Below are 72,089 nucleotides of genomic sequence, written 5' to 3'. Positions count from 1 at the left end.
AAGATTCAGCGACGAAGTTCTGCCCCTGCAGAGCCCGACTCCTAGCTAAAACCCCCTTGTAAGTAAGTTATGCTTACCTTATTTTAATATAGCTTATATCTAAAATTAGTATTGTTATTATGAACTTATAATAAATATTTGAGCTATTATTATAACTTATATAAGTGTCGTTATAATATTTTTTTTTGAACTACTCGCGGTACGGGGAATCTGGTTTAAAGGGCCGCATAGGGTTGTTGGATTTCAGAAGTGCTATATGCCAAAATGGTCCTGCCCTCCGGTGTTTTATGTCTGGCCCTGTCTGTACATAGTGGTTGGAAAATATTGTTTAACGCTTATATAATAATAATAATACTAAGACTAATAGTTGGTCACGGTAAATATTAGACTAAAATTTAGCGATAATAATGCTAGGTTTCGTCGAAGGAAAATAGAATCGTTAGAAGCAAGCGCTGCCCGATTTTGGAATCATCACCTTAACAAGTGAGTGCATAGTTACTTTCAACTTACACATAGATATGAAGTATTTTATATAAATTACGTGCTATGTGTGCATATTATCTGAATACTTGCTATCTATGCTAGATGAACGTTGTTATACATGTTTTCAATGATTTAAACTGTATATGTATTTTATATCTACGAAAATGTTGGGGTAAAACATGGGTAGATGCAATAGGTGATGTGTGATAAAATGATGAGAGGCCTCGATGTTGATGTTGTTGATTCTGTCATCTAGCGGAGTATGGATGACGACCACGGACTCTTCTAGACAGTCCAGTGGAACACTAGCAGGCTCGCAACCTGTAGGTGTTTGTGAACGATATGTTCACCGGTGTACTCCATCCCCCACATGGTTGCCTTTAGGACATTTATTGCTGAGGAATCCCCTTAGCAGTAGTGTCCGTCCCGATGATGATCCTTAGGCTAGGTCCCTTATGATAGGTGTTTAGGGACGTAAAGTGAGGATAACGGGAACGGGTAATCGGGTTATTGTTGATCGATGAAATTAATAAACTTATTTATTGTGGGTTGAAAACCCTATGTGCTCACCAGGCTCCCAAGCCTGACCCACTCAGTTTTATGTATTACAGGTAGTGGCGCATGAGCATAGGTGTGATGTTTTGGACGAGGGATTACGGATATAGGCGTGTAGATATGAAATAATGTAGTAAGGCTTATATTGTACTGTTTATGCTTTTGATCTGTACGAACATGACATCCCGAGTCTTTTAATAAAATACATTTCTATGGAAATGCTTTTGATAAATCTTTATCATATTTTTGTTTTGGGACAAATTCCGCAATACTTTCATTTAAAATGTAACTCTGATTTTTAAACAAAGCATAAACAAACCGGTCTTTTCTGGCCGTGATTTTGGGGATGTCACAGTTGGTATCAGAGCATTAGTTTAAGCGAACTAGGAATTTGTAGGATTTCTAGACTTAAACTTAGAATGCTAAGCGATGATTGTGAGGTGTGAGCACTAGCCTATTTTAGGAATTGTGCCTAAAATGCTTTTATGTGCTAAATGCTTTGTGCATAATATGCTGTTAATTGTTCGGATCTATGGTCTGTTGCCGACCGGATCTGGAAACTTTATGTGTTTAGGATTCTAAACGTACGACTACGATATTAGAACTAACATGTAAACGTTTCGGAGTGATAAGGACGATTTAAACGTCTATCCTAAATAAAGATCTAAATTCACCTTATTCGGTGTATAGATCAAGATGGCAAGGACTCGTAGCAGAAACGTGAACGCGAATGGAGATAGGAACCAACCCCCAGTGGTTCAACAAATACCTATTGTAGAAGAAGTTGCACCTGAGCCAGTCACGATGGCCAGAGTGCAAGCGATGATCCAGGCTATGTTGGATCGTCAAATGGAGGAAACTAGACGTTTGCTCCAGCAAAATCGAGAGGAAGGCACTATTCAAATCGAACAGCCCAAGTTGAACGAAGGGCAGACTGAGGAAGGAGACTACAGTGGAACTGTTGGTCAAGTCAACCAACCAATAGTTCAAGAAAATAACCAAGATGACGGATTCGAGAGAAATGGATGCAAGTACAAGGATTTTCAGACTTGCAAGCCATCGACTTTCACGGGAAAGGAAGATCCAATCGGAGTCATGGATTGGATCTCGGAGATGGAGTTAGCTTTCATGACATGCGGTTGCAGAGGGAAACTACAGACCACGTTTGCAGTGCGTCAGTTTCGAGGAGGCGCTGTACGTTGGTGGAATACTTTGGGGAAGACTTTAAGCCCCAACAAACCCCTGGAACTGACATGGGCAGAATTTCTGGTACAATTCAAACGAAAGTACTGCTCAGCTCAAAACCTGCTCGAGCTAGAGAACCAGTTTCTAACCCTAAAGAAGGGGAGCATGTCAATCGATGAATACACGAACAACTTCACAGAAAAGATGGAATTTGCCTTGCGTCTTGTTCCGGATGAGCTGACGAAAATTGATAAGTACGCAAAGGGATTACCATGGGAGTACGCGGTGCCAGTGCGTCAGGCACCTACTTTGGAGGCAGCTATCTGGGCTGCCAAGTCTGTGGAGGATATGATTAAGGGAAGAGCTGCCAGCAAAGTCGAGGTTGGCGAGAAAAGGAAATTTGACGGATCCTCAAGGTCCGGTAAGAAGGGTAGATTCTCGAAGTTTGGTTCGAGAGGAGGAGGATCAGAAGCAAAGTGGTGTGACAAGTGCAAGAAAAAGCACTCTGGGAAGTGTGATGGAGGGGTCACTTGTTACAAATGCGGAAAGCCTGGGCACTATGCCAATGAATGCACGTTCACTAAGAAGGTCTGTTATGGGTGCAATGAAGAAGGGCACATTTTGAAGGACTGCCCGAAGAAGAAGGAGACAGGAAGACCCAACATACCACCGAAGCCGAAGGCGAGAGCCTTCCAGATGATGCTCGAGGCTGCAAAGGAGGCAGCAAATGTCGCTTCAGGTACCTTTCTTGTAAATGGTTTTCCTACAAATATACTATTTGATTCCGGAGCCAACTACTCCTTTGTGTCGCATAAATTTGGTGGGAAATTAGCATTGCCTGTAGAAAAACTAGATAATGCCCTGATTGTAGAAGTTGCCAGTGGCAAATTCGTACCTGTTAGTAATCGTATTAGGAACATCGTCATTGACCTAAACGGAAACGAATTCCACGAAGAGCTATTACCCATAGAGTTAAACGGTTTCGACATCGTTTTGGGTATGGATTGGCTTAGCGCCAACGATGCTGAGATTCAATGCCGAAAGAAGATAGTAAAGGTAAACCCACCCGGAAAAGAATCATTTATGGTGTATGGGGACAAACGCAGAGTGAATTCTGGAATCATCTCCCTGATGAAAGCCAGGAAATGTTTGTCCAAAGGATGTGCATCATACTTGGCATTCGTAATCGATGCCAAGAAGGAGAAGAAAGAGGTGCAGAATATACCGGTTGTGTGTGATTATCCAGAAGTCTTTCCTGAAGATCTTCACGGATTACCACCTGATAGGCAAGTGGAGTTTCGTATAGACTTGTTACCAGGAACAACACCGATAGCAAAGGCACCTTACTGATTAGCACCGACGGAGATGAAGGAGCTCATGACGCAACTTCAGGAGCTGTTGGACAACGGTTTTATTCGACCTAGTTCATCACCCTGGGGAGCTCCGGTGTTATTCGTGAAGAAGAAAGACGGAAGTATGAGAATGTGTATAGACTACCGAGAGCTGAATAAGGCAACGGTGAAGAACAAGTATCCATTGCCGAGGATTGATGACCTATTCGATCAGCTGCAAGGTTCGAGCTACTTCTCAAAGATCGATCTTAGGTCAGGATATCATCAGCTAAAGGTGAGAAAGCAGGATATTGAGAAGACTGCATTCAGAACGAGATATGGACACTACGAGTTCTTGGTTATGTCATTCGGGCTAACCAATGCTCCCGCAGCATTCATGGATTTGATGAATAGGGTTTGTAAACCATTCCTCGATAAATCCGTGATAGTGTTCATCGACGACATTCTCATCTACTCAAAAAGCCAAGAGGAGCATGGAAAGCATCTACGGGAAGTATTAGAAGTGTTGAAGAAGGAGAAGCTTTTTGCAAAGTTCTCCAAATGCGACTTTTGGATACGGGAAGTCCAATTCTTGGGTCATGTTGTTAACCAGGAGGGAATAATGGTTGACCCCGCAAAGATCGAGGCTGTGATGAAGTGGGAACGTCCGAAAAGTCCCACGGAAATTCGAAGCTTTCTAGGATTAGCTGGATATTATCGACGATTTATCCAAGGCTTTTCTTCGATAGCTGCTCCATTAACAGCTTTGACTCATAAAGGAGCTACGTATACGTGGAGTGAGAAACACGATGAGGCATTCGAGAAGATAAAGAAGAAGTTATGTGAAGCACCGATACTTTCTCTACCTGATGGAGTCGAAGATTTCTCGGTTTATAGTGACGCTTTTGGAGTCGGGTTGGGTTGTGTTTTGACCCAAAGAGAAAAGGTGATAGCATACGCATCTCGACAATTGAAAGAACACGAAAAGAACTACCCCACTCATGATCTGGAGTTGGCAGCGGTAGTTTTTGCCTTAAAGATATGGAGGCATTACCTCTACGGCACGAAGTGCAAGCTCTTCACTGATCATAAGAGTCTCCAGTATCTCTTTAATCAGAAGGAGTTGAACATGAGGCAACGACGCTGGCTAGAACTTCTCAAGGACTACGACTGTGAGATACTTTACCACCCAGGTAAAGCAAATATTGTTGCTGATGCTCTCAGTCGGAAAGTCAATCTGGAAAGGAAAAGGCCAAGAGCGTTAAGAATTGAAGTCATTTCGACGATTGTTGAAAGTATCAGGAAAGCTCAAGAAGAAGCTTTAGAGAAAAATGACCGAAAGGAAGAACGTTTGGGAAGAACGTTAGTGTTCGGTACAAACAGTCGAGGACTGAAGGTATTCCAAGATCGAATTTGGGTACCTAAGACGGGAGGAATAAGAGATCTTCTAATGGAAGAAGCACACAAGACCATGTACTCGATTCATCCCGGTAGCACTAAAATGTATAGGGACCTAAAACCCTACTACTGGTGGCCGACGATGAAGCTCGATGTTGCGAAGTATGTGGCCGAGTGCGTAACATGTGCGAGGGTTAAGGCACAACATCAGAAACCATATGGGAGTTTAGAACCTTTACCTGTACCCATGGGTAAATGGGAAGACATCACCATGGATTTTGTGACTAAACTGCCCAGGACGAAGAACGGTCACGACATGATTTGGGTAGTCGTGGATCGTTTCACCAAGAGTGCACACTTCATAGCAGCCAACGAGAAGTGGTCTATGGATAAGCTCGCAAATGCTTACGTGAAGGAAATTGTAAGACTTCACGGTGTCCCTCTTACGATTGTATCAGATCGTGATAGTCGTTTCACGTCAAGGTTTTGGAGGAGTCTACAAGAGGAGTTAGGTACAAAGTTGTGTTTGAGTACTGCTTATCATCCGCAAACTGATGGTCAGAGCGAAAGAACGATTCAGACGCTGGAAGATATGCTGAGAGCATGTACCCTCGAATTCCAAGGGAATTGGGACGAGCACTTACCTCTGGTAGAATTTTCCTACAACAATAGTTTTCACTCGAGCATCAAGATGGCTCCTTATCAAGCCTTGTATGGGCAGAAGTGTCGTACGCCGTCTTGTTGGCTTGAAGCCGGAGAGAAGCAGTTTATGGGCCCCGAGATAGTCCATAAGACTGCTGAGAAGTTGAAGGTGATTAGGGAAAGGATGTTAGCAGCCCAGGATCGTCAGAAAAGCTATGCTGACAAGAAAAGACGACCGATAACTTTCGAAGTTGGGGATTCCGTTTTGCTTAAAGTCTCACCGTGGAAGGGTCTTATACGATTTGGGAAACGAGGAAAGTTGAGTCCAAAGTTTATTGGACCGTTCAAAGTTCTTCAGAAGATAGGGAACCAAGCTTACAAGATGGAATTGCCCGAAGAACTCAATGGTATTCATAACACCTTCCATGTTTGTTATTTGAGGAAATTCACGGGAGATGTTCCCGACATAATTCCAATCTCAGAGTTAAGGATGGATGAAAATAAAAGGTTGATCGAAGAGCCTGAGGCAATTATTGACCGTAAGATTAAGAAGTTACGACGCAAGATGGTCGACTTGGTGCTAGTCCGATGGAAACATTTGAATGGGCCTAATCTCACTTGGGAAACAGAGGATGACATGATGAGTCGCTATCCACATCTGTTTGATGATGCATGATTCTGGGACGGAATCATCCTAAGGGGGAGAGAATTGTAACGCCCGGGTTTCAGGGCTAAGCATTTTTGTCAATGTAATAGTCTAGGTCAACTCTTGTAACTCTTTTTGAAGTAATAAAGATGAAATATTTGAGTATTATGTGAATTATATGTGTTTATTATTTAATTATAAATGTATAATTAATAAAGAATAAAAATGAGGGTCAAAATTAAAGTGTGAGATAATCCCGATATCTCTACATAAAGTTGTAGAATATGTCTCAAGGTTTCCGTACATATAAAGAACGCCGAAATCCGAGTTATAACGAAGAAGTTATGACCCGTCGAAGTTTTACGGCAAAACCGGCACGACACCGGGAAGCGTGAATAGTGAATTTACGATAGAGCGAGATTTAGCCTTAATGATCTAAACGAAAGTCGTAGAATATGTTAAACTAAGAACATCGATAAAAAGAACGCCCAAATCTGACTTCGTATGAAGAAGTTATGAGATTTTAAACAGACCAATCCTGTCCCGGCTTGTTAAAAATATAACTTTAAAAATAAAGTCAAAATTAGCCGACGGAGTCTAAACGAAAGTTGTAGAGTACGTCTTCACCTACGCGTGGATATAAAGAACGTCAAAAACGGAGTTTGTATGAACGAGTCACAAATTATAATAGCATATTTACGTATTAAAATAAAGTATAAATCATGTATACGTATACATATATATACATATGTATATATCATTAGAAAGGTATCGACGATGCGGTCATTATAAGACTAATGTTGAGTTCTTTCGACATTAGCTTAGTACAAATATCATTAAATCCATTTATAATAGTATTATAGAGGGGTGTTTAGTTGTTTATATAACTAAAAGGTCATTAAGTAATTATGGAGGGTAGTTTTTGAAAATTCAATTAGTATAAATAAGAGCCTTGGGCTCTCATATTTCTTGCACCATTCTCTTGATTCAAGAGTCTTTCTCTCCTTATCCCCCGAGCATTTCGGTCCCTCGTGATTCGACTTCTCTTTCTGTAGCTTAGTATAGTAAGGTGAGCGCTGAAGCGCTGCACGAATCTTTCTTAGAAAGATTCAGCGACGAAGTTCTGCCCCTGCAGAGCCCGACTCCTAGCTAAAACCCCCTTGTAAGTAAGTTATGCTTACCTTATTTTAATATAGCTTATATCTAAAATTAGTATTGTTATTATGAACTTATAATAAATATTTGAGCTATTATTATAACTTATATAAGTGTCGTTATAATATTTTTTTTGAACTACTCGCGGTACAGGGAATCTGGTTTAAAGGGCCGCATAGGGTTGTTGGATTTCAGAAGTGCTATATGCCAAAATGGTCCTGCCCTCCGGTGTTTTATGTCTGGCCCCTGTCTGTACATAGTGGTTGGAAAATATTGTTTAACGCTTATATAATAATAATAATACTAAGACTAATAGTTGGTCACGGTAAATATTAGACTAAAATTTAGCGATAATAATGCTAGGTTTCGTCGAAGGAAAATAGAATCGTTAGAAGCAAGCGCTGCCCGATTTTGGAATCATCACCTTAACAAGTGAGTGCATAGTTACTTTCAACTTACACATAGATATGAAGTATTTTATATAAATTACATGCTATGTGTGCATATTATCTGAATACTTGCTATCTATGCTAGATGAACGTTGTTATACATGTTTTCAATGATTTAAACTGTATATGTATTTTATATCTACGAAAATGTTGGGGTAAAACATGGGTAGATGCAATAGGTGATGTGTGATAAAATGATGAGAGGCCTCGATGTTGATGTTGTTGATTCTGTCATCTAGCGGAGTATGGATGACGACCACGGACTCTTCTAGACAGTCCAGTGGAACACTAGCAGGCTCGCAACCTGTAGGTGTTTGTGAACGATATGTTCACCGGTGTACTCCATCCCCCACATGGTTGCCTTTAGGACATTTATTGCTGAGGAATCCCCTTAGCAGTAGTGTCCGTCCCGATGATGATCCTTAGGCTAGGTCCCTTATGATAGGTGTTTAGGGACGTAAAGTGAGGATAACGGGAACGGGTAATCGGGTTATTGTTGATCGATGAAATTAATAAACTTATTTATTGTGGGTTGAAAACCCTATGTGCTCACCAGGCTCCCAAGCCTGACCCACTCAGTTTTATGTATTACAGGTAGTGGCGCATGAGCATAGGTGTGATGTTTTGGACGAGGGATTACGGATATAGGCGTGTAGATATGAAATAATGTAGTAAGGCTTATATTGTACTGTTTATGCTTTTGATCTGTACGAACATGACATCCCGAGTCTTTTAATAAAATACATTTCTATGGAAATGCTTTTGATAAATCTTTATCATATTTTTGTTTTGGGACAAATTCCGCAATACTTTCATTTAAAATGTAACTCTGATTTTTAAACAAAGCATAAACAAACCGGTCTTTTCTGGCCGTGATTTTGGGGATGTCACAGTTGGTATCAGAGCATTAGTTTAAGCGAACTAGGAATTTGTAGGATTTCTAGACTTAAACTTAGAATGCTAAGCGATGATTGTGAGGTGTGAGCACTAGCCTATTTTAGGAATTGTGCCTAAAATGCTTTTATGTGCTAAATGCTTTGTGCATAATATGCTGTTAATTGTTCGGATCTATGGTCTGTTGCCGACCGGATCTGGAAACTTTATGTGTTTAGGATTCTAAACGTACGACTACGATATTAGAACTAACATGTAAACGTTTCGGAGTGATAAGGACGATTTAAACGTCTATCCTAAATAAAGATCTAAATTCACCTTATTCGGTGTATAGATCAAGATGGCAAGGACTCGTAGCGGAAACGTGAACGCGAATGGAGATAGGAACCAACCCCCAGTGGTTCAACAAATACCTATTGTAGAAGAAGTTGCACCTGAGCCAGTCACGATGGCCAGAGTGCAAGCGATGATCCAGGCTATGTTGGATCGTCAAATGGAGGAAACTAGACGTTTGCTCCAGCAAAATCGAGAGGAAGGCACTATTCAAATCGAACAGCCCAAGTTGAACGAAGGGCAGACTGAGGAAGGAGACTACAGTGGAACTGTTGGTCAAGTCAACCAACCAATAGTTCAAGAAAATAACCAAGATGACGGATTCGAGAGAAATGGATGCAAGTACAAGGATTTTCAGACTTGCAAGCCATCGACTTTCACGGGAAAGGAAGATCCAATCGGAGTCATGGATTGGATCTCGGAGATGGAGTTAGCTTTCATGACATGCGGTTGCAGAGGGAAACTACAGACCACGTTTGCAGTGCGTCAGTTTCGAGGAGGCGCTGTACATTGGTGGAATACTTTGGGGAAGACTTTAAGCCCCAACAAACCCCTGGAACTGACATGGGCAGAATTTCTGGTACAATTCAAACGAAAGTACTGCTCAGCTCAAAACCTGCTCGAGCTAGAGAACCAGTTTCTAACCCTAAAGAAGGGGAGCATGTCAATCGATGAATACACGAACAACTTCACAGAAAAGATGGAATTTGCCTTGCGTCTTGTTCCGGATGAGCTGACGAAAATTGATAAGTACGCAAAGGGATTACCATGGGAGTACGCGGTGCCAGTGCGTCAGGCACCTACTTTGGAGGCAGTTATCTGGGCTGCCAAGTCTGTGGAGGATATGATTAAGGGAAGAGCTGCCAGCAAAGTCGAGGTTGGCGAGAAAAGGAAATTTGACGGATCCTCAAGGTCCGGTAAGAAGGGTAGATTCTCGAAGTTTGGTTCGAGAGGAGGAGGATCAGAAGCAAAGTGGTGTGACAAGTGCAAGAAAAAGCACTCTGGGAAGTGTGATGGAGGGGTCACTTGTTACAAATGCGGAAAGCCTGGGCACTATGCCAATGAATGCACGTTCACTAAGAAGGTCTGTTATGGGTGCAATGAAGAAGGGCACATTTTGAAGGACTGCCCGAAGAAGAAGGAGACAGGAAGACCCAGCATACCACCGAAGCCGAAGGCGAGAGCCTTCCAGATGACGCTCGAGGCTGCAAAGGAGGCAGCAAATGTCGCTTCAGGTACCTTTCTTGTAAATGGTTTTCCTACAAATATACTATTTGATTCCGGAGCCAACTACTCCTTTGTGTCGCATAAATTTGGTGGGAAATTAGCATTGCCTGTAGAAAAACTAGATAATGCCCTGATTGTAGAAGTTGCCAGTGGCAAATTCGTACCTGTTAGTAATCGTATTAGGAACATCGTCATTGACCTAAACGGAAACGAATTCCACGAAGAGCTATTACCCATAGAGTTAAACGGTTTCGACATCGTTTTGGGTATGGATTGGCTTAGCGCCAACGATGCTGAGATTCAATGCCAAAAGAAGATAGTAAAGGTAAACCCACCCGGAAAAGAATCATTTATGGTGTATGGGGACAAACGCAGAGTGAATTCTGGAATCATCTCCCTGATGAAAGCCAGGAAATGTTTGTCCAAAGGATGTGCATCATACTTGGCATTCGTAATCGATGCCAAGAAGGAGAAGAAAGAGGTGCAGAATATACCGGTTGTGTGTGATTATCCGGAAGTCTTTCCCGAAGATCTTCCCGGATTACCACCTGATAGGCAAGTGGAGTTTCGTATAGACTTGTTACCAGGAACAACACCGATAGCAAAGGCACCTTACCGATTAGCACCGACGGAGATGAAGGAGCTCATGACGCAACTTCAGGAGCTGTTGGACAACGGTTTTATTCGACCTAGTTCATCACCCTGGGGAGCTCCGGTGTTATTCGTGAAGAAGAAAGACGGAAGTATGAGAATGTGTATAGACTACCGAGAGCTGAATAAGGCAACGGTGAAGAACAAGTATCCATTGCCGAGGATTGATGACCTATTCGATCAGCTGCAAGGTTCGAGCTACTTCTCAAAGATCGATCTTAGGTCAGGATATCATCAGCTAAAGGTGAGAAAGCAGGATATTGAGAAGACTGCATTCAGAACGAGATATGGACACTACGAGTTCTTGGTTATGTCATTCGGGCTAACCAATGCTCCCGCAGCATTCATGGATTTGATGAATAGGGTTTGTAAACCATTCCTCGATAAATCCGTGATAGTGTTCATCGACGACATTCTCATCTACTCAAAAAGCCAAGAGGAGCATGGAAAGCATCTACGGGAAGTATTAGAAGTGTTGAAGAAGGAGAAGCTTTTTGCAAAGTTCTCCAAATGCGACTTTTGGATACGGGAAGTCCAATTCTTGGGTCATGTTGTTAACCAGGAGGGAATAATGGTTGACCCCGCAAAGATCGAGGCTGTGATGAAGTGGGAACATCCGAAAAGTCCCACGGAAATTCGAAGCTTTCTAGGATTAGCTGGATATTATCGACGATTTATCCAAGGCTTTTCTTCGATAGCTGCTCCATTAACAGCTTTGACTCATAAAGGAGCTACGTATACGTGGAGTGAGAAACACGATGAGGCATTCGAGAAGATAAAGAAGAAGTTATGTGAAGCACCGATACTTTCTCTACCTGATGGAGTCGAAGATTTCTCGGTTTATAGTGACGCTTTTGGAGTCGGGTTGGGTTGTGTTTTGACCCAAAGAGAAAAGGTGATAGCATACGCATCTCGACAATTGAAAGAACACGAAAAGAACTACCCCACTCATGATCTGGAGTTGGCAGCGGTAGTTTTTGCCTTAAAGATATGGAGGCATTACCTCTACGGCACGAAGTGCAAGCTCTTCACTGATCATAAGAGTCTCCAGTATCTCTTTAATCAGAAGGAGTTGAACATGAGGCAACGACGCTGGCTAGAACTTCTCAAGGACTACGACTGTGAGATACTTTACCACCCAGGTAAAGCAAATATTGTTGCTGATGCTCTCAGTCGGAAAGTCAATCTGGAAAGGAAAAGGCCAAGAGCGTTAAGAATTGAAGTCATTTCGACGATTGTTGAAAGTATCAGGAAAGCTCAAGAAGAAGCTTTAGAGAAAAATGACCGAAAGGAAGAACGTTTGGGAAGAACGTTAGTGTTCGGTACAAACAGTCGAGGACTGAAGGTATTCCAAATAGGAAGTACCGTCATACCTCTACTCGATCATTCATACCTACTTCCTTGCCTAAACCTGAATTTCGGGACGAAATTCCCTCTAACGGGGGGATGATGTGACAACCCAAAAATTTCCGTTAGTTTTAACGTCGAAATTAAAAACGTCAAAAATTAGCCAAATTTATCCCGAAAATATTTTTTACCGGAATTAAACGCGTTGGAATATTTTAAATAATATTCCACAAGCGAAACAAAATTAAGGCGGTATAATTTTAAATTTTAGTGTGATTAATAATAGTTGTGAAAAACCCCGTTCGCGGTTGGTGTCACGTGAACCCCAACCAGGCCATAAGCTCCACCCTATATAAGGGTTGAGAGGGTTTCACTCCCACCTTTTTACCACCTTAGGCTCTCTCTCTCGCTACTTTCTCTCTCTACAAATGGGTTTTGGTCAAAAATTGCCCCTCCGAGCCTCAAATCGGTCACTAAGTGTGTTCAAGTCTTTACTTGACACCGAGCACCCAACCGGCACCTTCGTTGGATCCACTTACAACAGGTGAGTTCATACCCCTGAATTAACCTTTTAAATGTTTTTACATGCTTTTATGGGGGGGAATACAAGTTAAAACATGCCAGTTATCATATCAATCACATGTGATTGATAACCCGCATGCACAAGGTTTTATTACACTGTCAACTGTTTTACCAAGTATGATACTGTAAATGTTTTTCCAAAACGTCTTTACTTGTTCAAAGCTTTTCTCAAATTGTCTCTCGCGCTGTATCTTTTACTTCAGATTCAGTTACAACAGTATTTTAAACAAAGGATTTATTTACTTATAATGTTTTATCAAAGTTCATTTAAAACTTCTTTCTAAATGGTTTTCAAAAGATTTCTAAAGGTCTTCAAACTTATTTTATAAAAGAATACCAAGTCATGATTTTCTTAAGTATAAAGGTTTTCCAAAGTCTTCATCAATGTTTTCTTCCATGTTTTTATACACCTACTTTGTTAGCTAATACTGCTTCATTATACTTCTAATTAGTTAATGCTCCTACTTAGTTAAATGCTACTACTTTATTAACGCTTCTACTCGCTTCCACTTCATGATATGCTTGTACTTATTAATGCTTCCACTACATGATACGCTTCTACTTATTAACGCTTCTACTTCGTGATACGCTTCTACTTGTTAACGCTTCTACTTCGTGAAACACTTCTACTTTGATAAACACTTCAACTTCGTTAAATGCTTCTACTTAGTTAAATGTATGTCTGTACTTGTATAGTTATATAAATAATGTTTAAAGAACTTAGGAAGGCTAGTTCGCCCTATTTCCTTTTCCTCGTTGGGATGTGGTCTGGTGGGATCGGATATCCGTCCGAAGGTCGTTTGATCATTAATTATATATTATGTATACACGTATAGACATATAGGTTTACGTCGGTAAGTTTATTTGTGAGTCTTTATCATTAGCCCAGTATTTACATCAGAACTCACTATACGAGATGCATCTTCAGGACACGGCCTTCTCTGTTGTCAAGTTGGTAACCAGAGTCTCTTGTAGGGAGAGCGGGCATTGTGTGTATAGATCTATACGAGATTGACACCCCCACACCCTGACTACTAGCTACAGTCCATAGCCTACCAAGCCAAGGGGTGACAAATGTCACATTCTTTCCGACGCTTGCAGGGCGTCAAGTTTTCTAGTGTGTATCAGTATGGTTACGAGTATCTCGGGGTTACCTTATAATTCATGGCCTTAAGTTAACGGGAATTAACACTATATTCACTGTTTTTAGACCTTGCTAGACGTATCATTCATTTGATACTGTCTGGGGTCTGTATTTACTTTTTTTAGACCTTGCTAGACGTATCATTCATTTGATACTGTATGGGGTCTGTATTCACTGTTTTTAGACCTTGCTAGACGTATCATTCATTTGATTATGTCTGGGTTCTGTGTCTCCTTTCGTTAGATTGATCCAGACGTGTTGTTCATTCGATACTATCCTGGATTTTATGATTTCTTTTGCCTTAGTCAGCAGTATTTCCTACTGAGACCCATGTTATTTTCCCTAATGCTTTTACTTGTGATATCCTTCTACTTTCTTTAAAGTCAAATACCGTATTTTGGTAAGGATAATATTTTAGGAAAATTCTCTTTAAGACATAACATTGTCGGGTCTTGGTAGAAGACTACTTTTATTTAGAAAATATAGGATTTTCTGGAAAGGACGCTAATACACTGTAAACTCTAAACTACTACTTATCATAAAGTTATTTTGAATAAAATGCTTACTTACACAAATGACACTAAATACTTATGAACTCACCAGCATTTATAAAAATGATGATACTCGCTTTCAAAATAACATGTATTCTCAGGTTAGCTATAGACAGGTACATCCCAGGAGCTTTTGGTGAAGACAGTTTAGTACCAAGTTGCACCTATATTATTACTTGTATTACTTTGATGTTTCTATGTAATGTAAACCATGTAAAACTATTAATGTAATGATTGTTGTACTTTTATTACTATAATGCATATGTTGTGATACTTGACATGACGTCATCCACCCCAGAACATTTTCGCCGTTCCGGTTTTGGGGTGTGACAACTTAGATGTTGTATAGAAGCTAAAGAAGCAAAGCAAAATCAGGTAGAGGTTCAGTTTGAGAAAGTAATAGTGGATACTGATAAAGATAGATATGGGTCAGACACTCAAATTATGGATTCATTTTGAGTATCACCTAGAGAGGATAAGCCTGTCAAATCGATTTTTGAGGAGGCACAAATTCCTGATGTCAATGCAAACATATCTAATACGGATGTAAACATCAATTATGGTGTACAACAGGTCATCACCATCCCTGAGAAGGCGAAAGGCATTGTAACAACCCCAAAATAAAAAAAATTAAAACTTTTCAAAAACAACTATTAAGAATCATTGTTTACAAAAGACCATTGTTTCAAATGCAAAAGTCATGTCAAAATGTCCCAAAAGTTAATATCATAAAAGTAGGAGGATATGCACGGTCAGGCCTTCGCTTTCCCACGATCCTCTAAAGTACCTGAAACAATAAATTAAAATTGTAAGCCAAAGCATAGTGAGTTCCCCCAAAGTACCAACACACTACATAATAAAGAAGGCATGCAAATATGAGCCATCAACATGACTGGACCGCCTCGCACTTCCCACAGCCTATCTGGATCGCTCTATGAGGCTTTAGAATGACTAGACCGTATTGCAGGGCTTACAGCCTATCCAGACGATTCTGTAGGACTTCAACATGACTGGACCACCTCGTTGGGCCTACAGCCCATCCGAACCGCACTTGGTGTCTTGGCCTTCAACACAAAGCAGTACCCCCTCAACCCAACCACAATATGTCAACATATATAACAAATAAACATGAACACAAAACCAAAAAATATATTGTTGAGTCTTTTTATGTTGCGTCATGGGCTAGTGTTTTGTATCCGGATTGGGCCTGTCCATCCGTGATTATCTAGTAGGGTTTTACTATAAATAATGCATGCATGTATGTATTAGACACATTGGTGATTATCACTAATTATTTTTTTGTAACCCTAAGCACCTCTACAGTCGAAGTTCTTATTCGAGCTCTTCTGAGGTGTTGATGTTTTAATCATACGACATATTTAAAGCCATTCTTGTGTTCATAGTTACGTTCTTAATTGTTTACCTGCATAGAATCTATCGATCCTAACAGAACTTTGTTCTAACAATTGGTATCAGAGCGGGAGACTGTGTGATCAATATACATTCCTTTTGTGTTAAGAATTCTTTAGGGTTTCCGCTTTCATCGAATATAAAAGAAGTCGTCTTCTTCCTGTCGATGGTAACTCTATTTTTGATAAAACCCTAATCTCAAGTTTACAGGTCTGATTCTAGCAGCTCACCATGTCTATCGAAGATTCTTAAACAAATCCCATCAACATCTCTAACAGCATTGCATCCACTACCAGGATTCCTATTCTTTACACTCAAGACTATGAAGTGTGGGCACACCATTTTGAAGATTATGTGGTCAGATCTGAAGATAATGGTTATCTCATCTGGGAAGCCATCACGCTAAGGCCGTTCGTTCATTCTGAAATGAACACAACTGTTAAGACCCAAAAAGAATATAACAAGCTGGTGGCAGAAGAAGACAAGATGCCACAGGATGAGAAGGACAAGTTGCTAAGTAATGTGAAGGCCATGAGAATGATCAGATTTGCCTTGCAATCTGATACATTTTCGTTAGTTGGTTCATGCACGACGGCCAAAGAAATCTAAGATAGGTTGAAAGAAATTTACTCACCCGATGAAGATCTAGAACACTCCATTCAAACCTTGCTGGTCTCTGAATTTGGAGTTTTCGAATAGAAACCAGAAGAAAAACTAATACAAACTTTCGATCAATTCAATCATCTCCTAAGTAAGATGATCAAAAATGGAATAGAAAGAAAGTTGATTGAGCAGAAGGTAACCTTCATGAACGGTATGAGACCAGAATGGATGGCTGTGGTTTCAACAGAGAAAGCTCATGAACAGTTTAAATCTTACTCACTAGCGAAACTTGTGGGAATACTTAAGTCCCATGAAAGTGTGGTAACCACGGAGGCGAAAGTTGTTTCGGTTGTGGGATCATTGGCCCTTGTCTCAAAAGGAAAGAATATTACAGAAGAAGGAGAGGAGTCGGATATATCTGTGTGTGACGTTACAAGTGAAGAATATACTATGATGGTCACTAATCCAAAGAAGTTTGCACGAAGAAAATTTCCTGTCAATAAGAACCGAAACTGGAAGGGAAGTTAGAGTTCTGAGTAGGTGAAAGATGAACCGAAAATTACTTCTCAAAAGGATGATGACAAGATGGAGAGAAAGCTTACAGGAGACTCTGGGTTCGACTGCAATTACTGTCACGACAAGAACCACTTTGCCAAAGATTGCATGCTGAGGAAAATGTCTAAGAAAAGACATGGTGAAGACGATGAGGCATACTACATGAGAAAGTTGGAAGAGATCAAGAAAAAGAAGGCTTCTAACAGTTCTATGAATGCCTTAATTGTGCAGGAAAATGCAGAAGAAGATGATTTCGGTGGTGTTGATGTTTGGTCAACTGATTCTGAAGATGAAGAGGTGAGAAAGCCCACTCATGGAAAAGCTTATGTGGCAAAGGTGCAGGTTTGGCAGGAAGATGTTTGATTGTCACAGCTGGCGGATCAACCGAAAGTCCAAATAAGGAGCCGAACCTAACTGAGGACAAATGCTTTGCAGCCAAGCTCGTGAGCGAGAAGAGCAACGACTGTGATCGGATGATCAAAAAGGTACACTCCATCCTTGAATCACTTAAAGTTCCAATAACAAATTATGAAGAAGAATTAAATGAATCAAAATTTAAATTTTCTAACCTAAGTGGTAGTCTCATGCGAACTCGCTTAGCGAATTCTAACCGAACTGACCAACTCAGCAGGGTGTCTTCAAAAAGTGAGGAGAGAAGGATGTGGATTGAGCTGAAGGAGGCGGAGTTAACTAGGGCTAGGGATAAAAGTATTTATTTGCAACGAGACAATTTAAATTTTTTTAAACAAATGAATGTTTTTTGTTTAATTGCTAAGCGCTTATATACTAATATTGCTCAATTGAATTTAAGTTGTGAAATATGGAAAAAGATTCATAAGATGATCTTACCCTTCCTTGAATTTAAGGAGGATGAGGTCATTGTTGAGTGTGAGTCAATAGTGTCCTCAGAAGAGACATCCAACGCTTACAAAATTGGACTGGATAAAATAGAGACCTTCATTGACTCTAAGGAACATAAATGTATGCTCAAAAATCTTTTAGATGAAAATGATAGGTTAAAAATTAAGTCTGAAACCATTCAATCATTTCACTCGTCCAACGCTAAATTAATTTCAGAAAATAAAATGAACATAGAAAATACTTCTGAATTTGATGAGGAAAGTGAGATGAGCGAAATCTCAGTTGAAGATGTGGTTGATTGCTCTGAGTTCATGAAGAGCGAAACAGAAAATGAGAAACCCCTCATTTCAAAAAATTCAGTGGAATACGCTCGCCTGTCAAAGGACAAGCCACAGAAACTCAAGGAGAAAGAAATGGTTTATAATAAGGTTCAAACTGTGCCGAATCAAGTCTATGCTCTTACAGAAGTCTTCTGCAGCTCAACCAAAGTGAGCTTTCGGCTCCATTGACGCAAAGGGGGAGATTGTTGAGTCTTGTTATGTTGCATCATGGGCTTGTGTTTTGTATCCGGATTGTGCCTGCCCATTCGTGATTATCTAATAGGGTTTTACTATAAATAATGCATGCATGTATGTATTAGACACGTTGGTGATTATCATTAATTATTGTTTTGTAACCCTAAGCACCTCTACCATCGAAGTTCTTAATCGAGCTCTTCTGAGGTGTTGATGTTTTAATCATACGACATATTTAAAGCCATTCTTGTGTTCATAATTACGTTCTTAATTGTTTGTCTGCATAGAATCTATCGATCCTAATAGAACTTTGTTCTAACATATAGATAATTATACAGATCTATGAATCAGTCATATACTAGCATGGTACTATCCTATAACCAAGATACATAGTCTAGTGGGTTGGCATTGGTGCCTTCGACCGATGGGTACAGTGAGGAAAACTCACCTCTCATCCTTAAAAGATATATGGTAGAGCACAGCTCCAAATGACAGCTCAACTGGTCACCTAAACACAAAATAATGACCAATCTCAAATACCACTGAAATTACCTAAAATACCCTAAGTTTAAACTTGGTCAAAGGTCAAAGTTAACAAACCAGTCGAAACAACCTAGTCGAGTATGCTAGGCGTACTCATCTGTACGTGGGGCATACTCCTCTTGAAACAAAAGTTTGGGCTATGATTGCATACACGCAGCGTACCATTTGGTACCCCCAGTGTACGCACCTGGTCAACCCCATCTCTCATTAAGAGCTTAATACATCAATTCCTTGCGTCCAAAACCAAATCTAAGTCAAAAATAACATTAAAAGTGATAAACTTTCAAACGTTTTGACTTTGCATGGATAAAAGTGCTTAATACCAACAAACCTTAACTCCTTAATCCATTATGAAAGCCTATCACATGCATGGGGAGGTACTAAGATCCAAGATCACATTTTTATGCTTCTAGACATCCCAAAATGTCTGAAAAGACAACTTATATGGGCTAGAGCATACCATACTCACAAAGTTCATGACTTGGGACCAAAATGCTTCATGAATCAAAACTAACAAGAAATAAGGAAATACAATCCTAGTTTAGAACTTTATAACTCTTGGAGGTTACTAGATAGATGAAGATTCCAGATCTAAAGATTCTTAAAGATTCCAAGGTGGTTTCACTTCCTTCCTTCTTCTTCAAAGCCAATAAAATACACACCAAAGGTCAAGAATGCCCAAACAAGGAACTAAGGTTAGCTAAGGTTGAATGGGGGTAATGGAGGTTGATAAGAGGAGAGGTTTGGAGGCAATAAAGATGATTACATAGGGTCCAAACACTAAAATTTAGATTTTGGGCTTAACCATGTAGGCCTAGCGTACGTGCTCACGCCCCAAAAATTACAAAAATCACACTGTAAGCCATTTTGAAAAATTTCCCATACATAAGGGCTAAAATGCAATTAACCTTCACACTTATGGTTAAGATTTAATTACCACATCATCGAAATGTTACAATTCTCCACCACTTGAACTATACTTTGTACTCGAATTCTCCACCACTGGAACCCTTCCGATGTCGCCACTAAACCTTGACCAAAGTCACTACCTTGTTGCGCATAGCCTTTGTCTTCCGATCCAAGATCACCACCAGCATCTCAATGTAATTTAGACGATCATCAGTCTGAATATCCTCCAAAGGAACAAAAACTGAATCATCAACCACACACTTTTGAAGTTGAGACACATGGAAAGTGTTGTGGATCTGGCTAAGCTCCTCAGGCAAATCCAATATGTATGCTAACTTGCCAACCGTGGCTATCACCTGAAATGGCCCACTATATCGGGTCCCAAACTTGCGTCTCTTCCTGAAGCATATTACACCCTTCCAGGGTGATAACTTTAGTAAAACCATGTCTCCGACCTGGAACTCCAACACGGATCGCTGCTGGTCGGCATAAATCCTCTGCAGACACTGAGTTGTATGAATTCTATGTCTGATATGTAGGATAAGGTCTGTTGTAAGAAGAACTACCTCAGTTCTTCCCATGAATCTCTGGCCAACCTCTCGTCAATATACTGTGGTGCGACACTTCCTCCCATAGAGGAGCTTTAAAGGCGGTGCACTGTTGTATGAAAACTCATCTAAGGTAAGGTAGGAGTCCCAACTCTCACCAAAATCAATGACATAAGCTCTCAACATGTCCTTAGGTGTATGAAAGGTATGCTCACTCTGACCATCTATCTATAGATGGTAAGCAGTGTTGAGATGTAACCTTGTACCTAGTTCCTCGTGGAATTTCTACCAGAAACGAGATGTGAACCTAACATCTCGATCATATACAATGGAGACTAGAATACCATGCAGAGAAATGATCTCATGCACGTACATGTCGGCCAATTTCTTAGCTGATGAGCTCTCATGGATAGCTAAGAAATGGATACTCTTGGTCAACCGATCAACTATCACCATAACTTCATAGTGCCCCTTAGCAGTCCAAGGTAAATTGGTTATGAAATCTATAGTAATATATTCCTATTTACATGCTATCTCCCTCTTCATGTGGTCTCTGGTGTTCAACCTTGACCATCCGACAAGTCAAGTACCTATCAACATACCATGCTATCTCCCTCTTCATGCACGACCACTAGTAGCCAAGCCTCAAATCCTAGTACATATTGGTCTCTGCAGGGTGTATCCAAAACCTGGACTTGTGTGCCTCTTCCAGCATAGTCTGTCTGACCCAACCAAAATCTGGCACCCAACCCATCCATACTAGGTCAATAACCCACGATTGTCAGTAGCAAACCTGTCAATCTCGCACATGAGTCTCTCATGTCTCCAATTTTCCTTCTTTATTACCTCAGCCCGAGCTTCCCTAATCAGATCAAGAAGAAGAGAGTCAATCGGTATCCTTATACATAGACTCACAATAGCAGAACTAGCCATATTGTGGCTCAAAGCATCACTGACCACATTCGCTTTCTCGGGGTGATACAGAATCTCACAATCATAATCGTTCACCACGTCAAGCCAACTAAGTTGTCTCATATTTTTTGGGTTTTAGTATACTTCAACATCCTTTGGTGTACATACAACCCTAAAAGCTTTGGATCTATGTTGTCTCTAATTATACATGCAATATTGTTTCCAAAGCTTTAAGCCTACAACTAGCATACAAATGACATAAATAATATGAAATACTAGTTTGGATGACATACCTCTTATCTAACTTGAAAACTTGTTGTATTTGGCCTTTAAAAGCTTAGCCCCAATAGTGTCGAAGCCTCAAATGGAATTACAACACATCTTGGACAAAGGTGGAACTTGTGAGAGAATTTCGTGCACCCAAAAACACCCATGAACTCCAAGAATATGCATGTAGGCGTTTTTTAGGTTAAGAACACATATTTATATGTTGGATTTCAAGGGTCATGGATGTAACCTAAAACCATACCCATGGGTTTATGATCCATGGTTCATGTAGCCTAACTCTTTATGTATCCATACATAAACTTGGTCCAACATGGATCATAAGCCCAACACATATAAATATAAATATAACTAATTACCATAATTTGTCCCCATAGATTTAATTAGCCTCTTTTCATCACTAAATTAATTCCAAATTAATTCTTCAGCAATACTAATTAAAACATATGATTTCATATTAATCTATTATAACTTATAATATATTAATAAATCATATATATATATATATATATATATATATATATATATATATATATATATATATATATATATATATATATATATATATATATATATATATAACCTTCTCTTAAGAATCCATCCTAACAAATTTCCTGATGATATGCAACCCAAATGGACCATGCTACTCTCGGGTAAAGTACATAGCAATAATAGGTATGGGATTAGACATCTAATCCAATAATCTCCCACTTGGATAAGTCTAAAACTACTATTGCAAGTATGACTCCAAAACCCGACTAGCAATCGTAGCTCTTAAAAGCCACTATCGAACTCTGACCTAGTCAATCACGTGTCCATTAGATAAGGGATCATATATTCCTCCATTCTAGATACCATATGGACTGAGACATGGATTATAATCATACTCTTTTTCCATCTATTGTTTCCAAATTTCCGATTTATAACGATCGACTAATTGAACAAATCAAATCAGTCTAGGCCCAGCCGAGCACTTACGTTTGTCATCACTAAATCATCAAGGGGCCCATAGCTATCGCTTTTATCCCTCCAAGGGTAAAAGGAATGGATAAACTTCGACTCATATGATTGCTCTATTTACTCATCAAATCACATACAACAATGCATTTTATAACACCAAGTTACTGGTGCGTTTTCACATTATCAATGTGTAGTCGACTTGTAGACTGCAACTCATATCTCTAAGTTTGAAGAATGTAGGATATTATCATCTTATGATCATTCGTGATAAAATCCATGAAGTGATTCAAATGAGAGTGGGTTTAATCCAATACTCGAATCTTATTCGAGGAGCACTCATGAATACTGCAGCTATGTCTAGGCCACCTAGACAAACTACAGATCCATTCATGACAGTCTTGCCTTAATTCCAACTTCCAAAGTATGATCAATTGTGGATGGTTTGAATAACCTAGTTATTCGGGAAGTCAAAACATGCAAAGTGAAACACAAAAATAATTGTCACACCCCAAAACCGGAACGGCGGAAACGTTCTGGGGTGGATGACGTCATGTCAAGTATCACAACATATGCAGTATAGTAATCAAAGTACAACAACCATTGCATTAATAGTAATAGTTTTACATAAGTTACATTTCATAGAGACATCAAAGTAATACAGAAACTAGTATAGATGCAGCTCGATTCTAGGCTGGCTCCACAAAAGCTCCCGGGTCTACCTGTCTATTGCTGACCTGAGAATACATGTTATTTTGAAAGTGAGTATCAGCATTTTTATAAATGTTGGTGAGTTCATAAGTATTTAGTGTCATTTGTGTAAGTAAGTATTTTATTCAAAATAACTTTATAAAAAGTAGTAGTTTAGAATCTACGTTGTATTAGAGTCCTTTCCAGAAAATCCTATATTTTCTAATTAAGAGCAATCTTCTACCAAGACTCGATAGTGTTATGTTTTAAAGAGAAATTTTCCCTAAAATGCTATCATTACCAAAATACGGTATTTGACTTTAAAGAAAGTAGGACAATATCACTAGTAAAAATACTAAGGGAAAATAACACATGCCTCAGCAGAAAATATTGCTGACTAAGGCAAAATAAATCATAGACTCTAGGAGAGTATCGAATGAATGATACGCCTGGCTCAGTCAAACAAAAGGAAATACAGACCCCAGATGGTATCAAATGTACGATACGGCTAGTAAGATCTAAAACAAAGGAACACAGACCCCAGACAGTATTAAATGAATGATACGGCTAGGAAGGTCTAAAACAAAGAAATACAGACTCCAGACAGTATCGAGTGAACGATACAGCTAGCAAAGTCTAAAAAAAAGAATGAATGTGAACCTGTATGTAACCATGTTGATCAACGATAGAGTATCCGATGACCCTCCAGGTCACGCGTAGAGGTAGTGGCATTATGTCACCCATGGGCCTTACCGGCGCGGACTGTAGCTAGTAGTCTGGGTGTGGGAGTGTCAATCCTGTATAGATCTATACACATGATGTTCGCTCTCCTTCCCGGAGACTCTGGTTACACGGCATTGGCGCAATGAAGCATCATAAAGGGAAATAGTGTGTCACATTCTAAAGTAAAAGAGAGAGGTAGGAATAGAGATAGAGGTAGAGGTAGAGATAGAGATAGAGATAGAGATAGAGATAGAGATAGAGATATGGACTCCTAACTATTCCTATAATAGTTACTAAGGTTCCAGAAACATCAATAATAGAGGTAGGCCTTTGCTACCTAAGGCGATGAACTGGCTGAGAGAGAGAGAGAGAGAGCTTTTATGTCCATATATGTATACATGATATATAATTAATGATTAAACGACCTTCGGACGGATATCCGATACCCACCAGACCACATCCCAACGAGGAAAAGGAAATAGGGCGAATTAGCCTTCCTAAGTCCTTTAAACATTATTTATATAATTATACAAATGTGGGCATGCATTTAACAAAATAAGAACATAGAAGAAAACTTTGGTAAAACCTTTGGAAAACCTTTACACTTAAAACAATTGCGACTTGATACTACTTTGTAAAACAAGCTTGAAAGCCTTTGGAAATCCTTTGAAAACTTTTCATAAACAAGTTTTGAATATATTGATAAAACAATATAAGCGAAGAAAACCTTGGTTTAAAACGCTGTTGTAACTAGTTTTGAAGTAAGACATACAACGCGAGAAACAATTTGAGAAAAGGGTTTAAACAATTAAAGACGTTTTGGAAAAACCATCTATAGTATTATACTTGGTAAAACGACTGAGAGTGTGATAAATCCTTTTGCATGCGGGTTATAAATCACATATGATTGATATGATAACTAGCATGTTTTAACTTGTATTACCCCCATAATAGCATGTAAAACATTTAAAAGGTTAATTCAGGGGTATGAACTCACCTGTTGTAAGTGGACCGGATGAAGGTGCCTGTTGGGTGCTCGGTGTCAAGTAAAGACTTGAACACACTTAGTGACCTATTAATGTATGATGACATATGTTTACATACAATTAGCAATTATAATACTAATTAAACACATATACGCATCCTAATGTGCAGAAAACACTTTGGTCAAGTGCTAGGAGGCTATTGGGTTGCAAATAAGGGAGTGTATGGCCTAGATAGGGAGTTTACTCTTCAAGAGTAAACTCTTTATAGAGTTTACGGCACTAAGACCATATCTTAATGAGTTTACGACCGTAAACTCATGGGTGGTGTGTTCTTGGATGCTTCAAGGTCTTATATCACTTGTGGAATTATGCTAGGCTCAAATCTAGGGATTATGAAGGGTTTAAGGCCTCAAAATGACCATTTTAGGGAGTTTACAGCAGTAAACATGGAGTTTATGCACGTAAAATCTCACTTGGTCAATCTCTTCATGTATTTAGGTCTTAAATGGTAGGAAATAAAGTTCTATGCATTTTTCCAAGCCAAATAGGGGAGTTTAGGGCATCATTTGGCCATTCTATGGAGTTTACGGCCCATGGACCATTCCTAGGGGGTTTACAGTCGTAAACTCCTATGTCCATAGTTTAATTAATGATTAAAGCTCCTACTTCACTTGTGGTTGATTCTAGACATTTTTCCAGGCCATAGGGGGTGTTTGAGAGCAATTCTAACACCTTTATATGTGTTCACGGCCCTTGCAGAGGGGTTTACGGTCCAAGAGTGTTCTTTGGCCATAAACTCATGTTAACTCTCCAAAATGCAAGGTTTTGGTGTTCTAAGCTCGAAGGTGTAAGTCCAAAAGTCATATCTAAGCCCTAGGAGTGATTTGGAAGGGTTTTGGGGCTTCAAAATCCCACTTAAGGGTGTTCACATTCCAAGAGTGTTCTTGGCCTGTAAACACGTGATTTGGCCCCTATTTCATGTCTTAAACATGAATTTGCATGTTAGCTAAGCTATACAACAAGTTAGGATATATTTCTTACTAGTTTGGGGCTCGAAATGGGCATTTTTGGATCGAAAGCAAGTTATAGAGAGAGAGTGAAAAGTCTCAAATGGACTCCACTCACCCTTATATAGGGTTTGAGCTTGTGGCTTGGTGGAAATCTACCTGATACTGACGTTAAACAGGGCTTTTGGTCGCACCCAATTAAATGGTCGTATTTTGACTTGGTTGAAACTAAAACTTTTCAAGGGATTATTGAGGGTGTTTCTAATTTGTTTTCAACCCTTACTAAGTCATTATAAAAGTCCCAAATTAATTAACCAATCCAAAAGGTTAACAGACAGTTTAATAAAGCGGTTTTCATAATGGAAGATGTGGTTAAAAATGACGGAATAAATTTCGGGTTGTCACAATAATACTAACCTATATGGCCCCAAAACTTTTGAGAGTAAATAAAACACCTTTTATTTAATCACCATATTAATTATTCATAATTCATTGTATAATATTTCGAATAATCAACTTAATACTTGAACTAAAACAATAGTCATGCCATGCTCCAAGCACGCACACTATGTTTATCTATGGTCTTTTCTTTGTGAAATTGATCAATTGATAACATTTCAATGATGCTCATTTCACAACTCCAAATCCTTATTATAAATGTAAGAATACCAAATTCTTACCATTTACCAAAATTTGTTAGATTCTAAACTTATGCGCATTGATCTATGCACAAAAGTCACAAAGACTTGGCAACAGACATTACAAAGTATTCCAATGGAGAGGAATTCCATGGAAATGAAGTCTCATATTCAAAGTACATTCCTTTAAACATCCTTCTTGCATTAAGTTTTCTAATCTTACATAGATTTTGAAGAATGACTTCCACTTATGGAAACATTTCCATATTCCCATTTTGACTATCACTTCTAAACAAGAGTTTCCTCTTTTCAGAATATGTCAATATGTTCCTTTCCAAAATTTACACCATACTTCCAAGTGTCCATGAGCAACCAATCTTTGGTAAACCTCAGATTTTCTTCGAAAATTGCTTAATCATTTTAGTCATATCCAGTTCTAGTCCTTTTCATCTTAATGCCCTAGGCATTTGGAAAATTTAGAACGGATGAATATTACAACACATATAATCGATCCTATATTTGAAGTATATGGGACACGATTTATGATGTCTCACATAAAGACATGATACTAGACTAGTCTTTTGCTATAATATTTCTATTTCTATTTGCCATGTTCTCATAATTTGAATTATGAAAAGGGACGTCGTAATCATAATCGAATTTTAGAACGCAAATAATATTTCCATATATAGAATTTCCTTATGTTGATCCATTCCAACATAACATTCATATATATACACTTGACTAAATTTGATTAAAATCTCAATCTAAGCTTTTAGAATTGGAATGAAGTATAATTTCTTCTCCCTTAATTATAGCAAAACAACTTTTGAAACCCTGCAACTTTGCAAATTCAACCTTTTGTTTTCTATAATTAACATTGCTAACTTACAACACTTAACATAATTGATTGTGCTCCTACTAGCATAATAATTATTTCCACATTAGCATAACACTTATGCTCCCACTAGCTTTTACACATACTCAGAAATCAGTTGGACTTCTAGAAATCAATACTTTATTGACTTTCTTACCAAAGTTCAGATTTCTGATGCAAGACGCTTTGATAAGACTTTATCAAAATCAAACACCTTTCTTTAGATAACTCACATGTGTGTCTAAAAAATTATGAAGAGGGATGTCGTAATCATAATGTTTAGACCTTTTTTCCATTTCTCACAATTCAAACTATGAAGAGGGATGTCGTAATCATAAACAAATTAGAAAAGTGCAAATATCACAGTTGCTAACTATTTAAAATCTACTTAGTGAAAGCGTTTCTTCACCATCATTTTTCATGAATCAGAGAGAAACCTTATGACACTTAGATTTTATGGTGTATGTGTTCCTATCCATGTGAAATTGTCATAACCATAATCACAAGACAAGGTTAGTGACATTTCCAAGCTCATATGGACTAAACTTGATCAATCTTAATTTCTTGCCACTTGGCGGCTCAAGGGCCTACCATTGCTTCCAAGTTGTTATGCAAACCATTAAGAACTCATAGAACTCACATACATACTCAACCAATTGGAATGGCACAAAAATAAGAATAGGTCAACATGATAGGTTAGAAACCTGATACGGGCCCTAGTGTGGAGGAGAGGATCGGGCCCTTGCGTTCATAGAGGCCCACGATCGTGTGACTAAAGGGGCTTCACGGAAATGGTCATAACTTTAGCTACAAATCTCCGGTTCGGGCCTACGACCAGTCAAATCGAAGCTTGGAGCAAAGAGCACGTCTAGATAAGTGCCCGAAGGGGACTTATCCATTTTTTAGTCCAAAAATCGCTTTCTAAATGGAGTTATGAACAATTTTGTTATTTTCCCTTAATTTTTGGGTTTTGTTTTTGGGTTTGTATTTGGCCTATGGACTTTTAGGGTTTCATTTCAATTTCTGCTTCTTATTTAATTGTTTTTTATGTAATTTAGATGGTCGATCATCAATTTTATGAACTTTCGATTTTCTCCCAAATTCTATGCGTGTTAACCTAGATTTTGAAGCCAATCCCACGGTATTCATAGAATCAATGTGGTTTTGAAGAGATTGTCCTGGCTATGCATTTAGAATCAACAGGTTCATTCTTGGTTATCTTTGTGTTGTTTTTGTGTGTTGCATCAAAACCTCAAGTCGTGTGCTAGTGATTGATAATAGGTTTACTCTTGATTAGTTCTTGAAACTATTCCAGGATCTTTAAGACTCCCACTGACCTCTTGACATATAATATTCTCTTTGTCAAGAACCATTCATTGACAAAACAAATATTCAAGAGTTTGTGCGCATTCTTATCAAGAAAAACACTTCACACAATTAGCCTTAATTGGTCTTTGTTCTATCCAAAACATCAAAGCTTACCAGTTTCAAATGTACAAGAGTCGAAAGCACTTTACTCTTCATTTGACAAGTGTTTTAAACCTTCTTAAGATTATGTCACTCAAGGTTACAATCTTGGAGTATGACTCTAAGACCTATTTTGGAATGAAGTATGACTTATCTTCTTGTTTTAACCATTTCAACAATTGACGATTCCTCTTCTTTGTCAAAAAAATGCACTAAGATGTCCTTAGAGGATCAATTGTGGTATGGTTTTTCATAATCATTAAGATGATCATAAAACATGATACTGACGTACTCTCCCATCTTTTCAGATTGGAGAAACATTTATCTTTCTGCCTAATTTGATTCTTCCCATTCGTCCCGTCATACATTGAAACCTTTCGAATGTTTCAGAATTATATTTAAACTTGTAAGCATAACCATATTTACTAAAGTTTAGGAAATTGTGACGAATAGCCTTATCGTTCTTTATGGTGGACCTGATCAACACACAACCAAGTGTACCCGATCTCCTAGTCCTTCACACTTGACTCACATATACATATGATCAAGGAATTAGTCTTAATTTCCCAAAGATGAAAATTCTTATTCATCATACAATACAAGTTGCATGATTCCAAGTTTCTATCCAACTGAAACTTGGGTGATGAAAATCTTTCCTTATTTAGTAAAGTATGACACTACCACAAACGAAAGAATCAAATCTATTTTCCAATATTGCTATCAATGGAATCATAAAAACAACAATTTCACAATTCCCATTGTAAGTATACTTAATATAAATAAAATCAAAAATTTACTTTTATTTTAAAATTGCGGAAAAACTTATCCTTACAATACAAATACATATGAAAACTATGTTGTTATCTATTCCTAAGCAATCTATCATAACTCTTAAGCAGCAACTCAAAATTTTGTTCTTCAAATCATGTGATCGAAATCCATCTTAGCGATCAGATTCCGCATACTCTTCTTTTAATCTTCCTCTCCTTATTGATTCTACAAAACATCAAAATGTGACCTAGTCACATCATGTAATAAGAATCTCCAAATAGGAACTTAATAGAGTTAGATAATGGATTTTACCTGAAGCATAGTCAAATTTTTTACTTTTACCATCCTAGTGAACTTTCAGGTAAATAGGACAGCTTCGCAACCAATGCCCCTTCTTTTGGTAATAGAAACATATGGACTCTTTAGTAATGGTACATGGGACTATCATTTGCCTTAGTCTCTCTCTCTTTACCATTTGGTCAACCGGGTTGACTATGGCCGATCCCTTTCCATTGGGAAGAGAAGACTTTTCGGGACTTCCAATGTTCCCATTGTCAATATCCATGAAAGTTTGGAAAGTAGATCTTCCAATCAAATTTTAATTACCAATGCACCAAATCATTCCTGATTCATTAGCAATTAGCAAATAGGTAAGATCGATAAAGGTCATGTCATGGTCTGTCACATAGTAGTCCTTAATGAACTCACTATATGACTCGAAAAGTGATTGAAGAACCCAGTCAACTGTCAACTTCCTTGAGACTTCGACACCCAACTCTCACAACTTGTCAATATGAGACTTCATCTCCAAGATGTTAGTACATGTAGACACTTCTTGCCAATAGGGATTGAGTGACCTTGAACTATTCAAGAACTTGTAGGTTATGGAGAGAAATTGGAGGAGGTGGAGGAGGTGAAGTACGATTTCCAGTCCCATTAATGCACAACAAAGGGATTAATCTTTCACCTTGATCGCCATTTGGGATATCATCATCATTAGGATAGCTTTATCCAAAAGGATAAGGAAGACCATTGTTGTCATAACCAGACATCTATGAGGGAGAAATTCAAGTTTGGGTTATTTAAGTCCTTAATATAACACCCAATATGAAATATTAAGGCTAGGACCCAACACAATATTTTATAACTTAGAAGAGGGATGCCGTAATCCAAGCTACAAAATATTTGAAGGTAGGTAAATGACGATTTGCCAATTTCCACCATGAAAAATGAAATTTAACATTAGGTTTTAAATGAATTGAAACTCGTAGATCTTTTGAGATTCATTGAACTATTCAATGGCATGTTTAAATCTCGATTGTGCCCTTCAAGTTTGTGAGTGGGATGCCGAGGATCACAAACAAGGAGTGAATAACCATGCAAATTAACCTGGTACACTTAATGTTACAACCACCTAATCAATATGCCGGTTAACCACACATGCTCCATTGATCTATGATTAACATCAAGCTACCCTTTTCCACACATTGTCAGTCCCAGATTAGTGTGTCGGTTAACCACACACGCTCCACTAACGACTTAACAAGGTGCAAAGTGCAATTTCATGGGCTAGCACCAAATTTACATTTTCCTAAAGTAACTAAGATTGGGAATTTAATAAAGCTAAGTTACTTTATATTTATCATTATACTTTTAATGAAGGGAGAATTAATGTCTTGTCCTACCCGTTCGGCTAATGACCCTCCACCAGTCAAGGAAGCGGTGGCTGAGAATGGACACACATTAAACTGTCATTTTATAGGCAGTAACTTTATACCCCCCTTATAGACCGGCTTCGTGAATAAGACCTACTAACGGAAAGACTGACTTACTCTTATACACACACACACACACACACATATATATATATATATATATATATATATATAATATTAAATCTATAATATTATAATAGCATAAGGGTTGAATTTTAAACTTTTAAAATTCTAAGGGTTGGAATTAAAGTATACAGGGGGTAACTTTACAAATTCCAAAATTTTAGGGCAAGTTTTGAAAAATTCAAAAACTTTTGGTTTGCATAACTTATGAGTTTAAAGTAGTTTAATGTAAAACTCTTCAAGTTCCATAACTTGCGGATAAGTTATGGAAGACTTTAAAAACATTTATAAAATGAGACTCTTTACTTTCATAACTTATGGAAATTTTATGAGTTTTAAAATTCATCAATAAGACTTTTCATATAACTTCAGGACAAGTTACAAAAACTCATATTATGAGCAACTTTTAGATCAATTTGAATCGAAAACCAATTATCACATAATTTTTCTATTAATCCAAACAAACTCATAAGAACAAGATAATTCATATCATCAATCTTTAAGAACTTAGCATAAACATATAAATTAATACAAATCTTGAAATTATGACAATTATTTTGGTTTTGGATGCAAAAAATCATTCCCAAAGAAACAAAATCAAATTTTATGAACTAAAACATTTTGTGGTAATGATTCTAATCCAGAATAGGCCAAAAAGTCAAAAGTTTTGTTGTCTGGACAGCCAACTCGTTGAGTTGCTTACTGCACTCGACAAGTTCAAGGCCATCTTTAACCTACTCGGCGAGTCACCCAGTCGACTCAGCGAGTTCACTGGGCAAAAGGAATTTTTTTTATTTTCTTTCTTTGAAAACTTATAAAACATCAAGTTTAATAGAAAACAACACATGGCTCTGATACCACTGTTGGGTTTTAGTATACAACAACATCCTATGGTGCACATACAACCCTAAAAGATTTGGATCTATGTTTTCTCTAATTATACATGCAATACTGTTTCCGAAGCTTTAAGCCTACAACTAGCATACAAATGACATAAATAATATGAAATACTAGTTACGGTGACATACCTCTTATGCAGCTTGAAACCTTGTTGTATTTGGCCTTTAAAAGCTAAGCCTTAATAGTGTGTAGGCCTCAAATGGAATCACAACACATCATGGAAAAATGTGGAACTTGAGAAAGAATTCTATGCACCTAAAAACACCCATGAACTCCAAGAACAATCATGTAGGCGTTTTTTAGGTTAAGAACATGTATTTATATGTTGGATTTCAAGGGTCATGAGTATAACCTAAAACCATACCCATGGGTTTATAATCCATGTTTCATGTGGCCCAGCTCTTTATGTATCCATACATAAACTTGGTCTAACATGGATAATAAGCCCAACACATATAAATATAAATATAACTAATTACCATAATTAGTCCCTATAGATTTAATTAGTCTCTTTTGATCACTAAATTTATTCTTGATCAATACTATTAAAACATATGATTTCATATTAATATATTATAACTTATAATATATTAACAAATCATATATATAACATTCTCTCAAGAATCCATCCTAACAAATTGTCCTGATGATATGCAACCCAAATGGACTATGCTACTCTCGGATGATGTACATACCAATAATAGTTATGGGCTTAGACATCTAATTCAACAATATTTAGGTTTGGTTGGTCCATAAGATGACACAAACTCTTGTATACGTGTAGATAGGACACCGAACCCCATACAAGTAGTGCCGCCAAATCCTAAGAGCAAACACTATGGCCCCCAACTCCAAATCATGAGTCGGATAATTGACCTCATGCAACTTTAGCTGCCAAGAAGCATAATAAATAACTCTCCCATGCTACATAAGCACTACGCCCAAACCTGCGATGGATGCATCACAAAACACCACAAAATCCTCAACACCCTCGGGGAGGGTCAACATTGGGGCCTCACACAATTTATATCTTAGAGTCTCAAATGTCACCTATTGTTTAGGGTCCCATCGGAAATCCTTGCCCTTCCTCATCAGAAAAGTGAGCGGTACTGAAATCTTGGAGAAGTCCTGATTAAATCTCTGGCAATACCCTGCTAGGCTGATGAAACTCCTGATCTCCGAGGGAGACTTCAGTGCCTCCCACTGTATCACGACCTCAATCTTGGTCGAATCGACTAAAATCCTGTTTAGATTAACGAGATGTCCCAAGAATTGGACCAATTTCTTGAAGCCCGTTTGACCCCATAAAGAGATTTATGCAGTTTGCATACACATGAATCATTTTTCAATCCAAAACCTTATGGAAACTTCATGTAAACGTCTTCATTGACAGAATAAGTAATATCTAGTCGGGAGGCTTGAGGATACAATAATCTACCCACGAGACGTCTATAACGATTAGCATCTACCGTGACTTCTCCTTTACACTTGTCTAATTTCACATTTTGCTCCATAGGAAAGGAAACTAGCCGACAACCAAGCATTCCTGCATCTTCTAAAATATCCAACATGTATTTTTAGAACCATCCCTTCTTGCATTCAACTTCAATCCCAAGGAAAAACTTTAAAGGACCTAGGTCCTTGATGCTAAACTTGCCATCAAGAGCTTTTTTCGTTTCCTATATTTATCCATGTTATCACTAATAATGATGACATCATCCACGTAAATAAGAGTAACAACAATTTTTTTTTCAAAGGAACGAAGAATGATCAGGTCCTAAAGGTTTGAAACCAAGGCGCTGAAAAAAGGTGGTGAAATTTTTATACCAATTTCTTGAATCCTGCTTGAGCCCATAAAGAGTATTATGCAATTTGCATACATGAGAATCATTTTTCAATCCAAAACCTTGTGGAAACTTCATCTAAAAGTATTCATTGATAACATAAGTAATACTAGTCGGGTGGCTTGAAGATAGATTAATACAATCACGACACGTCTATAACGATTACCATCCACCATGGCTTCTCTTTTACACTTGTCTAATTTCTCATTTTGCTCCATAGGAAAGGAAACTAGTCGACAACCAAGCATTCCTGCATTTTCTAAGTATCCAAGGTGTATTTTCTTTGCCTTAGAACCATCCCTTCTTGCGTTTGAGCAACTTCAATCCCAAGGAAAAACTTTAAAGGACCTAGGTCCTTGATGATAAACTCGCCATCAAGAGCTCTTTACGTTTCATGTATTTTATCCATGTTATCACCAATAGTAATGACATCATCCACATAAATAAGGGCAACAACAATTCTTTTTCAAAGGAACAAATAACGATCAGCTCCTGAAGGTTTGAAGCCAAGGCGCTGCACAAAGGTGGTGAATTTTTTATACCAATTTCTTGAAGCTACTTGAGCCAATAAAGAGATTTATGCAATTTTCATACACGGGAATCATTTTTCAATCCAAAACGTTGTGGCAACTTCATGTAAACGTCTTCATTTAATTCTATATGTAGGAAGGAGTTGTTCACATCTAGCTGGTGAACACGATATCCTCTTTTTACAACAACAACAAGGAGAGTTCTGACGGTGACAAGCTTGGCAACTGGGAAAAAGGTGTCAGTTAGTCTATTCCTTCCATTTGAGTGAATGCCTTCACGAATAAGCGAGCCTTGTATCTTTCTATCTCTCCACTGGGTTTATATTTGATCTTGTTTACCCGTTTGGAGTCAATAGCATGCTTTCCTTCCGGTAGTTCTTGTAAGCTCCAAGTTTTATTCTTTTCAAGTGCTTGTATTTCGTTATTCATAGCTTTAATTAACTTGTAATCCTGCACGAGTTGTCCAAAGGTTTTAGGCTCATTACTTGAGGTAATGGCCACAAGAAAGACTTTGTCTTTATCAGTGAAATTATCATAAGAGACAAAATGAGCTAAAAGATGAATCGTTGAGGGATGCTAATTGGAAGAGACAGGTGAATGTTCAGGAACGAGGAATGGGGGAGCTTAACATTGTAATGATTGAGATGATCCGACATAAATCGTTTTCGTTTTGGCCATTGAAAGCTCTCTGGTTCAGGATGAGGTGCCTCTTGATCTTCGCTTGTGTCATGATTCGTATGAGTGGGATCAATGATGTGATCTGATGTGGCAGGGACTTCATCTTCAACTGGAGTGGGTAGTGTATCTGGGGATAAGACATGTTGGGTATCCTTGGTTTTGTCCAAACTGTTAAAGCCAAGCTGTCTCGTCCCATCTTCAATTTCCCATTCCTTTGGAAAGACAAGAAATTCTTCTTCTTTTTTAATCCCATTTATGTTAGAGAAAGGGAAGATACGTTCACCAAATTTTACGTCCCTCGATATGATGATCTTGTTGTGTTGTGGTTCAAATATCTTGTATCCCTTTGTCCTTGGAGGCTAACCCTAAAACACTCCTGGTCTTCCACTTATCTCAAATTTATCTCCTCTGGTTTCTATGTTTCGATAATATGCTAGACAACCAAAGACCTTCAAGTAATTATATTCAGGTTTTTTAATGTACAAGAGCTCATAGGGTGTTTTGTTTTCAATTACATCAAATGACAAACGATTGATGATGTACGTGGCGATCAGAATGCATTCACCCCAAAAATTGATTGGGAGATTAGCTTTAAATTTTAAAGCACTTGCTATTTCAAAAAGGCGTATGTGCTTTCTCTCCACAACCCCATTTTGTTGGGGCGTGTGTGGACACGTAGTTTCAAGAAAAATTCCTTCTTTAGCATAAAAATTGAGCATGTTGTTGGAGGTGAACTACCCTCCATTATCACATCTAACTTTCTTAATTTTCTTTTCAAACTGAACCCACATTGCGCGACTATAGTCATCGACAATAGTAAGGAAATACTTTGCATGCGTGAGTGAGGGTGTTCTATAATTCCTCCATATGTTGCAATGCACAAGGTCAAAACATGAGTTTGTTTTAGTGGTGCTAAGATGGAAAGGCAATCTAGCAAATTTGACTTTAATGCACAAATCACAAACAATGTTTGAATTAGCAGAAACATTCATAATAAAATCAAGACAAAAAAGTTTTGAAACTGAAGTGTGTCCCAATCTTTCATGCCAAGTGCCAGAACTCATCCCCATCCTATATAGCCCCATCTTTCTCATCCCCATCCTATACAGCCCCTCATCACATTCACCCATCCTAATCAATTCCCTCGAACTCAGCTCTTGTATGACAATGAATTTTGGAAAAAAATATTGCAACACATTGTAAGTCATTAATAAAATTGCTCATTGATAAAAGGTTGCATTCCAAATCTGGTACATGCAAAACATCCTTTATGGTAATATCGTTGGGTAGGGTGTGATTTCCACGACCCTGACAGGAACATTGTCACCATTAGGTATGAAAACGGGTGATTCAAAACGTTCAGTGGGTAATTTTTCAAGTAAATAGTTGTTATAAGTAATGTGTTCAGTGGCACCTAAATCAACAATGCATTTACCCTTCCTGTTGATCTTACCTGCCATATTTGCAACTGGGTCTTTTTTGTTTTGCTTGTCAAAGAAGGTGGCAAACTACTTGTATTGTTCATCATTCAATCCAAGTGTTGGATTTAGCTCACCTTCAACAAATGGAGCCTTTGGTTTCATTTGTTTTTCCTCTCCTTGCTACCACTCCGGGTAGCCAATACGTTTAAAACAACCATCTCAGTTTTGGCTGTCTTTTCCATAAAAGTTACAATGCTCAACCTATACTTCAGTCTCTTTCTTTCCTTCTTTTCGATTGGGCTTGAAGGAACCTTTATTATGGTCACTTTTAATGGGTAAGAAGGCCCGGAAGGTTGTAGCGTCATCCTCCGTTCATCTTGACCTAGAGACAACCCGCTGCTATTCATCTTCAGCCACATGATGATAGCGTGCTCCTAGAGTAGGAGTGGGTCGCATGGCTAGTGTTTGAATTCTTATGGTGGCGAAGTCAGAATTCAAACCTAGCAAAAATTCATACAACCTTTCTTTATCTTGAAGTTCAGAATCTTTTTTACCTATATCACATGTACACTTCTTGCATTCACAAATTGGCATAGGAAGAACCGTCTATATTTCATCCCATATCCCACGAAGCTTGGTATAATATGCTGAAACAGATAATCCTTCTTTTCTAGCCGCAAAGAGAGATTGTTTCGGTTCATACGCCTTACGAGCACTTTCTTTTCCAAAGCATTCCTTCAAGTCATCCCAGGTTACTTAAGATGTGACAACATCCTGTTATCATGTCGTCACTTCTCATCTAAGGCATGTAATCCATGGAATCGGGCAAGTTTTTCGATGGTTTCGTCGATGAAACCAACCTTGTTCTTTCTTGCAAACAAGAAATTCAACATCTCTTGTGACCAGTCAGTATAGTTTCTGTCTGTGAACACATCATTAACGTCCATCTGTCTAGGGTAATACGAGAGGTGGAGATAGAAGGGAAAATCATAATTAGGGACGTTGTTTGTTCCGTCGACATCATCTTTCCTACTGCCGACGCACATGGTTTAGGGTTGGATCGATTATTTCTACTCTGATACTATAATAACTTTGTTATTATGGTAAAGGTTCGGCTTAATTAATAAAAATGTTCAAAAGCCCTTTATATATCTTTATATACACAGGAAATTACAAAGATAAGGAAACAAATAAACTTTCCTAAAAAAACATAAAAAGAATAAGATACGTGTAAATATTATTCTCAATATCATATGTTGTTATATTAATCGAATTAAATGAAAAGTAGAAAGAAAAGTGTGCAGAACTGCAGATAGAGGTGGACTCCTCCACCTTTAGATATTTATATGAAATTATGCAACAAATATAAAAAGTATTTATGGAAATTGTTTGACCTTTGGTTGAAATTTCTGGCGTTGAATACTATGCGTTCATACTGTTTTTCTTTTACAAAATCGAGTTTAGCAAAAAAAAAAAGAAAAGAACGTTCTACTTGATAACATTTGAATATTCTAACATGTTAGTTAGTGGAAACTTAGTATTTGCGTCTTCTTAGTGTTATCATTGTTAGTATTTGCGTCATGCTTTATAAAAAAATTATTATTTTTTCTTTAATTCTAATTCTTACGAAAAGAATATTTTATATAATTTAAATACCTAATGATAAACCTAAATGCTATAATTTTCTTATTTAAATATAAATAGTACAAAAAGACAAGTAAATGACATTATGACTAAACGTTAGCAAGTTAGTGGGATGTGTCCTTCTCATCCTACTTTGACATAGACCTTTAATTGGACCTCCTCAGACCAATCGTTCTTTTTTCTCCGTCCAAAAGATCGAAGGGCTTGAGAAATATGGCAAAACGGGTCGTTGTCATTTGATCTCGGTATTCCATGTTGTTAAAAAAGATTGTTTAATATTTAAAATCGTAAATTGTAAAAGTATAATTTAAACAAAAGTTAAAACTGAAACCGGCAAGTCCCTATTTTTTTTCTTTATTTCTTTATTTTATATATATATATATATATATATATATATATATATATATATATATATATATATATATATATATATATATATATATATATATATATATATATATATATTGGGCAAAAGTGGTCCTTTCTTTATGCATACATGTTCAATTGTATCCTTCTAATAGAAGATTTTAATTTTAGGGAAAAAATGGTCCTTTCTTTATATATACAAGTTCAATTGTGTCCTTCTAATAAAAGATTTTAATTTTAGTCCCTGGCCAAATTGGTCCTAGATTTGTACACATATGGGTCGATGTATTAGACACGTTGTTGCACTGTAGACCATTCCACCGTTTCTCTAACTTAAATCAATTGTTGCACCACCATAGACATAATTCACTACCTTTCTCCTACCCTCAAAAGGCTTCCTTCTGATGCCGATGAGTTCATTGCCAACGTTCAAATCGTATTCAGAACTGGAATCGAAAGGGAAAACCCATCACAGTGTCCGCTCCTTTCCTCCGACCATTCGACTCCACTGCCTTCACCGCTCTCTCGACATAAACCCTACCCTTCCTTTTTCGCTCTTTCGCCTCCTTGAATCAATGGAACTTAGGTCGCAGGACAGACACCTTCTGCCATTACATGATTTCACACACTATCTCTATTTATGTGTTTTCCCTTTAATTGGTTCCTTTATTTATTTCGATCCTGTTTACAATTCTGTTGTAGTTGTCTTCAATGGTCGTAACTCCAACTCCCTGAAGATCATCTTTAATAATGAATCGTTTCTCTAAAATCCCAGGTAAAAGTTCTTTGTATTTAAACTGGAAAATCTTCTTCTCCATAAACCTAGGCGATGTTTAATTTGCATAAAATCACACCACCGCCAACGACTTCCTGATCCGTTCTTCCCACCGCTCCAACTTCAGGAACCCTAGATGCATGTTCATGTTTCTGCTTTAAATTGATGGTGCAGGTTGACGATTAAAATCAATATTCTTTTTTTTTGTTAATTTCTCCCACTTCTTTGTACCTCCTGCTTTTGAGTGTATTCACATCTTCAAAATCACCGTTCCAAAATTCCTGAAGCTTCGCCGGAAACTTGGCATGCTGGTCCTTTGTTTAAGCCGGACTCCATGGATTTCTACAATCTTGAACTCACCAATACTAATGTAAGTATATATGCAACTACTTCATTATGATCGACATTTACTTTTTTCTATGTGAAATTACAAATTTTGATTCTCATTCGTGTGATTGTGTTTGGTGCAGGTGGTGGATCATACAACCCATGATTTCAAGAAGGAAAACGCAATTGTATTTGTAATAGTGCTCTGTCAAATTTTTCCTGACCACAATCATAACAAACTTCTTTTTTAAAATGAATCAAGAAATCCAAAAGTTTTTTTTCTTCACTTCATGTATTATTTCTTTTTCCGTCTTATTCCATCTTTGATTGAATAAACTTGTTTCTAATAAGGCCCCTTTTTTTTGCCTATTACCTGTTTGATAAAATGCCACAACTAATGAAAAAAATCTGAAGGTTAGCAGGCGGAGGATAAAATTATACAACCTTCTTACCACATATTGGAGCTCTATCAGCAGATACATATCTTTTGGAGGAGGTAAATTAAATTATATATTTTTTGGTCAACATGTGCTGAAGGGAAACATTTTCATTTTGATGAAAAGTGAAAACTACTTCAATGGTTTATTGTAGGCTACTCAATTTATCACTCAATGTATGATGACTCTGTATGGATGAGCGAATTTGGTTATCCAATGTTTTCAAAGACATGTTGCTGGCATGTTTTAAGTTTTAACATTATTTATATGTTATTTCATTATAATTAATTATACAACTTATTATTTACAAAACTAAAAACTAAACATAGAATGACAGCAACGAGCATTTGGGGTTTACTAGCTCTACAGCCTACAGATGCGAAGATTTTTCCTTTTAGTCATGAGTCCTATGTATATGAGCTTCATGTATGTTCATAGATCATTTTTTTAAAATATCTGGTGGGATTAATCTTTCACTCGTTCTCCAGATTTTCCCATTTTTTTAACTATATATATATATATATATATATATATATATTGTTTTTATAAGGATTCATGGGTTCAGGTGGGAGGTGCAGTTAACAATCTGAAGGTATTAATCTTTCACTTATTCTCCAAATTTTAAATGGGTTTTGACCATGTGATAAAACATGTTAAAGTGCAATCCTGGATTTGAAGGTCTCTAACAAACACCATTCGTATCAAAGTAATTTCCTATATAGCATGTTCCTTTCATTTCTATTTTGTTAAACCTTTTAGGTTTACTTTATTTTTTTCTTATAAAACTGTTGTATTTTAAACGTATATTACTATAATTTTATTTGTAATTTTTTGATTCTTAGTTTCTTTAGTATTTCTACATAATTTATTTTATTTTTACCTAATTAAAGCATGGTATTGAAAGTACAAGGTTGTGATTGGTGGTTGATTTAAAAATACAGCAAATTTAACATTTATGAGTACGTATGTTTGTTATGTACACAAAACCGACTTACTTTGGAAATTAGTTGTTTGTCATTTATCCCCAGATTCTTCAAAAAAAAAGATACATTCATCAATTATTGACTTAAATTGAAAATGTTATTGACCTGCTTAAGTTTCCATTTTCTCCGTATTTTATCATGATAACAAACACTACCTTGTTATACATGTTTATGTTGATGTAATTGATGTGTAGGTTCTTTTGTATAAAGTGCCCACCTTAACTATTGATGTAATCCCAGGGATAGCGCAACATGAAATATTGAACAATAGAAGGCATGTCCTGACCAAGGTAATATTAATCTTTTACCTTTTTCTTTTTTACATTTTTTAATAGTTTTAAATTGTAAAAGAACATCTTTCGTCTCCTATTTTTTTTTTCTTGAAGAACTTGAAACTGATGGTGTGAACTGCCAATTTGATAGGATAACGATGCTTCTGTGAAGCTTTGGGGGATCACTAAAGGTGTTGTGATTGAGGACTACGGACAGGTTGCTTACATGCTGCCTTGGATAGTTGAAATACATATTATCCATTTTCTATTAAAAGTTACTCATTATACCTCTCCTTTAATGATTTCCTTATGCTCCCATTTTAATTGTATATACTTTTTCCAGGTCAGCATTCCTACATGGTTTGACTGCAGATACTAGGCTTGGAAGCATTGCTCGCAGCTTTATAAAAGATCCGAAAGTTCTCACATTCATTGATCCTTAGGTGGGCTTACGAACAAAATTAGAAACTTTCAGGGATCAAACACATGGACTGTTTTTGTAATTTACTCTTTTGTTTATAATATATGATGTTATTGTTTGCAGAGGACATGATTTTAGCAAAAACGTGTTCAATGAACAAACTGTTATTGTTTGTGATCAGGTATAACTACATTTGAATTTATATGGGCAACGCAGACTTACCCTAGGTTGCTTTAGGTTTATGATCCACTAATCATTATACATCGTTAACGACATTGTCAGTGTGAAAGAGAATACCTTATCAAGTGTCTAAAGGCACAAAAAATGGCTGATTTGGAGGTGTGTATATGTATATTAATATTATGCAATCACATATACATATATAGTAAACGAAATGGGTTGATATTTTATTATTGTTTATAGGCATTACCAAAAGGGAAGTGGTTTTGTTTCACGGATTGTGAGAGAATTCATTCTGTTTTGCAAAATCTGCTAACTCTAGAACCAAGATTGTTGATGATGACCTCTTGACTTTTGTGAGTAAATATATATATTTATTTAACTAAGGCTTTATTAACTTCATAGTTCCGCAAACAAATGTCCATGCAGGAATACCACATAAGACAGACCAAATTACTATGTAATCCTTTGTGTCGATAACAACAATGAATTGGCTAAAATGATCGGAGCTGTCTAAGTCTATCCCCACAACGCGGGGCTCCTCATCTAGTTATTATTATTATTATTATTATTATTATTATTATTATTATTATTATTATTATTATTATTTTGGAACAACGAACACAAATATATACTAAACTACCTCTAAATTATTTCACCTATGTCTACAATGGGACTTGAACCATCAACCTCAAGGAGGAAAGACAATATCGGATACCGCTGACAAATCTACACTAAACATCATTCAAACTAGTAGAAAAACATGTTTCTCAATAAAAATGACTATTATTTAAAATTAAACTACCCATTCTATTCCTTAACTTATTTTTGGCAAAAGTCATTCCAAAAATAATAATAATAATAATAATAATAATAATAATAATAAACTATTTCTATATTCGTTGTAACAAATAGAAGAATCAACATTAACTTGGTTACGCTAAAAAAACACTAGTGGATATGTCAGGAGGTGCCTATCTGTATTAATAAGCTTCATTGAAAATGAACTAATGGTCTTTTTGCACATTGTTAATAAAATATTAAGTTGGCAATCAACAGTCTTTAAATCGGTGCTTGAAAATTCTAAAAGATAAAGGGTAACAAGTTTGAGTATTTTTTGTCAAAAGAAGGAAGTCATTCTTAGGCTTTAAACAAGACATAGAAGTAGGCAACTCCGTTGTCACTTCATCAAATTGATTATCAAGTTCTTGACATAATAAGTCAATTAATTAAATAAACACTTTAACCTGGAAATTGATGAAGATTGTTGTTTGTTGAACAAAATGCATCTTCTTGATGTATATAATGAGCTTCTATATTCACAACAACAATGTCATATTTATTGCATAATGATGTGACTTTATTCATATGGATATCTCATCCAAATCTATCAAGTTTTGCAAAACACCTTTAGTAAATGAAACAAGTGGCATGACTCTAACAATGTCTTGATCATTTCTTTGCAAAACAACACATAAATTGTTGGTGTATCCATATATAATAGAGTTTTGGTTCACCATAAAGATAAAATCAAACGATTTTAACGAGTACAAAATACCTTGTGCTTTTGCTTTATCATCTAAATTTAAACAGTTCTTTCCGATCATTACAAGTACTTCAACAATTGTAGGAAACATGTTGATAACATTTAAAATAGAATTATAATGAGATCCCTAACGGGGTTCACCGTGTCACCTCAAACCATTATCTTGATTTAACTTTGATCCTGAATCAATATCACTTATTTGAAAGGCTTGTAACACCTGAATTTTTAACACAAAGTACATTCAATTGTTTTTTTTTTGTTTATTTAAAGTATAAAGTCACTTGGTGTATAATGGTGTTAAATAATTCGATACAATTAGTTACCATCAAGGATTAGAACGACGATCTGAGTCAGGTGCTCCCAACTCATACTTCTCTACCAAGAGTACCTGAACTTGAAAGACACACATCAAAAAAGGGTACACTACAACGAGCTTAGTGAGTAACCAACACAACAAGATATGAACTAGTTACACACCTAAATATATATCAATACATCAATAATCAATATAATCTCCATAGTTCCTTTCAATAAACATTATATGAACTCGAATAGAGTGTTATTACATAATATCCCCAACAATAGGCTCACAACAATTTAAATTTTTTGATATGTTCACCAATAATATCAACACTCAAAAGTGTGACACCTCGTAACACCCCATAAGGTTCGCCAATAATTACCAAGGGATTTACACCATCCAAACGTTCACTAATAATTACTAATGGATATACACAATTCAAAGGTTCACCAATAATTACACCAATGGATTTACAACATTCAAAAGTTCACTAATAATAACCAATTAATTTACACTGTCCCAAGGTTCAGCAATAATTACCAATAGATTTACACCATCCAAAGGTTCACTAATAGTTATCAATGGATTTACACCATCAAATGGTTCTCTAATTACATATAAATGTATAGTGTTATAACTGATGGGTTTTATTTACTCTAACATTCCTATGGTGCACATATAACCCTAATGCTGTGGATCTAAGTTTTCTCTAGTTATACATGCAACATTGTTTTCCAAATCATAAAGCCTAAACTAGCATGCAAGGCAACATCTAAATCATAAAAAGTAGTTAGAAGATTACCTTGTGTAGTAGATTGCTTGTCTTTGACCTTTAGGAGTCTAGCACCTCAAGTGTGATGCCTCAAATGCCTTATAACAAACCAAGAACAAGAGAATCGATTTGAGAGAGAGGTTTGGGAGATCAAAATCGGCTAGCTACAACTCTAGTGTGCACGGGGGCCTATTTTAGGGTGTTAGGGACTTCTTTTATAGCTTAGGATTACAGCCATGCAAACCCTAATGACTCTTCATATTTCTTAGTCTTTTGGGCTAAACCCTCTTGGACTTTCACAAAGGTTTAGTCCAACTTTAATCAACATGAGTCAAGAGCCCAACTAGAAGTATTACTGATTTACCTAATCAGTCCCAGTAACTTTAATCAGTTTCTTTTGATCACTAAATTTATACCAAATGAATAATTTATCAATGCTAATTAAATAATATGATTTCTCAATTAAAATCTTATACTTATAATATATTAATAAATCAAAATAAAATATCCATCCTATCAAATTGTTCCAGAGTGTTACAACCCAAATGGACCATGCTGTTATCGGGACAAGTACATACCAATTATAGTTATTGGCTTAGATACCTAATCCAATAGTCCGCCACTTGGATACCTTTAATAACTATAATCGCCAATGTAGCTTCAAAATCTGTGTAGCAATCGTAGCTCTCTAAGAGCCAATGTCGAATCCTGACGCGCCATTTGATTGGTTTTAGCCATAAGAACTTTCCTATGTGCGCATGCAAAACCCTAATGCTTGGATCTAGGCATTCTAATTAAACATGCTTTGAATCCAAGACTTCTAACGACTAATTAGGTATAAAACAATACAAAATCAGAGCTAGAAGTTTACCTTTGAATCTCTTGTTTGATCTTGTTGTCTTGGAGCTCTAGAGTCACAATTGTCACTCCTCTAATGGCTTACAAAAACCAACTAGCAAAGAAGATGATTTGAGAGAGAGGTTAGGAAGAAATTCGGCCAGGGGTACTCTACTTTTGATGAGATGCCGATTTCCCTTGCTCAAGGGATCTATTTATACTTGTAGACTCCTTAGGGTTTCACCTTTAAACCCTAGTTGGATAATCTTTCCTTAAAGCAATCCAAATCCTTACCTTAGATAAGCCTTGGACAATTTGAGGCTATCCCTAGCCCTAGAATCCGTCCAGCCTTCATCCAATAAGGATTTACAGTCTAAAGTGCAACTATCAAACAATTGACAATTTATACCCTCTTATTTAATTAATCTCTTTAAGTCACCAAATTAATCCTAATTAATTCTATGACTTATATTAATCAAATAACAATATTATTATTCCTTATATTATTCTCATAATATATTAATAATATTTATTCTCTCATAATAAATCATCCCATCAGGTTGCTATGGTGAAGGCAACCCAAAAGGACCATGCACAATCGGGTCAAATACTTGCCTAATATAGTTGCAGCCTTAGACACTATTCCAACAGTCTCCCACTTGGATAAGTCTAGTAACTATATACACAAGTACAATCCGATTTGCAATCGTAGCTCTCAAAGAAGCTGTCAAACTCTGATCTAATCAGTCTTGTCCTTTAGATAAGGGATCGTACAGTCCTCTGTTAGATATCATGCTGACAATTCTATGGAATGATTAGTCAAGCATTTAGGTTTCTCGATCTCTGATTTATTTGACATAGAACTTAATCGAACACATCAATTCAGTTCTGACCGGGCCCGACACATAAGTCAAATCAAATCATCGAGCGACTGAGATATCACTTTTACCTTCTTAGGATAAAAGTTACAGATAAACTTCGACTTATATGCATTTACTTATTCATTAATCAACTATACACAACAATGCTATGAGTTGTACTCATGAACGTTGCAACAATGCTTCGACTTAAAACGTTTTAGTATGGAAAACTCGAAGAAGGGAGAATTACTGATACAAAGTAATGCCAAGTTGAGTAAGACTCAAAGTCCGAGTATCGAAGCTGAAATAGCAGAAATAAGCCGAGTACCAAACGCTTCCGAAGTTGGCTCAATCATGTATGCTATGAATTGTACTCATGAACGTTCCAGCAACCCTTTTGCTATGTCTAATACCATTTAGACAATCTACACACCGATTCATGACAATCTTCATTCATATCTACTTCCAACATATGAACGATTGTGGACAATTTTAATAATTCGATTACTCTTAATAAACTCAATTATTCTGGAAGTCAAAACATGCAAAGTGAAACAATAGTTAAACAATTAACATAAGACAGTAACATTACTTATAAATAAAACTCCTTTATTTAATCATCAAATGTTAATTACATTTATCTATTACACGTTTCTAATACTATCTATCTAATCTATGCTAATATCATCCTTCAGCCCAATACTCCTAGCATGCTGCCAGTGCTTAACCCTACTCAGTCCCTTCGTAAGCGGATCTGCTGGGTTATCTTCCGATGATATCCTCTTCACTACGAGTTGTCCTTCTTCTACACGATGTCTAATAAAGTGATATTTTCTATCGATATGTCGTGATCTACCATGATCTCTCGGTTCCTTGGTCAAGGCAACCGCTCCTTCATTATCACAGAAAATCTCCATGGGCTCCTTTATGGCAGGTATAACTCCATGATCACCGATGAAGTTCTTCAGCCATATTGCCTCCTTCGACGCTTCGCTCGCTGCAATGTACTCTGATTCGCACGTTGAATCAGCTACAGTTTCCTGCTTGGAACTTTTCCAAGTCACTGCTCCTCCATTCAGGGTAAAGACCCAGCCTGACTGCGAACGGTAGTTGTCCCTGTCGGTCTGAAAGCTGGCGTCACTATACCCTCGCACCTTCAAGTCATCACTCCCTCCGAGGACTAAGAACCATTCCTTCGTCCTCCGAAGGTACTTAAGGATATTCTTCACAGCAATCCAATGGGCTCTGCCAGGGTTCCCTTGATATCTACTAACCATGCTCAAAGCAAAGGCTACATCAGGGCGAGTACAAGTCATAGCATACATGATTGAGCCAACTGCGGAAGCGTATGGTACTCGGCTTATTTCTGCTATTTCAGCTTCGATACTCGGACTTTGAGTCTTACTCAACTTGGCATTACTTTGTATCAGTAATTCTCCCTTCTTCGAGTTTTCCATACTAAAACGTTTTAGTACCTTCTCTAAGTAAGTGTTCTGACTAAGTCCTATTAGTCTCTTACTTCTTTCTCTCACTATCCTTATTCCTAAAATGTAAGAAGCCTCTCCGAGTTTCTTCATAGCGAAGCACTTCCCGACACAGGACTTAACTTCTTGCAGAGTCGGGATGTCGTTTCTTATGAGCAATATGTCATCGACATATAGAACGAGGAAGCTTACTATACTCCCACTGGCTTTGACATATACACAAGATTCATCTTCGCTTCATACAAATCCAAACTCTTTGACTTTCTCATCGAAGCAAAGATTCCATCTGCGAGATGCTTGCTTAAGTCTATAAATGGACTTCTCAAGCTTACACACTCTATTCGGATGCTTCGGATCCACAAACCCCTCTGGCTGAGCCATGTAAACATCCTCAACCAACTTCCCATTAAGGAAAGCGGTCTTGACATCCATTTGCCAAATCTCATAATCATGAAATGCGGCAATTGCTAGCATCACTCTAATAGATTTTATCTTCGCAACTGGTGATAAGGTCTCGTCATAGTCAACTCCGGGAGTTTGAGTAAAGCCCTTCGCGACCAATCGCGCTTTATATGTGTGTACGTTTCCATCCACGTCGGTCTTCTTCTTGAAGATCCATTTGCACCCAACGGTCTTACGTCTGGGTACATTATCAACCAAATTCCAAACTTGGTTGTCATACATGGATTGGATCTCGCTATCCATTGCCTCTTTCCATTTCGCAGACTCCGGGCCTGCCATGGCTTCCTTATAGCTATTAGGTTCATCAAGGTTTATTAGTGTACCATCACTAATATATGTGTCCCCTTCAGTAATAATATGAAAACCATAAAACTAGGGTTGAACTCTAACTCTTTCGGAACGTCTAAGAGGTAAGGACTCGTCAATCGGTTCAACCGGAGTTTCCTCCTCGGGTTGAGTGCCAGCGGTAGAGGTTCCTTCATCTATCGACTCTTGAATCTCTTCATGTTCGATTTGCCTCCCACTGTCTCCTTGGCTTATGAGTTCTCGCTCTCGTAAAACACATCTCCTCGCAACGAAGACAACATTGTCCTTCGGTCTATAGAAGAGATATCCAAAGGATTTCTGCGGGTAGCCGATGAAAATACATCGCTCACTACGAGGTTCGAGCTTGTCGTAAGTATATCTTCTTACGAAAGCCTCGCAACCCCAAACCTTGATGTGTGCTAACGAGGGAGCTTTCCCTGTCCACATCTCGTGAGGTGTTTTGGCAACCTTCTTAGTAGGGACTCGGTTAAGGATATGGGCGGCAGTCTCTAAGGCATACCCCCAAAAAGAGATAGGTAGTGAAGCACGACTCATCATAGAGCGAACCATATCCAATAAGGTTCGATTACGCCTTTCTGCCACACCATTCAACTGCGGTGTCCTAGGAGGCGTCAATTGTGAAACTATTCCACACTCCTTGAGATAATCGTGGAATTCAAGACTTAGGTACTCTCCTCCTCGATCGGATCGAAGCATCTTGATTTTCCTGCCCAATTGATTCTCCACTTCATTCTTGAACTCTTTGAACTTTTCAAAAGTTTCTAACTTTTGCTTGATTAAATAGATATACTATAACAACCCGATATTTCAACTCTTTGTAATGACCTAAAAAGTCAAGTATTGTAACCACCTTGGAGTTAATCAAATTAACTTTGATAATAAAATGACCAAAAAGTATCTATTTAAATTCCTACTATGTTTATTATCATTAAACCGGGATCGCACGTAAAAAGAATGCCCAAAATTTGGCTTCGTATATTGAAGTTAAGATTCTTTCCAAGTTCGGCTTAGCAGCAGACAACTAAAAACTCGAATCGGAGGTCGAGCGACTTTTGGCCGGAATGACCTAAACGAGAATCGAAGGTCTCGACAATGGTATTTCAGCGGTAAAAAGTCTGGCAAAAACCGACGTCAGATAAAGGAGTTATGAATTTTTAAAGAAATTCCTTAATCACGATATTTTATAAATAAATAATAAAAATAATTTCATAATTTGCCAACGGAGTCTAAACGAAAGTTGTAGAGCATAGTCTCACCTACGCGTGGATATAAAGACCATCGAAAACGGAGTTCGTATGAAGGAGATATGATTTTTTGGAGATTAACGCGTTGGCGTTAATTATTTCTTTTGAAAGATGTTTATGCATTTATCTTTTGAACATGTAATGAATACAATGATGTAAACATTTTTAAAAACCTTTATATATGTATGGTGGTGTGTACTTTCCTTTCTATGAACTGTTATGATACTGAATATGACGTCCTCCGCCCCCGAACGTTCCCGCCGTTCTGGTATGGGGGTGTGACAGATTGGTATCAGAGCTTTGTTTATAGGGAATTAAGTATATTAAAACCATTTCTTTTTGGTATACAACTATAAACTCAACTGGGCAAAACCACTCTGAGAAGAGTCATACTTTTGAAATTAAATTTAATTAGTTTTCTTTTTTTAAAGTAGGCATGCACTCATTCCATACTAATAACGGTTTCATATCGGATAATTTTAGAAGTATTATAAATAAGTTGTGCAGTACAGGTACGCCTTGGGACATGTAATCGGAACTGGGAAGAATATAGCCTGATCAACTATATTTGTCCAAGAGCCAACTAACGTATGCCAAGGAGTGTCTGCAATGGGCAACCAATTTAAAACTTACCAAAAGCACATCATCACATAATACTAAGGGAGTTTTTGTGTTGTCATCAGCCATTAAACTTAAGGGTAAATTTCATGTACTCTAGCTTATAGTCAATTCTTAACCCTATTCTCGTACAGACTCAATGGCTGGATTCCACCACCCCAACGACCCCTACTACCCCAACCAAGGTAATGGAGGATGGGTCGAAGAAGATTCCGAAGAAGACGAAGAGCCGATAGAATTGGATGAGGGAGATGACTCTGGTACGGATTCAGAGCCAGAGGTTATCAATCCACCGGTCCCACAACCCCCTGTCCATGTGAGGAACTTCCAAGGACCCACTCCTGTGTGGGGAAGTCACCTCCACCATTGGAGCCAACAACAAAGCTTACGCCCTCCCTACGGCATGTGCTGAGACTTTTATGTTGTCAGAGGCGGGGGATCGGCAGACCGAGCACTTCCGATCATGGTTGGCAAACTAGCCAACCAATGCTATCAATCCGGAGTTCAAGCCAACCGGATCCGCGAGATCAACGTAGAAGTACAGGTTCACACTTCTGACAACCGTAGGCTGGATGGTATTCAGGACCATGCCCAACTCCAAACTGAGGCATTTCAGGCACAAATGATTGCAGCCCTAGCCGAGTTAAGGGAGCAACAAGCCGCTCTTGATAGGCGTCTAATGGAATCGAAGCAATCAGATGCGGAGTCAAGCTCCAAGCGCAACCTACGTCGCAAATAGTGCTTGCCAGGAATGCAAATTTTGTTGTAAATTAGGACTTCGGATAAGAATATAAGTTTCTTTAAAAACTTTCTGTAATCGGAGACCTTTAGAAAGGTCAAAAAGTTTTGTCTAAACTCGGATGAAACACAACTATATGTTTAATATATATATATATATATATATATATATATATATATATATATATATATATATATATATATATATATATATATAGGGCATATCTCTTTCTTGTTTTAATTATGAGTAGTCCGATCAATTCATAAGTACATCTATTCAAACATTATTTATGAATCAAGCTCAAAACCATGTGTTGGCCAAACCAAATTCTTAAACTATTAAAGGAAGTTAACTCAATATCATTCAACTCGCAACCACCAAAACTTATAATCTCTCATTTTTTTTTCCTTTTAGCAGCGCAATGCCTCCTCGTAGATCAGCACGTACCAACGCAACCCCACCACCACCTCCACCACTGACATATGATCCGGCCATGGTCCAGGCTGCTATCACAACAAGAGTAGCGGCCGCCCTCTCTCAAATAAACTCCAATGCAAATGGAGGTACAGGAAGCAGCACTAATCATCCCAATCGTAGCACCGGCCAGAGCCATGTAAGGGAATGTACTTACAAGGAGTTCTCCAACTCAAAGCCAAAGACTTTTAATGGCAGTGGGGGAGTCATTGACTAATGCAATGGTTCGAAAAGACCGAAACAGTCTTCAAGATCTACTCGTGCCAAGAAACAAGCAAGGTCAAGTTCGCTGCTTGCACCTTCATAGATCGAGCCCTCACTTGGTGGAAAAGCCATGTGAATTCAGTGACACTCACTGTTGCTAACGCCATGAGTTGGGAAGAGCTGAAGGTTCTACTACTGGAAGAATACTGTCCAAGGGGCGAAGTGAAAAAGCTTGAGCAGGAGCTCTGGAATCTGAAAATGGCTGGGTCTGATCTAGTCGCCTACACCGTTAGGTTCAACGACCTCGCTGCTTTGTGCCCGACCATGGTCCACCCAGAATCAAAGAAGGTCGAAAGGTACATTTGGGGGTTGTCACCCCAGATTCAAGGGCATGTCCTAGCTTCCAACCCTATTACCTACAACAGCGCTAAACGCCTGGCTCAATGACTCATCGACCATGGAGTGAAACAGAGTACCATGGCAGCAACCGCAAATCCACCTAAGGAGGCTCAGGGCCAGAGTAAGCCTTGGAACAAGAGGAGGGGACAAACCCTCCAGGAGAACCCCAAGAAACAACAAGTAGTTGCGACCCACGCGATTACGGTACCTACCAACTCTGCCCGCACAAGCTCATACAATGGGAAACTTCCAAAGTGCAACCAATGCAACTTTCACCACCACGGTCTCTGCCGTAACCTTCAATGCACCAGGTGCAATAAGAAGGGACATACAACCCGCTATTGCAAAGAGCCAACCCAACAATCCGCCCCCACTGCTAATATCGGAGTGAGCCGCGCCTGCTTTGAGTGTGGAGACACGGGACACTACCGCAGGGACTGCCCGAAGGCAAACAACAGGAATACCGGCGGAAGGGGCCGAGTTTTCACAATGGGACAAGATGAAGCCGTTGCGGACCCTACTGTTGTTACGGGTACGTTTCTTCTCGATAACTCGTATGCATGCATTTTGTTTGATAGTGGAGCGGAAAGGAGTTTTGTGAGTCACAACTTTAAAGGCATGCTAAAACCAATACCACAATCATTAAGTGAACCATTCATAGTAGAAATGGCCAACGGAAAAACAGAAGGCACTAAGGAGATATACTTAAACTGCACCCTAACTCTAAACGATAATCCCTTTCCAATCAACCTCATGCCAGTCTCGATTAAGAGTTTCGATGTCATCATTGGCATGGATTGGCTGAGTTCACATCGTGCGGACATTTTATGTTACGATAAGGCCGTTCACCTTAATCTGCCAACCGGCGAAACCTTCCTTGTCATGGGCGACAAACCTAGTACCACTCTTCGTATCATCTCAAGTATCCGGGCTCAGAAGTACCTACGCGAAGAGTGCCGCGCGTTTTTGGCTCATGTTGTAGATGTGAAGCGCGAAGTCTCGGACGTCAAGAATGTGCCCGACGTATGCGATTTTCCCGACGTTTTTCCCAAGGATCTTCCGGGAATACCACCCGCAAGACAAGTCGAATTCAGAATCGATCTGGTTCCCGGAGCTACCCCAGTAGCCAAAGCACCCTATCGATTAGCGCCGGCGGAGATGCAGGAGCTATCCGGCCAACTGAATGAACTACTTGGAAAAAGGATTCATCAGGCCGAGCTTCTCGCCATGGGGAGCACCCGTGTTGTTCATGAAAAAGAAGGATGGATCGTTTAGGATGTGCATCGACTACCGAGAACTCAACAAACTTACCATCAAGAACCGATACCCCCTACCCCGAATCGACGACTTATTTGATCAACTCCAAGGAGCCAACTACTTCTCCAAGAGCGATCTGAGGTCGGGGTATCACCATCTACGAGTCCTGGAGAGTGATGTTCCCAAGACGGCCTTCCGAACGAGGTACGGACATTACGAATTCGTAGTGATGCCGTTCGGACTAACCAATGCCCCGGCCGTATTCATGGATCTAATGAATCGGGTATGTCGTCCATTCTTGGATAAATTTGTGATAGTATTCATAGACGACATACTCATTTATTCAAAGAATAAAGAAGAACATAGTCAACACCTGAGACAAGTCTTAGAGACGTTACGAACTGAGAGACTTTATGCAAAATTCTCAAAATGTGAGTTTTGGATTAGAAAGGTGGACTTCCTCGGTCACGTGGTCAGCAAGGAAGGAATCCACGTGGACCCCGCAAAAATCAAGGCTATCGAAAACTGGTCCGCACCAACGACACCAACCGAAATTCGCCAGTTTCTAGGTCTTGCTGGTTATTATCGAAGATTCATCCACAATTTCTCCAGCATCGCCAAGCCTCTTACCGCTTTAACCCAAAAAGGTGTGACCTACAACTGGGGAGAAAACAAGATGCTGCATTTCAGACTTTGAAACAGGCCCTTTGCAATGCACCCATCCTTTCTCTTCTAGAGGGGACTGAAGATTTTGTGGTGTATTGCGACGCTTCGAAGCAAGGACTGGGTTGTGTACTGATGAAGAGGGGAAAGGTTATTGCATATGCCTCACGACAAATGAAAACGCATGAGGTCAATTACACCACTCATGACTTAGAACTTGGAGCGGTGGTCTTCGCTCTTAAAATCTGGAGGCACTACCTATACGGTACCAAGTGCACTATCTTTATAGACCAAAAGAGCCTCCAACACATCTTCGACCAGAAGGAGTTAAACATGAGACAGCGACGTTGGGTTGAATTGCTCAACGACTAAGAATTTGAGATTCGCTATCATCCGGGAAAGGCAAACGTCGTGGCCAATGCCCTTAGTCGAAAAGAGTACTCTGGCCGAAGAGTGAAGTCATTAGCCATATCAATCCATTCGCACCTGTCAGCGCAAGTCAAGGAAGCTCAAATAGAGGCCTTGAAACCCGAAAACGTAACAGGTGAGGCCCTTAGGGGAATGGACAAGAACTTAGAAATCAAGAGTGACGGAGCACGCTACCTCATGAACCAGATCTGGACACCCAAGTTTGGTGGATTCAGAGAGGTAGTTATGAGCGAGGCACACAGGACTCCATACTCCGTACACCCAGGGTCAGACAAGATGTATCTAGACCTCAAGCAACTCTACTGGTGGCCAAACATGAAAGCGGAGATTGCTACCTATGTGAGCAAGTGTTTGACTTGCGCCAAAATAAAAATAGAACACCAGAAACCCTCAGGTCTACTCCAACAACCTGAAATACCTGAGTGGAAATAGGAGCAGATTTCTATGGAGTTTATAACGAAACTGCCCAAAACTCAGGGTGGCCAAGATACTATTTGGGTGATCGTCGACAGATTAACCAAGTCCGCTCATTTCTTACCGATCAAGGAAACTGATAGGATGGAAAACCTAGCAAGAACCTACATCCGGGAGATCGTACGACTACATGGAGTACCGAGGTCCATCATTTCAGATAGAGACAGCAGATTCACTTCCAGATTCTGGCAATCATTGCAAAAATCCATGGGAACAAGGTTGGATATGAGTACAACATACCACCCACAAACTGACGGACAGAGTGAGAGGACGATCCAAACCTTGGAAGACATGTTGCGAGCATGTGTAATCGACTTTGGTAAGGCATGGGATGTTCACTTACCTTTGGTCGAGTTCTCTTATAACAATAGTTATCATACTAGTATCAAGACTGCTCCATTTGAAGCCCTTTACGGCCGTAAGTGCAGATCACCTCTGTACTGGACGGAAGTGGGCGACACGCAATTGACAAAAGGTCTAGTCCCTAATAGCACCCTCACTGGTCCGGAGATCATCAGAGAAACGACTGAAAAGATCGTGCAAATACGAGAACGACTAAAGTCCTCAAGGGATAGGCAAAAGAGTTATGCCGACAAAAGGTGTAAACCATTGGAATTCCAGATTGGAGACCGTGTGCTACTAAAGGTCTCACCCTGGAAGGGCATGATATGCTTCGGAAAGCGTGGGAAGCTAAATCCTAGGTACATTGGACCCTTCGAAATCATTTCAAGAGTTGGTCCAGTGGCCTACAAGCTCCGTCTTCCAATCGAGCTTAACAAAGTACACCCAGTATTCCACATATCGAACCTGAAGAAGTGTTTGTCCGACGAAACACTTGTAATTCCACTCGATGAAATCGATCTAAATCAAAATCTTCACTTTGTGGAAGAACCCGTCGAGATCATGGATAGGGAAGTTAAACGAACTAAACAGAGTCGCATTCCAATAGTAAAGGTTCGATGGAATGCTAAGAGAGGACCCGAGTTCACATGGGAACGGGAAGACCAAATGCAGCAGTAGTATCCGCACCTCTTCCTCAGCCCCTAAGACTTCTCTTTTGTATTAAAATTTCGGGACGAAATTCCCTCTAACGGGGGGATGATGTAACAACCCGATATTTCAACTCTTTGTAATGACCTAAAAAGTCAAGTATTGTAACCACCTTGGAGTTAATAAAATTAACTTTGATAATAAAATGACCAAAAAGTATCTATTTAAATTCCTACTATGTTTATTATCATTAAACCGGGATCGCACGTAAAAAGAATGCCCAAAATCCGTCTTCGTATATTGAAGTTAAGATTTTTTCCAAGTTCGGCTTAGCAGCAGACAACTAAAAACTCGAATCGGAGGTCTAGCGACTTTTGGCCAGAATGACCTAAACGAGAATCGAAGGTCTCGACAATGGTATTTCAGCGGTAAAAAGTCTGGCAAAAACCGACGTCAGATAAAGGAGTTATGAATTTTTAAAGAAATTCCTTAATCACGATATTTTATAAATAAATAATAAAAATAATTTCATAATTTGCCAACGGAGTCTAAACGAAAGTTGTAGAGCATAGTCTCACCTACGCGTGGATATAAAGACCATCGAAAACGGAGTTCGTATGAAGGAGATATGATTTTTTGAATTTTATTAAATAAATTATATATAAATTTAATTCAAAAATCTGGTAATATCCGAAGGAGGAGTCAGCGTCCTCATCCGAGTTACGCGCTGCGTAGTCTCGTATGCCCCGCGTATGCGAGGGCCTTGGTCTCAGTCCGTCCACGTCGCCCCTATGCGAAGCTACCCCCTTTCCGTCCCATCCGAAGCCGAGGCAATCGAGGACTCGGTTATGCATGACGTACGCGTACGCGCTGCGTACGAGCGTACGCCCCGCGTACCGAGGCGGTTCAGCACTCCTATAAATAGAAATGCTCATTCTCTCTCTTTATTTTCTTGCGTTTTGCCTCGTTTTCCGTGCCCGCACTACCCTGAAGCCCTGATCCTTTTGCTCAAGTCCCGAAGATCGATTTTACTCCCGAGATTCCCGAGAATCCCGAGAAAAATCCGTTTCCCGAGACGAAACTCTGCCCGGTTTTCCATCTCGCTATCTTCAAACTTTCAAGTGAGTTCATATTCCCTTCAAACACACTTTAAATACATTTTAAATGGTTTTATACTCTTTTAGGGGAGGAATACAAGTAAACATTCGGTTATTATCGTGTATTTCATAAAATTTCACTGTACTTGTCTTTATCAAATGAATCACTTGTGATTTAGTACTACTATGTGAAAACTCTTGTCATACTTCGCATGCACTAGATTTATACAAAGTATTTAGTAATTCCAAAGTATCCTTCGTTGTTAAACCGTTTTATACATTCTAAAAACTTATGATTTATGCTTTGTCAAACATTGTGAAAAAGGATAAACTTTGCACACAAAACTATTACTTTAATACAGACTTAGTTGAGAATCCATGAGACGTGTACATCTTCAAATACTGCCTTTTTGTTAAAAGGTATCGCTACAAGTCATGTCTATAACCAGAGTCTCCCGTTCGGAGAACGTGTCAAATGTGTATAGATCTATACGGGAAGTCATGATCCCGCGCCCTGACTGTTAGCTACAGTCCTTCCTTTGGGGTGACAGTTTGTTATAACGCTATGACGCCTGAAGAACGTCGCTACAGGCATATTATGTTTAGTATGGTTATAAAACTCATCGGATACACAACTATTATAGTACTTTTGACTGATGAATGAGTAGCTACTACAGTTATTCATTATCTAACAAACTGAAATCTTCTGATAGGTTTATTTTATAAATCTATGTTTAAAATCTTCTAAAGCATGTGGATTGCTTCCTATTGTTAGTCTTGGACGTTAAACAAACAACTATTAGGAAAATAAGGGAATTTCTATGTTCAACTATCTACATTTTTCAACATAAATACTCTCATGCACTACATACTTTTATAAGAAAATAAGGGATTTTCTTGGAAATTATACACTCATTTTGGAATGGCATTCAATGTTTCTAAATCACTTAGGAACTCACCAACTTAATTGTTGACACTTTTTCTTTGAAATAACTTGTATTCTCAGGGAACCGTTAGGCAGGTTTGGAAATCAACTTTTGGAGATTAACGCGCCGGCGTTAATTATTTCTTTTGAAAGATGTTTATGCATTTATCTTTTGAACATGTAATGAATACAATGATGTAAACATTTTTAAAACCTTTATATATGTATGGTGGTGTGTACTTTCCTTTCTATGAACTGTTATGATATTGAATATGACGTCCTCCGCCCCCGAACGTTTCCGCCGTTCTGGTTTGGGGGTGTGACATATACCCATATCTACTATAGTCATCGGTAAAAGTCACGTAGAAGCGGTTCCCATCCTTCGTGGTTGATCTAAACGGTCCACATACATCAGTATGTATTAGGTCCAATAGACCCTCACCCCTTTCACATGTACTTGTGAAGGGTGACTTGGTCATCTTTCCAAGTAAACAAGACTCGCGTGTGTCAACTTCCCTAAGGTCGAATGACTCCAACACTCCATTCTTTTGGAGTTGGGCTATGCGTTTCTTGTTGACATGTCCAAGACGACAATGCCACAAGGATGCTCTATCCATACTATTGGAAGAATCTATGTTCAAAACATCATTTCCTAAGTTATCACAACAGTTTCATAAATTCCATTACATGGTATAGCTTCAAAATAAAAAGACACCATTTAGATAAGCCAAAATAGAACCATTCTCATTATTAAAAGAAAATCTAAAACCTTGTCTAAACAAACCATGAAATGAAATGATGTTTCTAGCCATTTCTGGAGAATAGCAACAATTGTTCATATCTAAAATTAAACCATTCCTAAGCACTAAAGAATACACTCCAATCTTGGTCACATGCGACGATCTTCTGTTCCCCATGATTAGATTTATTCTTCTAGCCTCCACATCCCTATTTCTTCTTAGTCCCTGCACATTAAAACAAATGTGGTAACCACAACCGGTATCAAGAACGCAAGAAATAGCATGAGATGAATCGTTAGATTTGATTGTGTATATACCTGCGAAAGACGGCTTGATCTTTCCTTCCTTGATGGCTTGCAGGTACTCTGGGCAGCTTCTCTTCCAATGTCCTATCTTGTGGCAGTGGTGGCACTCTGCCTCCTTTGGGTTAGGGGAGGGTTTAGCAGGATCAACTTTGGTCCCACTAGAAGAGGCACCATCTCGGGCTTTAACCTTATTATAGTTCTTAGACGAGGACTTCCTCTTCTTTCCCTTCCCTTGTACAATAGCCAAGACAGGAGCAGCGGGTGGATTGGGAGTTGGTGCAACAGACTTGTCCTTGAAGTTGCTCTCAGCGACCCTCAAGAGACCTTAGAGTTTGCTTAGGGTGACCTCCTCTTTGTTCATGTGGTAGGTCATCCTAAATTGATTGTAGCTTGGAGGCAAAGAGTGAAGCACCATGTCAATCGCCAAGTCTTCTCAAAAGTCAACATTCAACTTGCGAAGGCGGTCGACATACCTTTGCATCTTTTGCAGGTGCACGGTAAGAGACTCTCCATGACCCATCTTAGCGGAAATCATGTTAGTGAAAATCTCATAACGCTCTTGTCTCGCGTTTTGGTCGTATCTCTCCAATAGGTCTTGATGCATATCGTACGGGTACATGTCCTCATAGGACTTTTGGAATTCGAAGTTCATGATGGCTATCATGATGCAATGTACCTTCGTTGCATCATGCTCATGAGTTTCAAAAGCGGTCATTTCAGCCGGAGTAGCGATTTCAGGGTTAATTTTCTCGAGCTTCTCATCGAGGACATACTCCTTATCCTCATAGTGAGCAATGGTGCGAATGTATGTTATCCATTCGCTAAAGTTCGTCCCATCGAAAGTGACCTTTTGACAAAGGCTCATCAATGTGAAAGAACTAGCAGCAACGTTGTTTGCGTTTGACATCTACAAATAGAAAGGACAAAGATAGATTAGAATATGAATCCCTAATTATCACCCAATAAGAAAAATTAGGGCTAGGATCCAACAACAATATTTACATATTAGAAAAGGGATGCCATAATCTAACATGCAAATAATATGAAGGTAAGTGAATGACGATTCACTAATTCTCCACCATAAAACATAACTTTAAGTCCTAAATGTATTGAGAATTCCTAGGTTCGGATGAGATTCATTGAAACTATTCAATGACATGTTTAAATCTCGATATGCCCCTCTTGTTTGTGACTGGGATACCGAGGATCACAAAGCGGGTGTGAATTACCATGAAAATTCACATGGTGCCTTCATTGTAACGATCACCTATTCGATGTGTCGGTAAACCACACACGCTTCATCGAACTATGATAAACAATGAATCACCATTTGCCACCTTTTCTTAGAACCAATTAGTGTGCCGGTAAACCACACACGCTCCACTAACTTCTTAGCAAGGGCGCAAAGTGTAATTTCATGGGATTGCATCAATTCACTTTTCCTAAAGTAACTAAGATTGGGAAATTTTAAAAACATGTAGTTACTTTGTATTTCGTATTATACTTTTAATGAGAGGATGAGGTTGCCCTATCCTACCCGTTCGGCTAACGACCCTCCACCGATCAAGCAAGCGGTAGGTCTGAGTGTACACCCATTAAGCGCCATTTTATAGGCCGCAACCTTATACCCACCTTATAGATCGGCTTCGTGAATGAGGCCTACTAACAGTAAGACTAGCATTTTATATATATATATATATATATATATATATATATATATATATATTAATCTTGTAATATTATATTAGTATAGGGTTGTATTTTAAACTTTTAAAAAATCTAGGATTTGAAATTTTAAATTGTCTAAATTAAAACTTTTAATCACAAAACATAAATTTCAAAACTTGAGGACAAGTTTTAAACATTTAAAACATGGAGGATCAAATAGCAAATAATCTCAATTAACAATTAATTCCATAATTATACATATTTGATTTATTTAATGATTTCTTGCAAGATAGTTACCAATTTAATCAAAATAATTAATTAATTATCACATAAGGAAATTAAATATTTTATTAGTTGATAAATATCTTTAATTAGATCAAGATTATAGTCATATATATCAGAAAATCGGATTAAGGTTGATCTAATATGATAAAGGCAAGTTTCCATAAGATAAATATGAAAAAATCCCGAATCTAGCCCTTCCTGACGCTCGAACTCGTCGAGTTCCCAACTGGACTCATCGAGTCAGGCCAACTCGTCGAGTCCACCATGGGACTCGTCGAGTTCATGACACAGAGACACAAAATTCGAAATTTGCAAACAAGATTCAAACAAACAAGCAACAATTTAATAGAAACTAATCTAGGCTTTGATACCACTGATGGGTTTTAGCCATAAGAACTTTCCTATGTGCGCATGCAAAACCCTAATGCTTGGATCTAGGCATTCTAATTCAACATACTTTGAATCCAAGACTTCTAATGACTAATTAGGTATAAAACAATACAAAATCAGATCTAGAAGTTTACCTTTGAATCTCTTGTTTGATCTTGTTGGCTTGGAGCTCTAGAGTCACAATTGTCACTCCTCTAATGGATTACAAACACCAACTAGCAAAGAAGATGATTTGAGAGAGAGGTTAGGAAGAAATTAGGCCAGGGGTACTCTACTTTTGATGAGATGCCGATTTCCCTTGCTTAAGGGATCTATTTATACTTGTAGACTCCTTAGGGTTTCACCTTTAAACCCTAGTTGGATAATCCTTCCTTAAAGCAATCCAAATCCTTACCTTAGATAAGCCTTAGACGATTTGAGGCTATCCCTAGCCCTAGAATCCGTCCACCCTTCATCCAATAAGGATTTACAGTCTAAAGTGTAACTATCAAACGATTGACAGTTTATACCCTCTTATTTAATTAATCTCTTTAAGTCACCAAATTAATCCTAATTAATTCTATGACTTATATTAATCAAATAACAATATTATTATTCTCAAAATATATTAATAGTATTTATTCTCTCATAATAAATCATCCCATCAAGTTGCTATGGTGAAGGCAACCCAAAAGGACCATGCACAATCGGGTCAAATACTTGCCTAATATAGTTGCAGCCTTAGACACTATTCCAACACCATTTAGATAAGGGATCATATAATCCTCTGTTCTTCAAGATATCATGCAAACCAATACATTGAACACTTATTGTCCACTAGTTTGTTTCCCGATTTCTGCTTTGTTGGACATAGAACTTAATTGAACACATCAATTTAGCTCTGACCGGTCCTGACACATGAGTCAACACAAAATCATCGAGGGGCCCAAGATATCGCTTTTAATCCACTTAGGATAAAAGGAACAGAAAAACTTTGACTTATATGCTTATACTAACTATTAGTTAAATCATACATAATATTACGTTTTATAACACCGAGTTACTTATGCGTTTTCGCACTATCAATGTACAACCAACTCATAATTGCCAACTCATATATCTTGGTTTGAAGATTATACGATATTATCATCTCACAATCACTCGTGATAAATTCCATGAAGTGATTCATGTGAGTGTGGGTTGATCCAATACTCAAATCTTATTTCAAGTGTACTCATGAATGTTGTAGCAATCCTTTGCAATGTCTAACTCCTTAGACAATCTTACAAAACCCATTCAAGATAGTCTACTTACATAACCTACTTCCAAAGTATGATCGACTGTGGATAGTTTGAATAATCTTATTATTCTGGAAGTCAAAACATGCAAAATGAAACAATAGTAAATAATTGACACGAGATAGTAACTTTACATATAAACAAAACTCCTTTTATTCAATCATCAAATGCCAATTACATTTTAGCTATTACAAGTTTCTAAATATCTATCTAATCATTAAAACTAATATCGTCCTTCAACCCAAGACTCCTTGCATGCAGCAAGTGCTTATCCCTGCTGAGTCCCTTTGTAAAGGGATCTACTGGGCTCTTCTGTGACGATATTCTCTTCACTACGAGTAATCCTTCTTCTACTTGATGTCTTATAAAGTGATATTTTCTGTCGGTGTGCCTAGATCTACCATGATCCCTTGGTTCCTTGGCTAAGGCAACTGCACTTTCATTGTCACATAAAATATCCATAGGCTCCTTTATAGTTGGTACAACTCCAAGGTCTCTAATGAAGTTCTTCAGCCATATTGTCTCCTTTGCTGCTTCACTTGTTGTTATGTACTCTGACTCGCACGTTGAATCAGCCAAAGTTTCCTGTTTGGAACGTTTCCATGTTATTGCTCCTCTATTAAGGTTAAATACCCAACCCGACTGAGAGCGGAAATTATCTTTTTCGGTCTTAAAGCTGGCGTCACTTTATCCTGTCACTCTCAAGTCATCACTCCCACCGAGGGTAAGGACCCAGTCCTTAGTCCTCCGTAGGTACTTAAGAATGTTATTTACTATAGTCCAATGAGCTCTACCAGGATTCCCTTGATATCTGTTGACCATGCTCAAAGCAAAGGCCACATCAGGACGAGTACATGTCATAGCATACATGATCGAGCTAAATGCATAAGCATATGGTATTCGACTAATTTCTGCTAGCTCAGCCTCTACACTCGGACTCTGAGTCTTACTCGGTTTGGTATTGCTCTGGATTTGTAACTCTCCTTTCTTGGAATTCTCCATGCAGAAACGTTTCCAGACCTTATCTAAGTAGGTGCTTTGACTAAGTCCTATTAGTCTTTTACTCCTGTTTATCAATATCCTTATCCCTAGAATGTAGGCAACTTCTTCGAGGTTCTTCATAAAGGAACACTTCCCAAGCCAGGACTTAACCTCCTGCAAAGTTGGAATGTCATTTCCTGTGAGCAGTATGTCATCCACATACAATACGAGAAAGGTAACTATACTCCCAATAGCTTTGACATATACACAGGACTCATCCTCGCTTCTCGAAAATCCAAACTCTTTGACTTTCTCATCGAAACAAAGATTCCATCTACGAGATGCTTGTTTTAATCAATAAATGGATTTCTCAAGCTTACACACTCTATTAGGGTACTTTCTATTGACAAAACCCTCTGGCTGATTCATGTAAACATCTTCAGCCAACTTCCCATTAAGGAAAGCGGTTTTTACATCCATTTTCCATATTTCATAAGCATGAAATAGTCCTAACCCTTATAGATTAATCTCCGCTACTGGTGAAATGGTCCTATCCATGTTGGTCTTCTTCTTGACGATCCATTTGCACCCAAGTGTCTTACGACCCGGTACATGTCAACCAAGTTCCAAACGTGATTGTCATAAATGGACTGAATCTCGTTGTCCATTGCCTCTTTCCATTTTGCAGACTCTGGGCCTGCCATGTGTAACATTCCCAAAATCACGGACAGAAAATACCGGTTTCATTGATGCTTTTAAAATAATTTCAGAGTAAATCTATTGATTTAAAAGAGTTGCAGAATTTGTCCCCAAAACATTACATGATAAAATAATATTTATCAAAGCATTTCTTAAAGAAATGTATTATCATTATATATCAAAACTTCGGATGTCATGTACTGATACAGACACAAAAGCATAAACAATAAAACACAGACCTTACATAGTTATATACAACTACTTGTCTATAAACAAAAACATCTTCACAAGTTCCCCAACTTATGCTCTCGCACCACTACCTGTAATACATAGAAACTGAGTGGGCCAGGCTTGGGAGCCTAGTGAGCATATAGGGTTTTCAACCCATAATAAATAGTTATATTTAATTTCACCAACCAACAATAACCTGATTACCCATTCCCGTTATCCTCACTTTACGTCCCTATGACAACAACTATTACAAGGGACCTAATCTAGGATTTTCATCGGGACGGACACTACTGCAAAAGGGTTTCCTCAGCAACGAATTTCCTAAGGAAACCAAGAGGAGGATAGAATACAAAGAAATGAACACCCAATTTCACTACACCTACAGGTTATGAGCCTGCCAACGTTCCACTGAACTGTCTAGAAAAGTCTGTGGTCGTCATCCATATTCTGCTGGACGACTAGATCACAATCACATCGAGGCCTCTCATCATTTTTATTTCATCACACATCACTATCTACCCATGTTCTACCCAACATATTTGTAGATAAAATATACTTGTTTATATACAACTTAAAACCTGTATAACATATTCATTCAATACTCATACCACATAACAAATAATATATAATCACTTAGCATGTATTTCATAGAGTATAATTCATATATGTGTATTATCATAAATCAACTACACACTTACTCATATTATATATCTAATACATTCATCAATACTTGTATTAAAATCGTGTATGTGAAAGGGACTATGCACTCACACGATAAGATGTTTATCGGACAACACTACGGCTCTAAGTGTAGTATTCTTTAGTGAAACTGTGATCTCTTCACACACCGGGCTTCTCGCAGGTAGAGCTTTGGCTCGGGAACTCTGTTTCTCAGGATCTTTGGGGCTTTGGGACTCGCTACGGGTGTTAGGATGACACTGGGGCTTCGGGGGGTATAACTTGCACGTAAATCGAGTTAATATGGAGTGAGAGAGAAGAGATTTGGCAACCCTAAACGGCTGGCCTCGCTTTCTATTAATAGGGGCTGACAATCTATTCTCACGTCGTGAGCCCGATATGTCGTGGCATTCTTCATCAGGCCACTTGCCCTGGAAGATGTCCATCACCTGCTCACGTCGTGAACACTGTCCTCACGTCGTGAGCTCTGACACAGGTGGAAGTTCGTGCCCTGAACTTCAGAAATTCATATCTTTTGCATACGAGCTCCATTTACGACGTTATTTATATCCACGTGTAGGTGAGATTATGCTCTACAACTCTCGTTTAGACTTCATCGGCTAATTTTGAATTTAACTTTTATTATATTATTTTTAGTAGGCCAAGACAGGAAAACTCCGTTAGAAATTCATAACTCCTGCATCTGACGTCCGTTTTCGTCTGTCTTTTTACCGTTGCATTACTATCGATGAGATCTTCAATTCTCGTTTAGATTGTTTCGGATAGAAATCACTTGATATCATATTCGAACTTTGAGCTACATACTGCTAAGTCAAAACTTCGAAAAATCATAACATCCTCATACGAACTCACATTTAGACGTTCTTCTTATGCACGCTCTCAGTTTAATGTATTCCACGACTTTCATTTAAATCACAAAGGCTAAATATCGCTCTATCATAAATTCAATATTTACGTCGCGCAATGTCGTGCTGGTTCTGTCGGGAAACTTTGACAGATCATAATTTCTTCGTTATAACTCGGATTTCAACATTCTTTATATATCCAGAACACTTGTCACGACCACTACAACTTCCTCCATAGATACTGGGCTTACCTAATATTTTATTATCACGCTTACTTTCATTCATAATTCATTTAAGCCACACAATTAAGCATAAAACATATACTACTCAAATAATACATTTGTATTATTTCAAAATGAGTTACAAAGGTTAACCTAGACTATGACATCATCATTAATGCCAAGCCTAGAAACACGTGCATTACAATTCTCTCCCCCTTAGGATGATTCCGTCCCCGGAATCACACATCAACAAAGAAATGCGGATAGTGACTCATCATGTCACTCTCCGTCTCCCAGTTGAGATTTGGCCCATTCGTATGTTTCAAATGGACAAGCACTAATTCAACCATCTTGCGTCGCAACTTCTTAGTCTTACGGTAAACGATTGCCTCTGGTTCTTCAATTAACCTCTTATTTTCATCAATTCTTAATTCCAAAATTGGAATCATGTCGGGAACTTCTCCCATGAACTTCCTCAGATAACACACATGGAAAGTGTTATGTATTCCATTCAGTTCTTCAGGTAATTCAAGCTTGTAAGCTTGTTTCCCAATCCTCTGAAGAATTTTAAACGGTCCAATAAACCATGGACTTCATTTTCCCCTTTTACCAAATCTTATAAGTCCCTTCCACGGCGAGACTTTAAGCAAAACCGAATCCCCAACTTCAAAAGTCATCGGTCGTCATTTCTTGTCAACATAGCTCTTTTGACGACATTCTCTCCCTAATCACTTTCAACTTTTCAGCAGTCTGATGGACTATTTCGGGTCCCATAAACTTTTTTTTTCCACAGCCTCAAGCCAACAAGATGGCGTACAACACTTCTGTCCATACAAAGCTTGATAAGGTTCCATCTTTATGCTCGAGTGGAAACTGTTACTATAGGAAAATTCTACCAAAGGCAAATGTTCATCCCAGTTGCCTTGAAATTCTAGGGTACATGCTCTCAGCATATCTTCAAGTGTTTGTATCATCCGTTCACTCTGACCATCAGTCTGTGGATGGTAAGCTGTACTCAAACACAACTTAGTACCCAATTTCTCTTGTAGACTTCTCCAAAATAGCAAGGTGAAACGACTGTCACGATCTGACACAATCGTTAACGGAACACCGTGAAGCCTCACAATTTCCTTCACGTAAGAATTCACAAGCTTATCCACATACCATTTCTCATTGGCTGCTATAAAATGCGCACTCTAAGTGAAGCGATCAACGACCACCCAAATCATGTCATGACCATTCTTTGTTCTGGGTAGTTTAGTGACAAAATCAATAGCAATGTCTTCCCATTTACCCATAGGAACAGGTAAAGGTTCTAAACTCCCATATGGTTTCTGATGTTGTGCCTTGACCCGCGCACATGTCACACACTCCGCCACAAACTTTATAATATCAAGCTTCATCGTCGGCCACCAGTAATAGGGTTTCATGTCCCTATACATTTTAGTGCTGCCAGGATGAATTGAGTACATGGTTTTGTGAGCCTCTTCCATCAGAAGATCTCTTATTCCTCCTGACTTAGGTACCCAAATACGATCTTGGAATACCGTCAGTCCATGACCGTTTGTATCAAACACCAACATTTTGCCCAAACGTTCCTCCTTCCGGTCATTCTTTTCAGAAGCTTCCTCTTGAGCTTTCTTTATACTTTCCACAATGGTTGAGAACACTTCTATTCTCAATGCTCTTGGCCTTTTTCTTTCAAGATCGACTTTCCGACTGAGAGCATCAACGACAACATTTACTTTACCATGGTGGTAAAGTATCTCGCAGTCGTAGTCCTTAAGTAACTTTAGCTAGAGTCGTTGCCTCATATTCAATTCTTTCTGATTAAAGAGATATTGGAGATTATTATGATCAGTAAAAAGTTTGCACTTCGTGCCATAGAGGTAATGCCTCCATATCTTCAGAGCAAATACTACCGCTGCCAACTCCAAATCATGAGTAGGGTAGTTCTTTTCATGCTCTTTCAGTTGTCGTGATGCATATGCTATCACCTTTTCTCTTTGGGTCAAAACACAACCCAACCCAACCCCAGACGCATCGCTATAAACAACAAAGTCTTCAACTCCATCAGGTAGAGAAAGAATCCGTGCCTCACATAGCTTCCTCTTTAGCAACTCGAATGCTTATTTGTGCTTATCACTCCAAGCATAAGTAGCTCCTTTGTGGGTCAAAGCTGTTAACGGAGTAGCGATCAAAGAAAAGCCTTCGATAAACCTTCGGTAATATCTGGCTAATCCCAAAAAGCTTCGGATCTCCGTGGCACTTTTCGGTTGTTCCCACTTCATCACAACTTCAATATTTGCTGGATCAACCAATATCTCTTCTTGGTTGTCCACGTGACCCAAGAATTTGACTTCTTGAATCCAAAAATCACATTTGGAGAACTTAGCATACAACTTCTCCTTATTCAAGACTTCCAACACTTCTCGCAAGTTTCTGCCATGCTCCTCTTGGCTTTTTGAGTAAATCAGAATGTCATCTATGAACACTATCACAGATTTATCATGGAACGGGTTACAAACCCTGTTCATTAAATCCATGAATGCTGCCGGAGCATTAGTTAGTCCAAACGACATAACCAAAAACTCGTAGTGTCCATATCATGTTCTGAATGCAGTCTTCTTGATATCCTGCTCTCTCACCTTTAGCTGATGATATCCTGACCTTAGGTCGATCTTCGAAAAATAACTTGAACCTTATAGTTGATCGAACATGTCATCAGTCCTCGGCAACGGATATCTATTCTTTATTGTTTCCTTATTCAGCTCTCTGTAATCGATGCACATTCTCATACTACTGTCCTTGTTCTTCACGAATAACACTGGAGCTCCCCATGGAGAAGAACTAGGTCTTACGAAGCCTTTTTCCAATAACTCCTAAAGTTGCATCATCAGCTCCTTCATCCCTGTTGGTGCTAATCAGTAAGGTGCTTTTGCTATTGGCTTCGTTCCTAGTAACAAGTCTATTCTGAACTCCACTTGTCTATCAGGCGGTAATCCGATAAGATCTTCGGGAAATACTTCCGGATAATCCCACATGACAGAATGCTCTGCATATCCTTTTTCTCCTTCTTAGCATTGATCATGAATGCTAGATACGATGTATATCCCTTGGCCAAACACTTTCTAGCTTTCATTAGAGAAATGATTCTAGAATTTACTCTGCGTTTGTCCCCATACACCATAAATGACTCTTTCCCTGGCGGGTTTACTTTTACTATCTTCTTCTTGCGTAATATATCAGCATCATTGGCGCTAAGCCAATCCATTTCCAGCACGATGTCAAAACCATTTAGTTTAATAGGCAATAATTCCTCGTGGAACTTATTCCCATTCAAATCAATGAAGATGTTTTTCATGTGATGGCTAACAAGTATAAACTTGCCACTAGCAACCTCGACTAATAAAGCATTATCTAGTCTAACGACAGGCAAAGCTAGTTTTCTACCAAATTCATACAAAATAAAGGTGTAGTTGGCTCCAGAATCAAATGAAATTCGGGCAGGCAATTTGTTTATGAGAAAGGTACCTCAAGTATCATCTGAAAGGCTCTCGCCTTCAGCTTTGGCAGAATATTGGATTTTGCTGCCTCCTTCTTTTTAGCATAGTCTTTCAAAATGTGCCCCTCTTCGTTACATCCAAAGCACATTCTCTTGTTGGACGGACACTTGTTGGCATAATGCCATGTTTTTGCACATTTGTAGCAGGCCACGTCCGTACTACATTTCCCAGAGTGCTTTTTTTTTGCACTTTTCATACCATTTTAATTCGCCTCCAAACTTTTTCGAATTAGACTTCGAAGATTTGTTTTTCTTGCTGGAACCCGAAGTTCCTTCAAACTTTCTCTTATCACCAACTTCAACCTTGCTGGCGGTTCTTCCCTTGATCATGTCTTCAACAGACTTATCAGCCCAGATAGCTTCCTCTAGAGTATGTGCTTGACGTATTGGCACAACGTACTCCTATGGGAGTCCTTTTACATATCGATCAACTTTCGTCAGCTCGTCTAGAACGATGCGTATAGAAAACTCCATTTTTTCGGTGAAGGCGTTAGTGTAATCATCGACTGACATGCTGCCTTTTGTCAATGTCAGAAACTTGTTCTCTAACTTCAGTAGATTTTGGGCCGAGCAAAACTTGCGCTTGAATTGCATCAAGAACTTTGCCCAAGTCAGTTGCAGCGACTCATTAGGGCTTAGGGTCTTCCCCAGAGTGTTCCACCAATGAACAGCTCCACCCCTGAACTGACATACTGTCAAAGTGGTCTGCAAGTTGCCTCTGCAACCACATGTCATGAAGGCTAGATCCATTTATGAGATCCAATCCATAACTCTGATCGGATCCTCTTTTCTAGTGAAGGCCGACGGTTTGCAACTCAAAACGTCTTTGTACTTGCATCCATGTCCATCAATTCCTCCATCTGGGTTGTTTTGTCTAACTAACGGTGGGGTGGCTTGACCAAGAGTCCCACTGAAGTTTCCTCCTTCAGAATGCCCTTCATTCACCTCGGGCTGTTCAATCGGCATTGAAAGTTCTTCACGATTCTGCCAAAGCAGACGTCTCTTTTCCTTCATCTGACGATCCAACATTGTTTGAATCATCAATTGTACACCAACCATTGTTATTGGCTCAGGTGCTGCTGCTACAACAGCCACTCGCTCAATCACATGTGGTTGATTCGTATCTCTGTTCACGTTTCCAACTCCATTTATGGTTCTTATTGTTGGGTTATGAGCATTCTAACACTCCTAAGTGTACATGCAACCCTAAATACCTTGGATCTATGTTTTCTCTATTATACATGCAAATAAGAATATTCCAAGGTATTACCCTATCTAGCATACAATCTTTTGATACTTGGGTAATATAACAAGTTAGAATACATACCTCTTGATGTAATTGACTCCATGAAACTTGAGATCCTAGTGCCCCAAGTGTGACACCTCAAATGGTACACACAACATCAAATGCACTTGGAATAACTTAGAGAGAAATGATATACTTCATGAAATTGGCTAGCCCTCACCATTCCTTCATAGTCTCTCATGGTGGTCGATTTCGACAAGAATAAGATGCTTATATAGTGTGTCACAATTAGGGTTATACCATGTAAACCCTAATTGGCATGTACTTTCATTTCCATGATCCATGGGTACAAAAACACCATGGAGCATCCTATGGGTTTTAGCCCAACT

The 72,089-nt window shown here is 38.4% G+C and overlaps 1 long non-coding RNA gene across 11 annotated transcripts; it reads left to right on the top strand.

The window, feature by feature from the left end:
- Nucleotides 1-39,362: 39,362 nt before the first annotated feature.
- On the top strand, nucleotides 39,363-42,832 carry LOC145074663 (uncharacterized). Of its 11 annotated transcripts, XR_013691974.1 has the most exons (8): nucleotides 39,363-40,196; nucleotides 40,297-41,296; nucleotides 41,768-41,863; nucleotides 41,997-42,062; nucleotides 42,189-42,288; nucleotides 42,390-42,447; nucleotides 42,549-42,605; nucleotides 42,690-42,832. It is a non-coding gene; the product is annotated as an uncharacterized LOC145074663 (long non-coding RNA). The 11 variants fall into 11 exon arrangements; XR_013691976.1 differs by lacking the exon at nucleotides 42,390-42,447 and having other exon boundaries at nucleotides 42,448-42,605; XR_013691981.1 differs by lacking the exons at nucleotides 42,549-42,605; nucleotides 42,690-42,832 and having other exon boundaries at nucleotides 39,363-39,637; nucleotides 39,754-40,196; nucleotides 42,189-42,492.
- The last annotated feature ends 29,257 nt before the right edge of the window (nucleotides 42,833-72,089 follow it).

This window comes from Lactuca serriola, chromosome 9, assembly GCF_051521515.1.
Source record: "Lactuca serriola cultivar US96UC23 chromosome 9, Lser_US96UC23_V15, whole genome shotgun sequence".
Lineage (NCBI taxonomy): Eukaryota > Viridiplantae > Streptophyta > Magnoliopsida > Asterales > Asteraceae > Lactuca > Lactuca serriola.
Note: the sequence above shows the minus strand (reverse complement) of the source record. Positions and strands in the feature narration are given on the sequence as shown.